This window comes from Gracilinanus agilis, chromosome 4 (genome assembly GCF_016433145.1).
Source record: "Gracilinanus agilis isolate LMUSP501 chromosome 4, AgileGrace, whole genome shotgun sequence".
NCBI classification, from domain to species: Eukaryota; Metazoa; Chordata; class Mammalia; order Didelphimorphia; family Didelphidae; genus Gracilinanus; species Gracilinanus agilis.
Genome location: NC_058133.1, coordinates 165,390,118 through 165,462,206, shown reverse-complemented (window position 1 = coordinate 165,462,206; position 72,089 = coordinate 165,390,118). Strand labels below are relative to the sequence as shown.

At 41.6% G+C, this 72,089-nt stretch overlaps 1 protein-coding gene across 2 annotated transcripts; it reads right to left on the bottom strand.

Moving 5' to 3' along the window:
- Positions 1-22,624: 22,624 nt before the first annotated feature.
- On the bottom strand, positions 22,625-34,006 carry LOC123244514 (ETS translocation variant 3-like). Of its 2 annotated transcripts, XM_044673029.1 has the most exons (5): positions 33,782-34,006; positions 31,711-31,773; positions 30,873-31,110; positions 29,534-29,649; positions 22,625-23,790 (listed from the first exon to the last, which is right to left on the bottom strand). In XM_044673029.1, the coding sequence occupies exons 2-5, from the start codon at positions 31,754-31,756 to the stop codon at positions 22,625-22,627; spliced, it is 1,566 nt and encodes a 521-aa protein (XP_044528964.1). In that variant the 5' UTR covers positions 31,757-31,773; positions 33,782-34,006. The 2 variants fall into 2 exon arrangements, with proteins under 2 accessions (XP_044528964.1, XP_044528965.1); XM_044673030.1 differs by lacking the exon at positions 33,782-34,006 and having other exon boundaries at positions 31,711-32,036.
- Positions 34,007-72,089: the final 38,083 nt, after the last annotated feature.

Below are 72,089 nucleotides of genomic sequence, written 5' to 3'. Positions count from 1 at the left end.
TTCCTCTGAAAATAGCTTATTCATATATTTGACCATTTAATTAAGATGACCTTTTGAAAGAACTGGGAATGTTTAGGCTAAAGAAGACTTGGAAGAAGGAAATATTTGGCATGATAATTTTCTTCCAGTAAATTGTAGAGCTATATCTGGAAAAGAGATTTAGACTTGTTCAGCTTGCCTTCATCAGGCAGAATGAAGAAAGATGGAAAGAAGTTGCAGAGAAATTCTTTTAGGTTTGATAAAGGGAAACATTTCCTAACAATTAGGGTTACCCAAAAGTTAAATAGTTGGTCTCAGGTGGCCCTATATTCTCCAGCATTAAAATCTTCAAGTTGGAGCTAAGGGACCATTTCTTCACATGTGGTAGAAGGCATTCTTTATTTAGATATAAATTGTCCTAAATGACCTTGGAGGTCCCTTTCATTTCTGAAATTCTAAAATAATGGAATTTTACCTCTTTGGGTCTCAGTTTTCTTGCTGATAAAACATGGGTATCAGATTAGATGACCTTTAAGCTTATTTCCCATTCTAGAGGCTTTGGAAAAGTATGAGATCCTCCATTCAGCAAAAGGGCAGGGGACTTCTCATCATGGTTATAATATTAAACTCCTTTACCTTCTGTTTTTATCTCTTTTTTCTTTATTACAAGGGAGAGTTCAATTTCATGGGTGGGGGGGGGTGGAGGAAGAATTTCCAGAAGTAACTGTCATGTAAAACCAAATGGCACCAATCAATAAGACTTGGGTTTTGTTTTAGTTTGTTTTTTAATGCTAGGAGAAGGAATGGACTAGCTTGAAGTAGTAGGGAGGAAAGACCAAGTAGAGAGATATGGATACAGGAATCTCCCCCCCCACACACACACATTTCCTCCCCTTTTCTACTCATTCTTTTTCACAGTTTCTCATCCCCCTCTTCCCTCCTCTCCTGTTTTTTGATCTTCCCCTTCCCACTCCACACCTGATTGCCCTGGGGACCCAGCATGGGAGAGCCAGATTCATATATACCTTCCTTCTTCCCTCCTTCCCCTCCTCATCCCTTTCTCCTTTCCCTGAAGAGACAAACACACTTGCAGGCACATCTGTATGGGATACACAGAAAGTGGAGAGGAACATAATCTGGCTGGTTATTCTCTCCCATTCCAATAGGTGTTCACTGGTATGAGGGAACCCAGGCTGGAAATAGCTAGTTCAGCTCTGCTGAGATTCCCTTCCAAATGCCCTCTCTTGCTCCTTTACCCATCATACACTTGGCTGAGTTTTCCCCTCTCAGATAGGTTGAGCAGAGTAGAGGAGACACAGAGAAGAGAGCTATAGGAAAAGGCTGACAGACACCTACGGATGCATGGGGTTATCCTCACTTGATTAGTCTCCCACTTTAGGGCCAATCTACCTTATTGTTTGCCCACTTTTTTTTTAAACCTTTAATATCTGTCTTAGGATCAATATTGTGCATTGGTTCTAAGGCAGAAGAGAGATAAGGGCTAGGCAATGGGGGTCAAGTGACTTGCCCAGGATCACCCAGCCAGGAAGTGTCTGAGGTCAGATTTGAACCCAGGATCTCTAGGCCTGGCTCTTAATCCACTGAGCCACCCAGGTGCTCCCTGTTTGCCCACTTCTAATGACAGTTTAATTGCTTTCTTCACTAGTTGCCCCAATCCCAGACAACTTTGAGACTATCCTTCCTCTTCCTTTTGGAGCATGGGGGACTGGAAGGGCACTGACTCTCTACCCCCTAGGATCCCTAGGCTAAAAGGAGACAGCCTGCCCTCACCCCTCAGTCTCAGGCAGGTGGAGTTCTTATCTGGGGGCTCCTCTGCAATGTGGGAAAGTGCCCATGGCTTCTATCTCTCAACTCAATTGCGTCTCTCCTTTCTTCTCTAATTTATAGACCTTTTGACAAGCACGATTATTTCTGCCAGAACTGGCTGAGCTAAAACTGTGTTTTCTGCCCCTCCCTTTGGCCCAATTTTGCACCAAGCCCTAAACTTGGATCAATTGTTTTGTCCTTTCTTGATTCCAATCACTCCCCTCTTTTAATTATTTCTTATTTATCCTGTAGATAACTTGCTTGTCTATATTTGTTTGCTTGGTGTCTCCCCCATTAGACTGTGAGCTCCTTGAGGATAGGGACTGTCTTTTGCACTGTGCCTGGCACATAGGAGAAGGGAAGAGAATAAGCATTTATACAGTATTCACCACTTATCAGGGACTGTGCTCCGTGTTTTACAAATATTATCTCCTTTAATCATCACTACAATCCTAGGAGATAATATATATAATCTCCATTTTGCAGCTGGAGCAACTGGCACAGGTTCATAGCCTGAGGCAAATAGAAATGAAGTGACTTCTCCAGGGTCACACAGCCAGTAAGTGTCTGAGCCTGGATTTGAATGGAGGCTTTCCATCCATCCAGTTCTCTAAGTAATATGCCACCTAACTGCCTCAAGGTGCTTAAGAATTTTCTTGACCCTCTTTTCCCCTCCCACTCCCACCAGGCCTATATATGGTACCCACTTCCCATATATTGTTTCTCGAGGAGCTATGGGAAAGGAGATCTAGGCTAAGAAGATAGAAGAGCTAGAGAGAAAAGGAAAGAAGAGTCTTATCCCACATTCCGGGGCCCCAAGGGAAAGGTGTGGCCACTCAACTACAGAGTAAATTCTATCCATATCCCAACCCCAAGGACCTTAATATTATAGGGAGGAGTTAGGGAAAGCTGGGGGTTGCAGGGTAATATTCTTATTGACCTGGGGACCCTTTAAATAACAGCTAGAAGGGAATTTAGAGGTTACTTATTCCAACCCTCTCATTTTACATATAAAGAACTTGAAGCCAAGTTAGAGTAAGTGCCAAACCCCAATGAGTGAGCCACTGAAGCAGGATCTGAACCCATTCCTCTCCAGTTCCAGCTCCAGGCAGCATGATGTACTAGAAAGTGTCAGACTTAGGATCAGGAGGACCTGAGTTCAAATCTTGCATCAGCCATTAATTACTAGTGCTGCTATTATAAATGAATCTCAACCTCTCAGTCTGAGTGTCCCCTAAAAAATGTGAATACTAATACTTTTATTAACTATGCCATAGGCCTATGACAATGCATATAAAGTGCTTAGAAACATCTAACTGCTCTAAGTAGTATTATTGTACTTCCTATTATCTATTATACATCTATTATATCTATTGTTCCTATTATGTTATAAATACTTCCTCTAACCATCTCTCTCCTCTCCATCACCTATCCCACCCCTATCCCAAACCTGTAGGACTCTAGGAACTCTCATTTCTCCCCTAACTTCCTCATATTGTCTCTAAGGTAAAAAAGAAATAATCTTATATAATAATCTCCCACTGGATGATGGGGGTGAGAGTCAGGTCAGAGAGGGCTGGAACTTTTTTTTTTAATTGAAAAAAGTTTTAGGAAATATTTTTATTTCCGCAGTCTGGAAACATTTTTTTCAGTCGTCTCACTCTTTATGACCTCATTTTTTTTAAACCCTTACTTTCTGTACTTAGTTCTAAAGCAGAAGAGCAGTAAGGGCTAGGCAAAGGGGGTTAAGTGACTTGCCCAGGGCCACACAGTGAGGTTAGGAAGTGTCTGAGGTCAAATTTGAACCTTGGACCTCCCATTTCTTAGCTTGACTCTCAATCCACTGAGCCACCTAGCTGCCCCTCATTTGGAGTTTCTTTTTCTTTTTCTTTTTTTTTAAACCCTTAACTTCCATCTTGGAGCCAATACTGTGTAGTGGCTCCAAGGCAGAAGGGTGGTAAGGGCTAGGCAATGGGGGTTAAGTGACTTGCCCAGGGTCACACAGCTGGGAAGTGGCTGAGGCCGGATTTGAACCTAGGACCCTGTTTCTAAGCCTGGCTCTCAATCCACTGAGCTACCCAGCTGCCCCTCATTTGGGGTTTTCTTTGACAAAGATATTGGAGTGGTTTGCCATTTCCCTCTCCAGCTCATTTTACAGATGAGGGAACTCTAGAGTCACACAGCTAGTGAGAATGAAACTTTTTGAAGGAGAGGACAGGTAAACAGAGGGTCAGGGGAGGGAAAAAATCCAAAGGAAGAGTTGCATTTGATTGGAAGTCCAGATAGGTGTTACACAGAGCAGCTGTAGAGCAAACTGACTTTCTCCCAGGAGAGAAAGAATGTGTGTTTCTGCTTTATTGGTACCACACCCATCTATCCTTTGGTCAGACCATATCTGGAATGTTTCATTGGGTTTCAGAAGGATATTGATAAGAAGATAGAGCAACCAGGATGGTGAAGAGCCTTTAGGTGATTATTACATGAGGATGGGGGAAGGAACTAGGCTGGTTAGCCAGAAGATTTAGAGAGCGTGATAGACATGATAAGCTATCTTCCAGTATTTGTAAAGCTGTCATGTGGAAGAGACATATTGCTTGGCCCCAGAGGGCAGAGATAGAAGCATTGGTTGCAAGGTACGGGGAGGCAAATTTAAGGTTACTTCAAGGAAAGACTCCCTGAAAATTAGGGCTGTTCAAAAGTAAAAAGGGCTCTTCTGGGAGGTCACGGTCCTTCCTTTCTTAGAGGTCTTCAACAAAAGGCTAGACAATTATTTATTCGTTCAACAAGCATTCAAAACAAAACAAAACAACCCTTACCTTCTGTCTTAGAATTAATACTAAGGGGGGCAGCTGGGTGGCTCAGAGGATTGAGAGTCTGGCCCAGAGATGGAAGGTACTGAGTTCAAATCTGATCTCAGACACTTCCTAGCTGTGTGACCCTGAGCAAGTCATTAACTCCCATTGCCTAGTCTATCCCACTCTTCTGCCTTTGGACCATTGTACTGATTCTAAGATGTAAGGTAAGGGTTTAAAAAAAAATCTATACTAAGTATCAATTGCAAGGCAGAAGAGGGGTAAAGACTAGGCAATTGGGAGTTAAGTGACTTGCCCAGGGTTACAAAGCTAGGAAGTGTCTGAGGCCATATTTGAACCTAAGACCTCTCATCTCCAGGCCTGACTCTATCCACTGAGCCACCTAGCTGCTCCCTCAATAAACATTTTATTAAGCACTTACCAAATGCACTGATGGGTATTTGAGATAGAGACAGCATGAAAAACAGTCTCTGTCCTCAAGGAATTTGAAGAGAGGGATTCTTATTCAAAAGTCCTTTCTGAGTCTGAGTCTGTGAACACAGCTGTAGTCCTTCCTACAAGAAGGAGGTGTACATGGAGGCGGAATTTGGTGGGCTCTTAGATCTGCCTCTGCCTCTCTTGTCTGTTCACTCTCTCCCACCTTTCTGTTCCCCTGACATTGGTGGCAGGCAAGAACTCTTTCTCTGGAGGAAGCTAGGTGGCACAGTGGAGGGAGAGCCAGATCTGGAGATGGGAGAGCTTGGATTCAAATCCTAGCTGTGTGACCCTGGGCAAGTCACTTAACCGTAACTGCTTAGCCCTTACAGATCTTCTGCCTTGGAACAAATACTTACTCTTGATTCTAAGACAGAAGGTAAAGATTTAAAAAAAAACAAGACTGTCTCTGTCTCCACAGATAAAACAGCACTGCTATTACGGAGCAGCCATGGTAGGTAACAGGACCAAGATATTGAATGACTCTACCTAAGAATGTATCACATCCTGTCTGTCCTCACTATCCCCCTATTCTTTGCTCTTATTCCTCTTTAGTCACCCTTGGCTGCCACCTCAATCCCTCTTTCCTCCTATATATATAAATATAAATTAAAGTTTTTTATAAAAGCCTTACCTTCCATCTTAGAATCAATACTGTGTATTGGTTTCAAGGCAGAAGAGTGGGAAGGGCTAGGCAATGGGGGTCAAGTGACTTGCCCAGGGTCACACAACTGGGAAGTGTCTGATGCCAGATTTGAACCTAGGACTTCCCGTCTTTAGACCTGACTCTCAATCTACTGAGCCACTCAGCTGTCCTCTCCCCCTACTATACCCCTCACTTCTTTGCAGTGTCCTCTGTCCTTTCCCCTCCCAGAGTTCCACCTACTTCCTCCTCATTACACACAGTCCAAGGATCTGGGGACACAGGGTGGGCAGAGCCAGATGGCTGAGAAGGCTCTGATATCAGAACTGGAATTGGATCCAAATTCGTGTCTTAAAAAGTCTCTTTATTTTTTGGCAGCCCAGGGTTGAGGAGAAAAGGCAGCCCAACCATACTGGGTGGGGATGGGACCTGCCTCGCTACCTCCCCCCACCCCATCTCCTATCCCAGATGGTGTTCAAGAAATCATCCCACAGCTGCCTGTCCTGTTGCTACATGTCCCTATCACCCTACTCCACCCCACCCCAAACCACCAGCACAAGGGAAGCTGGCAGGTCTGGCCCAAGGGTCTGCTCAGATCCCAGACACTAATTTGACTGGACTGGTTACAATTTCACATAATCCTATTGTTTTAGAATCTCAAAGTACTTTAAGCAGCTTGGCCCAGGGGAGAACTCTAGAAAAGTGTTGATGTTATCTCTTAATTCAACTCTTTTCAACAGCTTTTACAGTGGAAAAAACCTCAGGTTTTTTTTTTTGTCAGAGGGCAAGTAACTTGGGCTAAAGAGGCTTTGTCCCAGGGTGCCAACATGGAGAAGGGGTGTATGGGGACTATGGTCCTCCTCTGACTCTGATAATCATTTTTTTTTTTTTGTTGAGGCCAACAGGATAAGTGACTTTTCCAGGGTCATGCAGCTAGTAAGTGGCAGAGGTTGAATTTGAACTCAGTTCTTTGTGACTCCAAGTCCAGCACTCTGCCCACTGTGCCACCTAGCTGCCCTTGACCCTGATACTCTCAATGACTATTCCTCTTCTTCATCCAGGTTCAGGGTGCCATCCCCAAGAGGCTCCTCGCTGTCTTCAGTAACTTCAAGGCCAAAGCAATTGTACCTGATCAGGACGGAATGCCTACATCCTGCTCCAAGCTTGTGCACCCAAGTCATGAAGGGCGATGCCCAGAATCAGTGTTACTTAGGGTGTCCTGGGGTTTCAGTTTCCCTAGAAGATTGATGTAGTAGAGAGAACCCTAGATTTGCCGTCAAGAAGATCTGAATTTGGGACAGCTAGGTAGCACAGTAAATTGTGCCAGACCTGGAATTGGGGAGACTTGGGTTCAAGTCTGACCTTGGACACTTCCTAGATGTATGATCCTGAGCTAGTCTGTTAACCCTGATTTGCCAACCCTTGTCACTCTTCTGTCTTGGAGTTGTTACTAAGACAGAAAATGAGGTTAAAAAAAAAAAAAAGACCTCAGTTTGAATCCTGCTTTTGATGCTTACAAGCTGTGTGGCTCTGAGCAAGTCACTTAGCTTTTCTAAACCTCAGTTTTCTTATCTATAAAATGGGGATAATAATAGCATTATTTTATAGGTTTGTTTCATGGATCAAGATAGATAACATGCAAATAGTACTAGTTATAAGAATGTCAGTTATAACATAGCAGCAAGTCTTCATCCAGTCTTCATTTGAATGGAATAAGGAGAGAATGGAATAAGAATTTATATAATACCTACAATCTGCTATGCAGTATGTTAAGTGCTTTATAAATATTATATGATTTTATGTAACTGGAAGATCTTTAATGAAGAGGAACCCACCAGTTCCAAGGCAACCTACTTCACTTTTAGATATCTTTTATTTTAAATCCTTTAATGTTTTATGCCTTAGAGACAACTCTATGACAGAAAGGCAAGGGCTGGGCAAATGGGGTTAAGTGACTTGCCCAAGATCACACAGCTAGGAAGTACCTAAGGTCAGATTTGAACCCAGGTCCTCCATTTCTAGGCCTGGCACTTGATCCACTAGGCTCCCTAACTGTTCCACTTTTAGATAACTTTAACTAGTGTCTAGTTTTTCCTTATACTAATCCTGAATCTGTCTCTTTGCAACTTCAACGACTGTTCTTAGTTCTTCCCTCTGGGGCCCAACAGAGCAAGTTTAATGATTCTTCCACTTGTCAACCCTTCAAATATTTGAAGACAGCTGCTGGGCCCTTCTTAAGTTTTCTCTTCCACAGACACCTCAGGGACACTTTTTAAATGAAAGAACAAAGACAATGGGGACCGATGCACAGAGAGGGACAAGCAGCAGGGAGGCCCAAAAGGCTGAGGATAAGGCTTTTTATGGAGGACCAAGGGAGGCTTATAGGCAATAGTAATAAGCTACACATATCAGCAACCAGCTTTAGGAACCTGGGTCACAGGGTAGGGTATGTCTCCCCTGGCATGTGATGACCTTCTCCCTTGGAAGGGGTGGATGAGAACAATTTGTTCCAATGGTCATGAAATTGGCTAAGGCTGATACTGTGGAGCACTTAGAGCTCGGGCAGACATCAAAGATGCCAAGGCCATCCACTGCATCCTGGGCCATCGGCCAGTCATGCTGACTTTTGTATTGCCACTGAGCTTCAGTGACTGGAAGAGAGAGCTTGGCCAATGACTTTGCACTGCTCTGTCTCCCTTAAATCCAATTTATGCTCAAGTCACAAGACATCACCAGTGATGTCATTTTGGACCTCTTTGAGTATGAAGGACAACAACCAACCCACCAACTAACCAATAGCCAAACAACCAGAGACTCAGAGATAAGGTCTTTTCCTTTCGGAATCTACAGGCAGAGGGTATCTAGGTAACTTAGTGGATTGAGAGCCAGACCTGGAGACAGGAGGTCCTGGGTTCAAATCTGCCCTTAGATACTTCCTAGCCGTATGACCCTGGGCAAGTCACTTAACTCCCATTGTTGAGCCCTTACCACAATCCTGCCTTGGAACCAATACACAATATTGAAGGTAAGGGTTTAAAAACAACAACAAAGGGGGCAGCTGGGTGGCTCAGTGGATTGAAAGCCAGGCCCAGAGACGAGAGGTCCTGGATTCAAATCTGGCCTCAGACAGTTCCTAGCTGTGTGACCCCGGGCAAGTCACTTGACCTCCATTGCCTACCCTTACCCCTCTTCTACCTTGGAAACAATACACAGTATTGATTCTAAACTGGAAGGTAAGGGTTTCAAAACAACCACAAACCTACAGTCAAATCAGAAGGCCAGGACAGAAATAGAAATAGATCACACAATGGCCAAAGAATATTAAGTGAAAATACAAAATGAGGGACATGATGGTGTGTGGCAGCCCTGTTTTGAAAATCAGGGTACCAGATTCCAAAATGATTTCTGTCATTCACTGTGTTTATTTGAATATTGCTCGTGCTTCTTCCGAGGGCTAAGCTAGATGATCTCTAAATACTCTTCTAGCTCTAAGTTTTATGATTTCTAGGACCCAGATGGACCACACAAAAATGGGAATTCTTCCTGGGTAGTTGGGAAGGAGGAACAGAAGGGAGCAGAATTCTGAGCCATGACTTTGGGGAAAGTTTAGTGGCCCTTCGTCAATCATGATGCCCCAGAGAGTACTTTAAAAGGCTAATTGAATTGAATGTTTCCATTTGACTGCCCAAAGATAAACCTAACTGAAAGATTGCTAAGTGCAGTCACATTGTGCTGTGTGGACATTCAGTTCAATGAGTAACACTCATTGAGTATTATTACATATTAATGTAAAACAGTCCCTGACCCCAAGAAGCTTGCATTCTACCAAGAGTACATTACTATCAGGAAAGCCGAGAGAGGAGGGAATCCTGGAGGAGGATGTGGTCAACACCATTGTCAGACTGCAGAGTTCAAAAGGACAAGGACCGAGAAGAGGAAAGGCTATATAGCTCATGTTTATTGACCGACTAACTGAAATCTGTACCCCTCCCCCCCCAACCCCCCACTCTCCCACCCCAATCCATGCTTGGATATAATAACAAAACAAAATGATGAGTTTTGGGACCAGTCAATGAAAGCAAGTTCCTTCCCTCCATCCCACCCCTGAATACACAAGAATAGACACATAGATATACACCTTCTGGGCAGAGTGGAATTTGAAGGCAAGTGTGGCCAGTTCCCATGAAGACCTAGAAAAGACCTTGAACCCAGACCCTTTATTCTGTGACTCCTTCTGCCAAGTGGGCCTCCTTTCGAATGAAGCTTCCTAGGACAGGTAACTTGAAGAGTTGTCATTCAATTGTTTCAGTCATGTCTGACTCTTCATGAGCCTATTTGGGATTTTCTTGGCAAAGATACTGGAATTATTTGCCATTTCCTTCTCCAGCTCATCTTACAGATGAGGAAACTGAGGCAAACAGGGCTATGTGACTTGCCCAGGGTCACACAGTTAGAAAGTACCTGAGGCCAGATTTGAACTCAGGTCTTCCTGACTGCTGGCCCAATGCTCAATCTACTGTTCCACCTAGCTGCCTTCACTTGAAGAGGGAATGTCATAAAAATTGAACCCCTCACAACCCAGGTGATTTTTTTAAAATTTGAAAATCTTTAATTAATTAATTTAGAATATTTTTTCATGGTTACATGATTTGTGTTCTTTCCCTCCCCTTTTCCTAACCCCCTCCCGTAGCCAATGAGCAATTCCACAGCTCAGGTGATGTCTAAGGGTCTGTTCGGCTTTGACATTCTGTGATACATATTCTGTGATCCACACATTCTAAATAAACCACTTTGCCTTCTGAAAACCATGCTTGTTGTCATATAGCAAGGAGAAGGCAGGAGGGCAGATGGGTAAGGGAAGCAGAGGCAAGAAAGGATGGTGAATCCAAAGATAAGTTCTTAGTCATCACCCAAGAGGATGGACTTTGTTCTGATGTAGGGACAGGATGCCAAGTGCATAGTATCAGAATGTCCAGTGTCATCTAGAGGAAATAGTAAGGATTAGGCTGTAGAGCCCCTAATTAGGCACCAGAAGATCTTGATTGTAGCACCTACCCTGCCTGGTAATCTTCAGCTTCATAACCTTGGGCAATTCATGTCAACAAATACTTATTAAACAATTATGATGATAAAGGGCAATAGGTTTGCAAAATCCTTGTTCTCGAGGAGTTTAGGTTCTTCTGGAGAAGTACAACAGGCACACAGATAAAGCAGTAGAAGGTAATGTGAGGGGGAAGAAAACATTAGGAACATCGGGGGATCAGGGAAGGTAACCATTGAGTTTGACCTTGATGGATGATAAAGATTCTGAGGAGGAGTGTATTATAGGAAAAGGGAAAAGCTTGTAGTGAATGGAAATAGACTGGGGGGGACAGTTAATAATCCAGGTTGATTAGAATGTAGAGAACGTGAAGGGGAGAAAGTGAAATAAGTCTAGAAAGGTATTTGGGAGCCAGATTGTGGAAGGGCTTAAAAGTCAGGCTGGGGAGCTTGTGTTTCATCTTAGAGGCAATAGGGAGCTGCTGAGGCTTTTGAGAACAGTGACACGGTCAGATCTGTGTCTTGGGAGGGTTACTTTTGGAGGTTGTGGAAGATTAGAGGATTAGAGAAGGAAGAAACCAAAGGGAGTTAGACCACTTAGCAGATAGAAGAGTTCAATTATTTATCTTTACTGAGCTTCTGTTTCTTCATCTGTAAAGTTCAAATAATTGTCCAGCCTAACTCATAAGGTTTCTGGGAGCATCTAAACTTGTATTATAAGGGGGGCAGTTAGATGGCGCAGTGGATAGAGAGTCAGGTTTGGAGACAGTAAGTCCTGGTTCAAATGTGGCCTCAGATAGTTCTTAGGTGTGTGACCCTGGGCAAGTCACTTAACTCCAACTGTCTCTAGCCCTTACCACTCTTCTGCCTCGGAACTGATAATTAGTGTTAATTCTAAGACAGATTATGTGAAAGTATTTGGAAAACCATAAAGATAACAATCCTGGATCATTGCCTTGTCATGGCAGAGGGGCTTGTATAGCTCAATGCAACAAGGAGGTTATAGTGCTGAATTCAGACAAGGGGGATCCACTGAAGAAGGAAATGGCAAACCACTCCAGTATCTTTGCCATGAAAATCCCATGGACAGTATTAAAATGACAAAGGTATGTGTGACATTGGAAGATTAGCCCCTCAGGTTGGAAGCTGTCCAACATATTACTGGGGAAGAGTGAAGGACAACTACAAGTAGATCCAGAAATAATGATGTGGCTGGGCCAAAGCTGAAAGAAAGCTCAGCTGTGGATGTATTTGGTGACATGAGGAAAATTTGATGCTACAAAGATCAATATTGAATAGGAAACCTAGAACGTAAAATCTATGAGCCAAGGTAAGCTGGATGTGGTCAAACAGGAGATGGAAAGATTAAACATCAACATCTTGGGTATCAGTGAACTGAAATGGACAAAAATGGGTGAATTTCATTCCAGTGGTCATTGCATATACTACTATAATAGGCAAGAATCCCTTAGAAGAAATGGAGTAGGGGTAGCAAGTTGGCACAGTGGATAGAGTGCCAGGCCTAGAGTCAGAATGACCTGGGTTCAACCCTGATCTTAAACCTCCCTAGTTGTATGACCCTAGCAAGTCACTTAATTGTCTAGCCCAGTGATGGTGAACCTTTTAGAGACTGAGTGCTGAGCCCTGCCCTCACCTTCCCTCCCAGATTGTGTGCTGTGCCCTCCCCCCATTTACCCCACAGAGGGGAGGGAGGAAGCACTTCCATTGGGCTGCTGGGCAGAGCAGTGGGTGAAATGAGGAATATCCTCAGCAAGTATAGAAAGAGGGAGGGGAGTGGTCTGAGTGCTCTGCTCCCCTCCAGCTCTGCCACCTGTGAGTTGCCCACCTTACCCCATTGTGGCTGCTGGGTGGAGGGACGGGCGAAGTGAGGAATGTCCTCAGTGAGTGTAGAGAGGGGGAGGGGAGTGGTTCTGCCCAAGTCCCTCTGCCTTTCTAGTAACCAACTGTGGATGGTGGTGGGGAGAGTGGCTGTATTCCCAAAGAGAGCGCTCTGTGTGCCATCTTTGGCACCTGTGCCATAGGTTAGCCATCACTGGTCTAGCCCTTACTATTCTTCTACCTTGGGATCAATACTTAGTATCTATTCTAAGACAGAAGGTAAGATTTTTTTTTTTAAATTCTTGTTGATGAACTAAATGACTTTCTATACAAAGCCTTTGCTGATTCCCTCAATAGCCAGGGCTCTCCCTTTTTCCTTCCCTAAATACCTTGTATCTATTTTGATTTAATCTGTATGTACTTATTTAATGTTGTCTGCCTGGATACAATGTAAATTCCTTGGTAGCAAGGATCAGTTCATTTTTTTTCTTTGTATCTCCCACACCTAGGATGATGCCTGACAAATACTCAATAAATGCTTGTTACTTCTGTCTTGGTCACTAACATCCTTCCAGTTACTTGTGTTCACGACTCCTACATCCTCCTCCACTTCTTACTCTCCTACTCCCTGCATCCGATCAGGAGCTGAGCTTTCTTGTTTCTACTTCCACAGGTTTCCTTCTCTCCACCCAAATAAGCCACCACCCTAGTTCAGGTCCTCATTCCTTTTGTCCAGATAATTGGAGTTACCTCTTCATTGCTTCAAGTCGTTTGCAATTCCAATCTATCTTCTACACAGCCACCAAAGCGATTTTCCTAAAACATAGCTCAGTCTTACTCAAGAAACTCCAGAGACTTCTGTTACCTCCGGGATCCATTTGCTACTCCTCTATTTGGCACTGAAAGCCTTTCACAACCTGGGCTTAGTCTACGTTTCCCACCTTATTATACGTGACTTCCATTCATGCATATTCTGGTCCTGTCTAACTAGTCTTACTGTTCTTCATACACAGCATTCCATTCCCGGCTCTGTTCTCTTCAGCTGCCCCCAAGACTGAAATGCACCCATTCCTTACCTTTACCTCCTTCCTAGAATCCCTCAAGTGCCACCTTCTATGTTAAGCCTTTCCTGATCTCCTCATTGCTTTGCATATATTTTGCATATATTTATTTAATTTTTAGGCATTCATTCATCCAACCTATATTGGTCATCACTAAACTTGTCTGACCAGGATTTTGCAGAATGTTTCATTTTAGAAATCTTTTTTTTTTTTGTTTGTTTTGTTTAACTTAGATATGTTGCTCCTAGAACAGTGTTTTGTCCTAAGTTTAGAATGGGAGTTAGTCAGTACGAAAATTCAGATGAGCTTTTCTGTATGTGATTTTTCTACAAGTTTAAGCAGTAATTCATATTAATACCTAAATATGAAGCAAGGTACTATCTCTGTTGAATGTGTCCTTATTTAAAAGTTTTAATAAATGTCCATATCCATCTATGTATATTTTCCTCAAGAGCATGCAAATTTTTTGAAAGCATGGGATGACTTCTCTTATCTTTGTGTCCTCAGCACCTAGTATGGTGCGTGGCAGATAGTAGTTACTTAATAAATGTTTATTTATTATTATTATTTTTTTAAACCCTTACCTTCCGTCTTGGAGTCAATGCTGTGTATTGGCTCCAAGGCAGAAGAGTGGTAAGGATAGGCAATGGGGGTCAAGTGACTTGCCCAGGGTCACACAGCTGGGAAGTGTCTGAGGCCAGATTTGAACCTCCTGTCTCTAGGCCTGGCTCTCAATCCACTGAGCCACCCAACTGCCCCCAATAAACGTTTATTTTTTTAAAAAAAGTTTTGTATCACATATGTATGTGTACATGTATGTACACACATATAACCCTTACTTAAAAGTGTTTTAAAAGTGATATGAAGCATGGATTCCAAGGCAGGAGCAGTAAGGGCTAGGCAATGGGGGTTAAGTGGTTTATCCAGGGTCACACATATATGAAGTGAGGCCACATTTGAACCCAGGACCTTCTGTCTTCAGGCCTGGCTCTTTATCCACTGAGCTGCCTAGATGCTTCATGTCCAATTCCTCTTGATCCCATTTGGGATTTTCTTGGCAAAGATACTGGAGTGGTTGGCCATTTCTTTCTCCAGCTCATCTGACAGATGTGAAAACTGAGGTAAACAAGGCTAAGTGACTTGCCCAGGGTCACATAGCTAGTTAAGTGTCTGAGGCTGGATTTGAACTTGGGAAGATGAGTCTCTCTGACTCCAGACCCAGCACTGTGTCCATTGTGCCATCTAGCTGCCCATGCATTTGGTTATGCCACCTCCCAAATATAGTAGGCTAGACAGGGAATACTTTTCCCTCATTGTCATTTTCATATTCTCTTCTATCGCTTTCACTAAGCAACTTCTCCTTTGAAGTTCCCACTATACAAATTTATCACCCAATCCTGATCCTGATGACTATTATCTCTAGATTTCTCATACATTTTCCTCCCTTCCTCCCTCAAAGAGTTCAGATTGTGGCTGAGTCTTTTTATCCATCCCAGCTCCTGCTCTTTCTTTCAGAGGACTTTAACAGACATGTTGATTTTTTTTTTTTGGATACAATTTCTCTGCACCTCTATTTCCCCAGTTCCTATATCATAGTCCTCTACTCTGTGTCAGTGACACACAAAGATGGTCATACTCTTGATCTTTCCACCACCCATAAATAGTCAGTAAACATTTAAGTGCGAGGTATATAGTTTGAAGTGCTAAAGATAATGACCAAAGACATCCCAAGGACCACAGAATCTAGTGGAGGAGACAACATGTAAACATCTAAGAATGAAGAGGATATATAAAGGACACGCTGGTGATAATGATCAGAAGTAAGGTATTATCATTAAGGATGGATAGCAAAAGGTTTTGTGTGTGTGTGTGTGTGTGTGTGTGTGTGTGTGTGTGTGTGTGTGTGTGTGTGGTGGTGGGATTTTATGTGGGAGGGAAGGAAGAAAACCAGGGAAGCCAAGAGATAGAGACAAGGAGGGAGAGAATTCTAGCCATGGGGAGAGCCAGGGAAAATGTCCAAAGTTGGAAGATGGAGTGTCTTGTGTGAGGAACAGCAAGGAGATGAGCGTCACTAGACTGCAGAGTATGTAGGAAGAAGAATGGACAAGTGTGTGGGGTTGGGTAGTAGTGGGCAAGTTATAAAAAGCTTCGAATGCCAGATATAGGATTTTATATTTGACCCTGAAGGTGATAGGGAGTAATTGGAATTCATGGAATGATGGAGTGGGGTGATGGGTAGAGTAATATGGCTAGATCTATGTTTTAGAAAGATAACTGGCTGCTGAATGAGGACGGACTGTAGTGAAGAGACTTGTGGCAGGGGAAACTAGCCAGCAGCCAACTTTAATAGTTCAGGCATGAAGCCATGTTGAATGACAGTGTCAAAGGAAAGAAGGGATACCCATGAGAGATTTTACAAAAGTAAAAATTGATAGGACGTGGCAACGGATATGGGGATGAAAGTGAGATGATGCCCTAGCCAGTGATGGACAAACTACGGCCTATGGGCCAGCTGAGGGCCCCCTGAAATGTTCTATCCTATCCGGTAGTGCAATATTATTAATCCTAATCTGACGAATGCAATGAGTAGGATACAATACAATGAAAGTTGCCTTAGAAACAGACTGACAGATGATCATTTCCTTTCCTTTGGCCCCCTCTTTAAAAAGTTTGCCCATCACTGCCCTAGACTGAGAGCCTGGGAGACTGTGAGGATAATGACATGTCTTCAACAGTAAAAGGGAAGTTAGTAGGAGGGGGAAGACTTTTTTTGGAAAAGACATTGAGTTCAGTTTTGGACATGTTGAGTTTATGAGGCATTCAGTTCAAGATGTCCAGTAGGTAGTTGAAGATGTGAGGCTGTAGGTGAACCAAGAGGCTAGAGCTGGTTAAGAAGATTTCAGAATGAGCACAGAAATGATAATTTAATTCATGGGAACTGAGATCACCAAGTGAAATAGTTTAGAGGACCTAGGACAGAGCTCTGTGGACTGCCCAAAGTTAGAAGCATTCATTTTCTGAAATTCTATTATTGGGTCATAATCTTTTATCATTCCTTCTTTTGCTGTACCTGCTAAACCCCATTCTTTATGGTTCTTTATTCCCTCCTAAATTCTTTTGAAAACAATCATCTACCATCCTCATTGGCTATATTATCTTCTTTTCCCTTTCTTGACCCCTTATTGAATCAACTTTACATTATACTCTCTTCCCTCTTTTCCTTTTCTCTGATCATGCTTTGCCAAGCCTCAACCTCAGATTACTTCCATCATCTCCCTTGTACTCTCCTATTAACGTGCTGCTAAGCAAGCTGGAGGAAATCAAGAAACTGCTAATTGGTCTAATACAAATGAGTTATCTAATCTCAACTGGGCCTTCAACCCAGCAAAGCAAACATGTTTCCCCTCAAGCCTCACACATGGAGGGAGTGCCCTTCTTCAACTCTCAAAGCTGAGGATGACTCATAATTAAAAAAAAAATATTGAGAACAATTGTTCTTTTTCCCCTCACAACCCCCCCCACCCCCCTTCTTCTCATCTTACAACATTCAGACATTGAAGTGGCCCTTCTGACCAAGGCAAACTCCTTTTCAAGCATCCTTGAGTCCGGGCCCTTTCAATTTCTCTAGTCAATCACCACTTTCATCTCCACTCTCTTTAATCTTCAATCTCTTCTACTGGTTCCTTCCCTGCTATCCTATAAACATCCCCATGTCTCCATGATCCTTAAAAAAATTTCAAGATCTTCCCCATTTGATAGTTACCCCTCTTCTCCTGTATTTTTCTCAGCTACTTGAAAAAGCCATCTATACTAAGTGCTTCTACTTCCTTTTGTCTCTTACTCTTTGAAACTGTAGATTGGCTTTCAAACTCACACAATCAAAACTTGCCTCTCTAGTTACCAAATTACCCCCTAATTACCCAATCTAATGGCCTTTTCTCAATTCCGATTATCCTTGACCTCTTGCATCATTTTATGTTGTCACTTTCTAGGTTTTCATGGCACCGTTCTCTTCCAGGTCTCCTTCACATGATTAAATGGGTGTTGTCCACAAGGTTCTATCCTGTGACCTTGTCTTTTTTTGCTCTATACTCACTTGGAAATCTGGAAGCTAGGTGGTCCAGTGGATGCAAGTGCTGGGCCCAGAATCCAGTAGACTTAAGTTCAATTCAAACCTCTGACACTAGTCATGTAATCTTGGGCAAGTCACCTGTTTGTCTCAATTTCCTCAACTATAAAATGGGAATTATAACAGCACCTACCTCCCTGGGATATTTTGAGGAGCAAAAACCTAGCATAGTACCTGGCACATAGTTGGCACTATGTAAGTGTGGACTATTCTATCATCAGCTGCCATGGGTTTAATAATCATCCCTATGTAGATGGTTTCCAGATCTATGTATTTAGCACTGGATTTCTTTGCTGAGCTAGTCACGTATCTCCAACAGTCTCATAAATTTTGAAGTGGATTTCCTAAAGTCCTCTTAAACTCAACATGTATTCTTTTCTTCTCTTCCCTTCTTAATTCCTCCATCAAGGGCATTCTCATCCCTGGCAAGCAGGATCACAACCTAGGTCTCTCATCCTCAACTCCTTAGTTCACATACCCACTGCCAAAATCTCATCATTTCTATCTTCACAACATCTATTGTCTCCAAAGCACTCCAGGCTCTACATAACCTGATTCCTTCCTAGCTTTCCAGTCTTACACTTTCCTTTCCTCCCTTTCTACTACAGCCTAGCTACACTGGCCTTCTAGGGGTGTTGAAAATATAAACAATTCCCATGCCTTTGCACTGGCTGTCCCCTTGCCAGTATGGCTCTGTCCCATTGCCTTTTGGATTCCTCCAAGACTCAGCTCAAATACTACCTTCTACTGGCCTTTCCCAGGCCCCCTCTCAGCTTACTCCTATCTACTCAGAATCTTGTTGCTAGTTATATGTGTGTGGTCTCCATTCATACGCTATATTCTTTTGAAGGCAAGGAGTTGTCTTTGAATCCCCAGCTCTTAGCTGACACTGTGCTTATGTGGAAAAGTCTATGTGAATGAAAAAGGACAATAGTTAATGTACTAAAGCTCCCCAGGCTTTATAGCCCTGGCTATGCTATATGTCACTGGACACTAGAATATGTGAAATCCCAATATGGAAACTCAGCAGACATTATTTAAAAGTATTTTATTTAACTTTTTAATTTCTGAGGTAAAATACTTTTTTTCTTTCAACTTCCATAACAAAATACAGAGCTATCAGATACCCCTGGAAAAAATATGTATATTATACATATATTTCTATAACATTACATCATATATATATAATATATATATGCAAAATTTTGAAGACTTTATAGAAAGTGGAACATCTAAAAGGCACTGCACAATGGAGTTAAGATTACTTACATTTTTATGTACATATACACAATTTATTCTGCTTAAGTGGATACACCTAACCAAGTCACCTTCTGTAAGTGAACATCTCATTCACAAATCCCTGCATCACAATTCTAATCAACTTAAAAGAATAAGCCTAAAGGTCTCAAAACAATTTTCAATTGGTAGTTTTCTTTTTTTCAAAAAAGAAACTAAAACCAGAACAGTTTAAAAAAAACAATCAGATCAAAATGTTTTCTTTTTAAACCAAAAAGATAAAAATCGAAACAAACACCAAGAAGGATCTGTAAGACAAAAGTTAAAGTTATTTTTGCTTATAAAAAGAACAGAACAAAACAAGAAAAGTCATTATGGAATAAATAAAAAATAAGGGATAACCAGCCATTGGACTCCACCTGCCGGGTGAGAAGTGAAACCTTGGCTATGGTTTTTGTTAATGCTTCTTAGGTTTTTCTTGGCCCACTGAAGACTAAACTAAGGTATGGTAACTCCCTGTGTTAATAGGATGGAGATGAGGGTGGAGTGGGCCTTGGTGAAGTATTTATATTTCACCCCTAACCCTCTTAAAAACAACCAAAAAACAGTGAGCTATTTGATGAGGATGGATGCCATTAAGTCTCTTCTCTACAGGTTTTTTCCTAAGGCTATAAAAGCCAACTGCTCACAAGAACATACTCTTGATTTGTTAATACAGGTGGATGTTGAAATGTCAACAGATTTAAACTTGTCAAAGTTTAAACATTTGGCACAATGGAATTTGGAAAAAATTATAAAGTAACAAACAAACAAAAAACACCCTTGTTTTCATTTCTCCCTCCTCCACCTGCTGCTGCTAGACATTGATGTCACGTCCCTGGCTGGGAGGAGTCCGGCTTATAACAGGTAGGGCTGAAGTGCTGCAAAGAGGTTAGGAAAAGGAGGTTCAAAGTCCCCTCCAGCCCTAGCACCACAAACACTACCTTCCTGAGGACCACTTCTAACATCAGTGACTTCAGCATTGCCTGACAACCTGAGTAAGCCCAAGTTTGGCTCTGAAAAAAAGGGACCTTCCTAATCCCAGCATGCAGTGCAATCAATAAACTAACCGGCGGAATGGTGATTATAGAAAACAGATTAAACACCAAACATGTTCATAAAGCCAAACAACAATTTTCATGGAGCTGAACATTTTTTTTTTTTAGTGTGTTTTTCAAGTGTGAAATCAGTGAATTTTTTGTTGAAACAGAAGCAGCATCTAGGAATTCTGGCACTTGGGTTCTAGGGGGTTAAAGATATGCATTATGGATTTTTTTTTTTTAAAAAGGCCTCGTGTTATCTATTCCTGAGTTCATACCAACACCTGGTGGCCCTCTCTCGGGGATGTGGATATGGGAAAGGGGGATGGCCAGACAGCCTCCAATATACCAAGTAGCATTTTGCCCCCTTACCCCAGTCCCAAGCATACCTTCCAATTCAGAGGTAAGTCAAGGTGCTAAGAGAAGAAAAAACCCACAATAGGTACCGAAGGCAACCTATGGGATGTCATTGCCAAGAACAAGGGTCCCCTTGCAGCCTGGCCAGGGCCTCTTTGATCAAGGCTCCTTCCTGAGGAGTGGGAAAGTTCAAGTCACTTACTGATCTTGATTCAGTTAACTGGGTGCATATAAAATCAAGATGGCTCACTGGGAGATGAATCAAGATGCTGACATTAATCTAAGCCATTTCTGGAAATCTTAAAATCCACACACCCACTTGCTCCAACCCTTTTCTTGGCCTCTCATATTTGCTACTCTCCAATAAAAAGGCTTTTTCTGAAAAGGGAAAAAAACCTTAAACACATCATCATACTATATACAGCTAAGTTAAGAGTGGGGTGGAACTGGGCTTCTCAGACCCGTATTGCCATCTTCTTTAACCATTCCTGTAACTCTGTCCCAAGTTTTTCTGATCTCACAGTAGAAGGATTTCAGTTCATCGACACGGCTACTCAATTTCCCCTTCCAGTCATCTGCTTTGCTTCCTGCTCCAGGCCTTATTTTTCTGGCTTAGCAGGATATGGACTTATTCCTTTGAAGGAGCCACTGAAAACATTTTCCAGTGTGTGGGGGGAAAAAACAAAAACAAAATAAAACCCAACATACCACACTTCTCACTGGAATTTGGAATATAGGATAGACTAATCAATGAATCACAATGAGAACCAGAACTATCCTGGGTAATGGGCATATGGCAAACATTTTATAGTTATACTGGGACAGAAACTCTCTTATCACTACCAGGCCTTTTATTCTCCTTGTCTGTCTTCTATGTTTCTTACTGTCTCCCCACCTCCTCTAGTCTCACCACATATCTACTCACACCCACGTCAACTTTCTGCATTTTAGAAGATAATTTTAGCTCTGTCCTTGCTTCCCACCATTCTGCTCAACACCCTGCTACTCCCAAGCCCAATAAAATATCAAAGATTGGGATGGAAGGATAGAGGAGGAACTAAATCCTCACACGCCAACTGGAAAACCTAACCGCGTCCCAACATTCCTGGGTTATCTGAAAAGTTGTCTGTGCCCTTCTACAGGTTGTGCTGACAGACCCGTATCTTATAAAGTGTATTAATAGTTAAGGCTTGACTTAAGAAAATGTTAAGAGAACCAGACATGATGGAAAGACATTTTCAATAATGCTATCATGCTTCTAGTTGAACTCACAATCATACTTTGATTTAACTCCCTCAAACCACAACTAGAAAGGAAAATGAGGGTAATTCTTGTCTTTTGTTTTTTTGTTTCTTAAAGGCATCAGGCTACTTCCTCCTGCCCTCTTCTTTCTTCCCTGAAAGAGAGTTTACAACTCCTCATGGCTTCTTTAATAGGTAGAGTAGGTGAAAAGTCCTAAAGAAACTAGCAGCCCTTCCAGAGGGCAGAGCTTCCTGACAATCACATAGCTGCTGCTGTTGCCCCTCTGCCCTGCTCTAATCTGGCTTTACTTTTCAGGGTTTCCTGAAAACTTTGTTTAAAAAAAGAGAAAAATTCACACCTGACTCCCAAATAAGACTGAGATTTCTTGTACCTCCCTTGAAATAATTGAAAATGGAAAAAAAGTTTTTCCAGGTTAAATCGTAAGAATTAATGGTCTCATTGTTCCCACCCACAATCCCCTTCTGTATGTTTCCCTCTATACAAAAAGAGGAAAATTCATTAATGACTTCTCTATATAAATACAATAGAAAACAAAGTTGTTTGGGATCCGCAACAGTCACTATCAACATGACCAAGGTGTCTTGGTCTCTTGGGAGTTTCCTTGTCAAAAGTCCAAGTCTTACCAGGGGACAGAGGCTCCCTCTCCCTCCCCCATTTAACCCTCCCCAACCCAACCCCCAACTTAGCTTTTCACATCCTGCTAATTTACAACGAAAAGATACCCCTCCCCTACCCCAAAACATAAAAATACAAGAAGTCTATTCCCTAGAATGATCAAACCAGCTTAATTCCCTCCCTCCCTCCCCACCCCCCACTCTGCAACCTTGCTACATAAATACATGTTTTCAATTATAGTATAAACAGCTCCCAATTAATTTTCAATACTAAGCATCAGCAGCGGCTGCTGTGGTCACCCCCCTGGGTCCAGCAATGAGGGGTGGAGACCCAGAAAGATTCCAATGAATCTTGCCACTCTCGCTCAGCTCTCTGGCTTCCCTATCACCATTCCATCTTCGCTTCAGCCGAAGCTTTGGGGGCATCAAGGCATCCTCTTTCTTTTCGGGGGCATTGGGCTCAACTACTGCCAGGGCATCCTTACCAGGCTTGTCCTCACTACCTTCACTCAACTCTGGGGTCTCTTCGCCTGGACTGCTGAGGGGGACCAAGGGCCAGGCTGGGGGTGCAGCAGGGCGTGCAAAGAAGGCACCCTCCTCATCTATGGTCCCACTGGGCACAGAGCGCTCCTCTTCCTTTTCTCTTAGTGGATGCTCTTGGTTGTCAGGCTCTCTGTCTGCAGTTTGTTGTTCCACCTTGATCCTTGGCGGGGTAGGGGCCATGGTTGGAGTGACAGTAACTGCTGACTCTTCACTGCTCTCTACTCTTTCTCGGTTCTTCCGCCCAGCTGGTGGTGGCTGGAGCTTAATGGGAAATTGGGCTGGCTCCTCTGGATGCATTTGGCACTGCAGGGGTGGGACCATGAGCCCAGGATAACGAGGAAAAGTCCGGGGACTTAGATGGTAGTTTAAAACTGAGCAGGCTTGTGAATGAAGGTAGTGTTTCATTTCATCTGGGTTAAAGGAGAAGCAGCTGCTACCAGTGAAGGGGCTTAGACCTGGGGAGGGGCTGTAGGAAAAGAGGGTTGGGGTAAGGGACAGAGCTGGTGAGATGGGGACATTGAGGACACTTCCACGGCCAGGCAGTGGAGAAACAGCAAAAGGACTGTGAGGGTCAGGATAAATCCCAGGCCTAGTGAAAAGAGGGAGCATGATGTCTGGCTTGCGCTTCTGGTGGCTAATTCCTCCACTAGTGACTGAATTCCGAGAAGTCATGAGATCCATACCCCTACGCCAGTCAGTAGAACTGTCCTCCAACTCTGAAATATCTGCTTTTCGTTCACTGCCATCATTCAAAGATTCCTGCCCAGGAGCTAGGGAGCTTGTAGAGAATCGGCCTGGCTGCACATCACTGGTGGGAGAATGGCTGTCCAGAGGGGGAAAGTGGAAACGTGAGGAGGCTGTCGGCACTGGAGGGGCACTCTGGGGAACTACTCCTGGGAAGGTGAAAAATAAAGAAAAAGGAGTCTTGTCAATTAACTGTGTCTTTATTTACTTATGCTTTATTATATCTAAAATGTCAATAATAAGAATCACAGTTGGGATTAAATGTCATAGGTCCCGCATTTTCTTACTATTTGCTGAGCTCTTTTCCCACCTCATCCATAACTCAAATAAGGAATCTGGCCTATAATTAAGGTTAAATTAGGGTTGTATTACCGGCCCTTCCTCACCAAATCCAGTGAGGGTGCAAGGACTTTGCCTGCAACCATAAACAGATGCTAAAGGTGTCCTCACTCTTCTAAGCTGTGTCCCTGAAGAGGAGGGCTTCAAAGAACCACATGCTCTTCTATTCACATATGGGTGGGGTATTTAAACAAGACCACATTTTTCAAGAGAATGAACAAAGTGACCTGGAGGAAGCATGTCAAGTCTCACTAATGTAAGATCTACTATAAGCATTTTTGCTTATGAGCTCAGAGCTATCACCTGAATTCAATAGTAATTCCATTGTGGATATTTTCAATCTCTACAATTCTGATAATGTGCCAAATACTCCTCTAGCAAGTTCTATATGGCAATCTCCATTTCTGGGCATGCTTTACAGAAGATGGAAGAAGATCCAGCACCTGCTCACTTTTCCAAATTTGCCTGCAGCAATTTTGAACTGTGAGTGGAAAAGTCAGCACAATGCTATTCACTTCCACTTAAGTCTCTTCCCATAACTGTACATCAATTTCTCAGTACACTAAGTTTCCAGCATAAAAATCAAAGAAGGAAAAAGTTCTTCAAGGATGGGCCAGTAGTCCTAAAGCTACTGAGGGGGTGTGGTGCTACCGAAGACCCTGGGTGTCACTGAAACCTCAACCAGCCTGGAAGCAGTGAGGAAAAAAGTGAGATGATGTATAAAAACACGGAGAAAGATAAAAGGGATAATTAACATGTGAGAATGAGAATCCAGTTATGCCTGGCAATAACTCATATTTACACAGGACTTTAATGTTTAAAGAAGACTGGCTTCGCACAAGTATGCTAAGTAGCTTTAGGACTACTGACCCATCCTTGAAGGACTTTTTCCTTCTCCTTTGATTTTTATGAGGAAATCTGAGTTTCAGAGTTTTAAGTAGTTTGCTAATAGCCACAGAATGAACAAGTATCAAACCCAATAAAGGTATTGGAAAGGCATCATCTTTAAGCAACCATTCTGTGGCTGTGGTACTGGTAGCAGGGATAATAATGGCAGACCAAATAGAATCATATAGATACCCTTCATTAACCAAGGGGCACCTGTATGATGGCCACCACTTAACTCCCTCTTCAAAGGATAATAGCCTCCTAATTGGTCTCTTGGCCTCCAAATTTCTCCATTCTTCAATCTATTCTCCACATAGCAGACAAATAATCCTTCTAATCATGTTGTGCCCTTGCTAGAAAGCTCTCAGTAGCACCCTGTAGAATAAAAAACAGATTCCTCAACCTGGCACTTGAAGACCATAACAATCTGGCTTCTGGCTTTTCTAGTGTACTCCACATTCCAGCCAAACTGATTATAAGCTGTAGAATATTTAACATTCTATCTCCAACTTCAGTGCTTAGAGTGCTCTTTTTTCCTTTTCTCCTCTGCCTAGAATTTAGCTTTCTTTCTCTCAATCAGTGCCCTCTTCCAGCCCAAATGACCTTTTATTTACTCATCTGTATATGGGATCCACAGAGCTCCAGTATAATATAAACTTCTTGAGGGAGGTTACTGTCACATTGTCACTATGCTGAGAGTGAAATCTTTTTTCCTCCTGATCCAAACTCATGTTTGGAATTTGGACTTAGTAGGAAACTCATGGTAAGGAAATAATGCAGATCAATGAATGGAAGTTAAATGACTGTCAAGGTCAGTCATGTCAATAAGCACGGTCATACAATAAGAGTCAAAGTAGATCCTGAATACAGGTCTTTCTGACTTAAGACAGGTCCTCTACTATATCAAATTGTCTCCTGCCTCACCCCGAGTAGGCATTAAGTCTAAGATGGAAATTAGATCTCAGGGAATTTATACGTGAAAAAGGGGAAAGTAAGCAAACACTATAAGTTTTAGAGGAAATCTTTTTCCATGAAAGTTTTCCCCTTCCACTGTTGGAAGTGATCTCTTCCTATGAATTCATAGCATATTTTGTGGTCTTATAAGTTTTACATTGTATTGTAGTTACTTATATACATGTAAACAATTCCACTAATTAATAACTTTTTTCTTCTTAAAAACAAAACAAAAACAATCATCATCTTTCTGTCTTAGTGTCAATTCTAAGACAAGCTAGGGCTAGGCAATCAGGGTTAAGAGACTTGCCCAAGCTTACATAGTTAGGAAGTGTCTGAGGGCAGATTTGAATCCACATCCTTCCAACCCTAGGCCTGGCACTGTACCCACTGTGCTATCTAGCTGTCCCAATTAATAACTTCTCAAGGGAAGACCATGTTTTTATACAGTTCCATTATCTCTTAAGAGTGCCTAGTTTGGTGCCCTGAATAGACAAGATACCTTCATTTAGCAGGTATTTAAATATTTCTTCAGTGAATGAAGCCCTACTTATTATTATCAGGGCTTTTGTACCTTCTAGGAAGGTGTATGATCACTGCATATTCAATTTTAATAATTTTTCTACTTGGCATCCTGCTTAGCAGCTAGCGCGATAAAAGTCCCATCCTATTTTAATAACCTTTAAAGTACTGCCAACTTGGGGGGGGGGGCACACATCTACTAAATCAGAAGCTTTTGGAGGGCTAAGAACTTTTTACTTATTGTTGTACTCCTTCCCTCTTCCCCACATGCCCTAATGATCTGCATATCTGTTGAACTGACCTGTAATAAACCTTACCTATACTTATGTTTCTAAGCAGTTTTTGTTTATCTAACTTGTTTCACTGTAAAATGCCCAAAGGCACAATTTTTCCTTTGTGTCACCTCTGAGGTTAATAACCAGATTTGATTTAGGGGCTGGAGAACAAGAAGCCAGGCTAGACGACAGTACATCCATATGGCTGAAAGGATAATGAGTTGGGGATATATGTTCATTACCCATGTTTGGTATAGAGAAGACACTGAGAAGGTAGGGAGAACCTTCTTGATTAGCATCATGAGAACCTTGAGCTCAGCACACCAGGATTTCTCTTCCCTTAGGGAGGAGACCACATAGAAAGTTTGAGAATTCTAAGACTATCAAGCTAAAAGGTTATCTTACAGAACACAAACCTAAGCCTCAAATTTGCAGAAATAAATTATGGCCTAGCAATTGTTTAGCACAGTGCTTGGCACACAGTAAGAACTTAATATTTATTGATTGATTTGCCTACAGTCAACAATTCAATAAACATTCATTATTGTGCAGAGCACTGTGCTAGGCAGAAGTTTGTGGCAGAGAGCAGGCTACAACCCACATTTTTTTGGATTCCCAGTTAGGTCACATAAAGGTGGCTCATTGCCTGTTACATGATATAAGGTCCAGGTATGGTGTATGAGCAATTTCTATTCAAAACTGACTTGTGTACAGAATAGCTGTTCAAACCCAGCTTTCAGAAGCAATCAGGCATCATGCCTAAATAAAAGCCTTGTTTTGTTTCTGGTTTGCCTGTGACTTTTTGGTTAAGATACGAAAGGGTTTTTATTGGTGGGAAACCTTCATACAACTAGAATCAGACAGTTAGATAGCTCCCTTCCTGCTTTTTTTTTGCCAGTCTACTGGCTAGGGAAGACTATTATTACTCCCTTCCCAGCACTGAAAATATGCAGGTGGCCCCTAAGCCACTGGGTGAATTCCCTGTTGCCCTATGGGGAGAGTCCAATTCTTTGATACAGGTTGTTGCCTGTACACTTAGCTTCAAAATAGAAAGTGGTCTAATCTTGAACAGGTTTGTCAGTGAAGATTTGAGGGAAATGGAGATTTGGGAAGAGATTGACTTTGAGGTTGTTGGTGTGATTCTTTGTCCAGTGAGATCCAATCCCCTTCCCCACCCAAACCAGGTGCACAAGGGAGGGACTAGAGTGAGAAATAGAGGAAACAAGATTCCAGTGGCCAAAACAGGTTTGATTTCCTAACGCCTCTCCCCCAGGCATAAGGAAAGAAAACAGGTTGTAATTAGAGAGATGCATTCCAATACCAACTTTTTTTTTTTTTAAATGCATGCCCCAGGGACAGGAGGGAGTGGCTAGCAAAGGGGAGATGGAACAGTAATGATAGCAGCGTCAGGCTAAAACTGCCCTAACTTGTTGTGTGTAGTAATTACAGATCTGCAATGGATCTTGGCATTCTATTCTCTCTCAGCCACTCCCCAGTTCCAATTTTTCAGCTCTAGAACAAACTTTACTCTGGAAGTTGTATTACTTTCATAATCAAGATCAGCTTTCCTTAGCAATGGCACCCAGGGCAACAAAGTTGGAAGTTGGTAGAAATGTCCAAAAACTGTTTAATTGCAATTTAATTTGTGGGATAGTGGTGCTATTTTCATCTTTGGGGAGTAGTGAAAAGCCTTTCAGTTTTCAACTCGTGGTTCTGCCAGATCTACAGAGGAACAAGGCCTCTGAGCTGTGCCAACCAAGGTCCCCATGGACAGTGGTTACCTGGGCTGCTCTGAAGGGAAACTCTACCAAAGGCTATGTGTATCCTGGGGGCCCTGGGGGAAAAAAAGCCATAGAACCCAACAGCCCAGGCCACCAGGCTTTCAGATTCTTCACCCATCCCCTCCCCCCTCCATCAAAGACTGCTTTTCTCTGCAAACATGATTGAGGCCACTGTGGTTTTGATTGCATTCACTTGATAAGGTAACTTGGTAGTTTCATAGAAAATCGGAAGTGTTTAAAAAGACTCCAGTTGCTATTAGGGACATACAACAAGTTAGGGCAGTTAAAAAAGTTCTAGAGTCTATACTTTAAAAAACATAGATCCAGACCATTAGGAGACTTAGCAGTTTATAAAATAAGATTTAAAAATTGTAAGGGAATCTTCTTAAAAAAATGCAGTCTGGTCAATCATATCAATGTTAGTATTATGTACTATCAAAATTAAAAGGATACATTTGATTTTTTTTTTTTATTAACAATAACAGTTGTGGAGAGAATGTACTTTTTTTTTTTTAAACCCTTGTACTTCGGTGTATTGTCTCATAGGTGGAAGATTGGTAAGGGTGGGCAATGGGGGTCAAGTGACTTGCCCAGGGTCACACAGCTGGGAAGTGGCTGAAGCCAGGTTTGAACCTAGGACCTCCTATCTCTAGGCCTGACTCTCACTCCACTGAGCTACCCAGCTGCCCCGAGAATGTACTTTTAAAGGTGTGCTGGGATGTGTCTGCTAGGTCAAAATAAAAAGTTATCAATAACTTAAAAAAAAATTCCCAAAGCTGACATATAGAAACGTTATGAAGAATATATTGGGAGTTCTAAGTGTCCACTGCTTTTAAATTTCCCTTAGAAGAACTAGAATTAGGGGACAGCTAGGTAGCTCAGTGGATTGAGAGCCAGGCCCGGAGAAGGGGGGTGCCGGGTTCAAATCTCAGACACTTCCTGGCTGCATGACCCTGGGCAAGTCATTTAACCTCCATTGTCTAGCCCTTACTGATTCTTCTGTCTTAGAACCAATACAAATTATTGATTCTAAGAAAGAAGGTTAGGGGTTAAAAAAAAAAAAAAAGCACTAGTATTAAACTTAGATTTTGTTCTAGCTTATTTTTTTCTCCACCCAAAGAGTTGGTGCTCACCATTGGGCCGAATATTGATGAATGGATAGTTGGGCATCACCAGCTTGTTGAAGTTAAACTTATAGGTAAACCTTTTGCCTTTTGTTTTATGAAGGATCCTCTTGTTGTAATAGTATCTGTCAAAACACAAATATGCATATTAATGTATCTCCTAGCTCCCCCAAACTTATGTCAAAAAATTCCAGGTAATCAAATGAAAGGCTCAAATCATTTCAGATCCTTCCCAGTGGGGGGGATGGGAAGGCAGGGCAGCAGGGCAAGAGTCTTTGTCCCTTGACCATACCCCCCCACCCACCCCAACCACTTTTCCCCATCTCCCCAGCCACAGCTCTATACCCAGTTTCCTTCCTGTTCTCTCTTTGGTCAGGAGGCCATATTATACACATACACTATCTCTTTTTGTCTGCCTTGCCCAGGTGGGGGAAGACAACCTGCGCCACAGAGATCCACAGTGTGGTTAGTTGGGAGGCCTTATGCCTATAACTTGAGGTGAGGAATGCAGGATTGTTTTGTAGTGACAGGTCAAACAATGGTACACCCTCATCTGGAAAATAGCAGCCAGCTTGGGTTGCCTCAACCTCAAAGATTCAAAGGGATCTATAGAGTTCAGACAAAGCTGCCGGATAAACTTGTGGGTTCAGGGTCAACAAAGGTGAAGGAGGAGGACTAGAGAACTTTTAAGAGTGACTGGTACCTTCAAGCTACTTAGACAGTACTAGACAAGCCATAAAATTGCCCTTTAGACCCTGAGGGATAAAAGGTCTCTGAAACTGAGAGTGACAAGAGCAAAGTGCATAAGGAAGTTCACACAGATCAACCTCTGGACTTCTTGGAAGGTCACAATCAAACAACCTATGGACTGACAAGGCCCAAAAAATGTTGTTTTTGGATAGCTATCAATCCCAGCATAAGATAACCAAATCAGCCCTCCTTGCCCTTCTTAGCCTCTTCCTGAGAGGTCAGGAAGAAGAGAAGAATAGATAGGCACACTACCAAAACACTTTATAATAAACAGGGCTAAGAAAGTCCTAGGATTATAAATGAACTCCACTTCTTATAACAATACAACCTCTCTACCACTGAGGAGAACTGGTTGCCTGTCAGGACTCAGAGCCAGCCATTTTGGAATTTCCTCCTACAGATACCCACCAAAGATATGCTTTCTCTTCCAGCACCTTCACTACTTACATTCAGGTGTTCTTAGGTATCCTCTCTGAGGTCATGAAGGAATTTATCTAGCCAGCTGTTTGTTACTTACTATTCCACAAGTCTCCCAAATTGTTTGATCTCCAGCTAACCCAAAGCATCACAGATACAGGTCATTTCCCCTCTTCCTCACCTGAGGGCTCGGCTCAGCTTGTCATAGTTCATCTGGGGTTTGCACTTTCTTCTGCCCCAGAGGCGGGCCACTTCATCTGGGTCCTTGATGACAAACTCCCCATACTCTCCCTGCTGCCAGGCAATGACATGGCGGAACTCCTCTTTCTGAAGTAGCTCCAAGATGAAATGCCACAGTTGGATCTGCCGGGAGCCTGGGGATGACTCCGTTTTGTAGGCCCAGTCAGGGAACTGGTAGCCTTAAGACCAGAGGAAAAGAAAAGGATAAGACTGAAGTTGAGAGCTATTTAAATATCAGTGTCCCTACCCACTTTACATTCCACAGATCAGGATGCTAAAGTGCTGAGCAAACATACCTTAAACACCTTTTCTGACAACTGGGACTAGCCCATTAGGGAATAAGAAGGGACAGAGAAGTTACATGTCCTTATTGCAATCACTAATTCCTGGAAAAACTGGCAGCCAAACACTGGTGTCCTAATTATCCATCCTTTCTATGTTACAAAGCCTATGTCTACGTTATGTGAAGGCATTAAAATTCAAAAGAATTAAAGGGACATGGAATGAACACCCTAGAAATAATGTAATATTTTCTAAAAAAGATACTAACATCGGAATTGTGGCTCTAAGAGGAAAAAGTTCTACAGTCTAGGACAAGGGTGTGGTGAACAGACATGTTAAACACACATCCATAGGAAACAAGCCTACAACTGTCCTAGCAGCAACCACCCAGCCAAGAGGCTGTCAGTCACGGTTTGGCACTTGGTGTGGACAGAGCCCAAGTGGAGAAAAACGGGAAACCACCAAGTGACATTCCCAATATACTAGAAAAGGCTCACCTCCACCTCCTTCTGGCTTTTCCACAATGCTGCAGCCCGCTTTCATTTTCTCCCTCCTGCTGACTGTTAAAAGAGACACAAGCCACAATTACTTTAAGAAGCTATTATCTTGCCTAGGATTATTTGCATATTTTCTTCCAACTCTACTTTTCCCCATCTTTTCTGCTCCCAGCATAAAGAAGACTCCTTTCTCCAAACTTGTCACCTCCAAACTGTTAATCCCCATGTCTCCAAATGATGGTCCCTAGGTCATCAGCTTCAAGAGCCATAATTATCTCTCACCTGACTTTAAACCACAAAGTGTAAACACTGTCTTTAATATTTGCTTTCTTCCTCCTGACCGGCCCTTCAAAAGTAGAAAGGGAAGGCTAGAGTGAGACGGGTCCAAAAAGGCAGCCAAAACAAGTCAAACAGTTTGTCTTCTATTACTAGACAGATCCAGATGCCAAGATACACAAGCCTGAGCTCACCAGATGTACCAGTTTAAGGGAAAAAAAAAAACCCAAACCCTTTTTATTCCTACTCAAGAATGCACATCTGATTTTGATTTCTTCAGCTGGATTATGTGAGCATGGGGAAGGAGAACTTCTAGCCAGAAAGAGCCCCCTCCCCCTCGGAAAAAATACCCTGGGATACAGGAAGTAAACACACCACACCGTACAGTCACTCTACACCAGGAAAAAAAAAAGAGACACACACACACACTCACACACACACACACACACACACACACACACACACACACTCACTCTAAGATTTGGAGATAGAGTCTAAATAGTTCTACAGTTTCTCCCTTTAGCATGAAGATGGGAAAAAGGTTCATCTCCTATCTTCTACTCTTCAACAGATGTGATGCTGAATTCATTTGGCTCCTCAAGGGCATTTCCTATTGCTTTAGTTTAAGTATCATTCTTTTCTTACCTCTCTCGGAAAGGAGGAGAGAAAGTGGGGAGGTAGAGGCAGGAGAAGGTGTTTTCTCTTTAGGAAATCCATTCCTTACTGTCCCTTAAGTATGAGTTAAGCCAGCACCAATCCCAGCACATTCATCAGTCAATAATACACAGCCCAGGCTGAAGCCTAGTGGAAGTGTAGGTGTCTCGGTGCTGGCCGGGTGGTGGGAGGGGGAATGATTGGGTGTAGAAATCCTAATCAGAGACATTTTAAGACGACTTCCCAAACCAAAGTTCTTAAGAACAGGTGGCTATCAATAGTCTCTTCCACACATTTTAAAACTTCCAGAATTACTACGCGATAGAGTAGAGCAGTCTGGAGAATATAGGACATTAAAAGGACTGCCTTTTACTCACATATACACAAAACACACAACCGTCCTCCGGCAGCACCCCTCCCCCTTCATCTCGATGTCATCGGTTGAAGAAAAAAGTAATTTTCCCAGCCTTCCGGCAAGCTTCCCAGAACAACTCAACTCTCTCAAACCTCTCCCTAGCTCGTCAAGACCCTTTAAGTGGCCTAGGAATATTTTTCGACTATCGCCACAATCGAGACCATGATTCACCAATGATCTGCCCAGAAAGTCCCCTTACCTGCCAACCCAATCCCTCCCCCTCATTCCAACGCATACCTTCAACAACTGCTCGGACCTCCGTCCCTAACTTCCAAACTCCCTTAACAGCCCTCTGAAACTTGGGCTACCCTCTTTCCCAGCTGGCTGTCCTCAGCCTGCGAGGACTCCCGGGGTGGGGGCTGACAGGACCGCGCCACTCCCCTCCCCCACCCCCCAGACCCTGGGCTCCCTGCTCCCGAGCCGCCTCCTCTGCAGGACAGGGCACAGTCTCCGACCCCCGCTTCAGCCCGTGGGGGCCCCACTGTGTCCTCGGTTCGCCGCCCGGGCCCCACACCACTCTCGGGGTTCCTGAGCCCGCGCGGGGTGAGGCCCTGCTGCTCCGGGGGGGCGGCCTCGGCTCTGGACCGAGGACGGCAGGCGCAGAGGGAGGCGGCGGTCCGGTAGGTAGCGGAGAGGGCGTCTCGGTCCAGGAGGTAGCAGGTGTTGCGGAGCCCGGGAGGTGGCTACTGCTGGGAGGCAGGGCCCCCAATCGCGGCTGGGACTCACCTCACTCCTCCGCGGTCCGTCTCGGTCCCGTCTCCTCGGCGGCGTCTCCGGCTCCTCCTCATCCACCCCAGCAGGAAGTGACCTTCTCGGAGGATTCGTCACTTCCGTTCCCTAGCCAGGAAAGAAGGGAGGCAAGCCGGAGAGCGGAGGCAAGCCCCTCCCACCTTCCTTCACAGCCTCTCGTTACAGTCCCTTTCCCTGCCCTCCCTACCCCCAACCCCCTCCTTAACCTCCGCCCCGTCTCCCTTTCCTTTCTCTTCTCCGCAGACAGCGACTTCCGCCCACACTCCGCCTCTTCCTCGCCGCCCAAACTCGCGCTTCCGCCCCAGCCCGAGTGCTGTGCGTCATGGTGCGGGGGCACGTTACGCACGCCTTAGGGGGCTGGAGAGACTAGAAGCAGACATCGGGCGGGGCTAGAGGCCGGAGAGGCTCAGCGGGGCTCCCTGGGGGAGTGACGTAGCCTGTGGGGAGGGGTCTTTACGCCATGCCCACGCGCGCCGGGCCTGCGCTTGTGCGAGCGATTATGTGGGGGCGGGGGTGGGGCTTGAAGGAGAAAGGGAAGGGGGCGGTGTCTCCGAAGTCTTGGAAGAGGAAAGGGGTCCCGAAGAAAGCAGGGAAGGAGAACCTGTACTCTAACCCAATCCTCCTGGAAAGTGACTTCCAGCCTTTACAGGACTCTAGACCTCCGGAAGGAGATTCCCTAGACCTTACGGGGTTCCAAACCCTTGGAAAAAGACCCTCAGACCTCACAGGGCTTCAGATCCCTTCCTGTGTTCCGAAACAGGGGCTCACCTAAATCCTCTCAGACAAGAAGGAAGCATGCCCCCCCTTTTCTCCTTCTCACTTCTGCCGTCCGCATAATCAGAAAACAATTTGTACTGACCAGGTGTAATTGATAAATCTTGTTTCCTAAACCTATCAAGAGCTCCCTCTCCTTTCTCTTTCCATTTCCCTTTTCTAAACTATGAAGGGAAAGCCTTAGATTTGTCTCTTAAAGAACTCTTGGCTTGGTTCTTAGAATTAGGAAACAAACCTGCCTTTTGTTAGTCCCTACTAAAAAAAAACAACAAAACACTTGGAGTGTCATTGCTGCACAGAGGTGCGGGACTCATTTGAATAGGGTTGAGAATGCCCACTCCTCCCTAAATCTTAACAGAGAGATGTGTTTCTTGTCTACTTTTTATGTGTACCTGGAGTTCTTTCCTATTAAACTAATTAAGTTAACAGCATTTATTAAGCCTCTTAAAGGGATAAAAGAAAGTAAAAAAAAAACTGACCTCAAGGAGCTTACATGCAAATGGAGGAGACAACCTGCAAAAAAGCTATATACAAACAAGATACCTACAGGATAAATTGGAGATAATCACAGGAGGAAAGCACTAGTAACAGGAAGGACTAGCAAATGTTAAGATTTAAGCTGAGACTTCAAGAGAGCCAAGGGGCAGAGATAAGGAGGAAGAGAATTCCAGGCATGGAGGACAGTCAGTGAAAATGCTGGAGGTGGAATGTCTTGTTTGAGGGAACCCCCAAGGAGGCCAGGGTCACTAGGTTGCAAAGTACATAGAGTAAAGTGTAAGAAAAGAGGAGAGGTAGGAATGGATCAGGTTGTGAAGGGCTTTTAAAAGCCAAACAAAGGATTTTATATTTGATCCTGGAGGCAATAGGACAATACTAGAGTTTATTGAGTAGGGAAGAAGAGGTGACATGGTCAGACCTGCATTTTAGAAAGATCACTTTGATGACTAAATGGAGGATGAATTGGAGTGGGGAGAGATTTGAGTCAGGAAGACAAATGAGAAGGCTGTTTCAGTAATCCTAGTGTAAGGTGCTTATATCAGGTGATATTAGTGTCAGAGGAGAGAAGAGATGTCACAAAGGTAGAAATGATCGAACTTGGCAACTAATATGAGAAAGAGTAAAGAATTGAAGATGCTACTAGCTGTCTGACTCAGGGCAAGTTACTTAATCCTGTTTACCTTAGTTTCCTCATCTGCTAAATGAGGGGGAGAAGGAAACAGCAAATCACTCCAGTATCTTTGCCAAAAAACCTCAAATGGGGTCACAAAGAGTCTGACCACAGAAATGACTGGACAACAACAGTAAGGAGTTGAAGATAACATGTAGGTTATGTGCCTGGGTGACTGGAAGGATGGTGATCCCCTCAAAAATAATAAAGTAATCCAGAATAAGGAGAGTTTTAAAGGGAAAAAAAATTAGTTCAGTTTTGGACATGCCAAGTTTGAACTGTCTATGTGACATCCAGTTTGAGATGTTCCATAAAGTAGAGATTCAAGACTAGAAATCAGTAGAGAGATTAGGGCTAGACAAGTAGATCAAGGCAAGGTTCTTAGCAGAGTAGGGGAAGAGGGAGTCATGGGAGATTTAAACAGGGATAAAAAAGTTTGGTAATTTTTCTTTGGTAAATAGTATAATGGATTGACTAGGGAGGGTTAAAAGGATGATCTTGCAATAATGAGGAACCAGTTGAGATTATGTAGCATAAATCTGAAGTGGATCCAGTCAACATGGTTTTGTGATTTTTTTTTTTTTCTGGCTTTGTTCAGCAGCATGTGAATAGGAGAAGGGAGGCATGAGATACTGGGAGTAGTCTAAGACTGGGGCTTGCCAAGGTAAGATTCAAGAAAGGATAAGGGGGCAAGGGACTCAAGAGAAGAGGACAGAGTTGAACTGGTTTATCAAAATGGGGAAGGGGGAAAATTGTTTTGGTTTGAGCCTGACTCAGACCAGCTTCTTGATCGTTTAGGTTTGATATTGGAACAAGAAGAAACACTCAAAGGTCATTCAGTAGTTAATAAAAGATAACATGACAAGGACATTCAACCAGGATATGCATTAAGAACTCCTTGAATTGATTCAGCTGAGTGAAGCTTCTAACAAATTCACCAGTCAAGCATCAGAGTGTCCCTGGAGTTTCTAAGGAGTGTTGTACTCAGGTGATGAGACGACATCTGTAGTCTGAACCTTTGGTCCTCTGAGTCTTGAGGAATGTCTCAATATCTTTTTAGGAAGCACTATCTAAACCTGCAAGGGGGAAAGGGATTAGGATATTGCTCTTTCTATGCTCCACTCTTGGTGGTAGATCTTTTAGGTTTTCCAAAGCAGTGGCATCAAATTAAAAAAGAAAGGAATCCTCACTTTTATTTATTTTATTAAACATTTCCTAATTAAGCTAATGGAACACTGGAAAGTGTTAATGGCTTCATTAGACAGTAAGTTTGTCACCTATGTTCTAGAGGACTTTTCACCACTTAAATGATTTGGCTTTTACTGGTCAAACCTGACTTCCAGTATTCAAGAAGCCTGATGTAATATCGTTAAAGGAGGAAGAGAAAAACCAAAAAAGAAACATAATAAAAACAAAACAAACAATGTAACAGTTCCCTGAATCTAGGATAGTCCCACAAAAGCCTGTGTCCAGGGATTTAACAATCAGGTACACATGGTGAATGATGCTGATGCTCAATCTTTTCAGTTTACAGTGGGGGTCAGTGTAAAAATGTGATCCTAAGCAGAAGTAATACCAGGAACATCAGGGCTATGGCAAAGATGATAATACTTCTTGCCATAGTCACCAATCCTTATCACAGGTCTGGGAGAATTGTCCTGAATTACCCTCCATTTAATGTTCCTTGGGTCTCTTTGGGAACCCAAGGGTTTGGGGTTGGGGGAAGAAGGGATACAAAATCTTTGCCTCTAAAGAACTGCTCACCTTCTTCTGCGGGAGTTGGTTTGACACTTTCACCTCCCCCTAGTAGCCATAAAGCAAGCTCCTTTACAACAATGCTACCCACTCTACCAAAGCCAATCACTGCTCCCATGCCAGGAAAGAATAATTACCACTGTTGGGCCCTGAGTTTTTTGGCCCTCTGTGGGACATAGTGTTGCTATAGGCCTGAACACTATTGTTTCACTGCTGCTAGAGCCCCTATGGTAGTTCTAATGCTGCCTTTGCCTTTCCCTTTCCCACAAGGTTACTGGGGGCCTGTGATGCCATTGTTCTCTAGTGGTCAACATGGGAGTATGGTAGCTGCTGACTTTTTTTTTTTTTAAACCCTCACCTTCCTCTTGGGGTCAATACTGTGTATTGGCTCCAAGGCAGAAGAGTGGTAAGGGTAGGCAATGGGGGTCAAGTGACTTGCCCAGGGTCACACAGCTGGGAAGTGTCTGAGGCGGGATTTGAACCTAGGACCTCCCATCTCTAGGTCTGGCTCTCAATCCACTGAGCTACCCAGCTGCCCCAGGTGCTGACTTTTGAAGATAATGGAAGATAAAAGGGTCTGGCATGCTATGGTCCATGGGGTCACAGAGTCAGACAGGGCTGAACGAATGAATAACTGTGAGTTGCTGCTACTGCTGGAGAAAAGACACAAAGCAATATACAAAGCAACAAAGCCAGAAATTTGTCTAGGCTAGTACATGAAGTTTCAGAGAAGAAGATTTATAGTTCAAGGTTCACAGATTGAGGGTAAGAGTAGAAACTAATAAAACTGATGCAGCATCCTTGCCTGTTCTCTGCTAATTAAATGTGGTACAATTGGTACATTTGTCCATATCTCCAATTCCAGAAATGTTTCTGCACTTCTGGTGAGAATCTAGCATTGTTCTTTCAAGTGCTTCCCCTTATGGCCTGCACCAAAGAATCACAACAATATCCAAGTTGACAAAATCATAGCCTCTTAAATTCTAAATTAAAAACAAGTGCAGACAATTCTAAAATGCTAGAGATCTACCTTCATTTACATTTCTTCACTCAGGGTACTTTATGCAACCTCTCTATGGCTGGCTATGTCCAGAGGAATGAAGACTGATTCAATTCTACTCTCTTTTCTTTAAAAGTCTTTTAACACCAAGCAAGCATTTTACACAAGAATGACTCCCTTAAAGTTGGGGGGGATGTTTTTTTTTTCCAGAAGGCATCCCCATAGGCAGTTGGATCAACAGATGCTGACTATTAGCAATACAGAGGCATTTAGTCCAAGCAAGAGGAGAGTTCTAATTGTGCTTTTCTCGTGAAGAGGAAATCTTTTTCTCTATTCCCCCCAATTCAGTACCTTTTGGAAATCTTTTTCTCTATTTCCTCCAAATTCAGTACCTTTAGGTAAATTGATCAGCAATGTTAGGATCCAAGACAACTCTAAGAGACTCAGGATGAAAAAGGACATCCAGCTCCATAGAAGATGGATTTTAAATGCAGATTGAAGCATACAGTTTTTCACTTTATTTCCTTTGAGAGTGTTTTTCTTGTATAAGTGACATGTTTTCTTCATAACATGACAGACATAGAAATATGTACTGTATGATAGCACATGTATAAACTATATAATATTATTTCCTGCCTTGGGGAGGGGGGAAGGTAGGGATGGAGAGAGAACATGGATCACAAAATGTCAGAAAATGATTATTAAAAATTATAGATATAATATATTACATTACATAATTCCATGTAACCTAGAAATGAAAAATATAATTAAAATGTTTTAAAAGAAAGAAAGAAAATTGAGTTTTGGAGAGATCCATCACCTTGTAAAACTTGGAAGTCACTTAAATTAGTAGGCTAAAAGGTCCAACAAACCTTTAGGGCTTGAAACACAGTTTAGAACAATTATCTTCAAGATACAGGATTTTTTTTTTGGGGTTGTTTTTTTGAAACCAAGTCTCCCTATCTTACCTAGGCTGGAAGTGCAGTGGCCACACAGAGGTCTGATCCCATTACTGATAGACAAAAAGCTTTAACCTGTTCTCTTTCTTCTGTCTTGTCCTGGTTTGTCCTTTCTTAGGCAGTCTGTCAACATCCGTGCTCCTGGGGTCTTATCCTGTTGGTACCAGACTTAGTGCCAGACTTAAACCATATAGAGTACTTTAGTCCAATTGTAGCTCAAAACTCCTGAACTCAAGCAATTCACTAACCTCAGCCCCACCCAGCAGCAGGGACTATAGGCATGTGCCATTACATCTGGCCAAGGTGCAGTTTCAAAGGACACAGAAAATACTAAATATTGTTCTCTTATTGCTGAATGGCCACAGGCAGTTTACTCTCTAACTTCCCAGAAGAATGTGTGAGACCTCACTGTAAGGAACTACCATTTCTAGAGGCATCACCAGGAGAATAGGGTCACCTTCCTCTGCATTGCCCATCCCCTACTTCACTGATCTTATTATCTTTCAATCTGGCAAGACCACACTAATTGTTCTGGGCTGGGCCTGGCTCTGGCTAGTCCCCTAGTCATTTAGGTTTGATATTGGAACAAGATGAGACACTCAAAGGTCATTTAACAGATAACAAAAGATAACAAGAGAAGGATATTAAACAAGGATAGTCATTGGGAACCGCTTGAGTTGATTCAGCTGAGGGAAGCTTCCATCTAAATCCACCCTGGAGCTCCTCGTAGGTGCTTTGTACTCAGGTGGTGAAGTGACATCTATAGTCTGAGCTCTAAGTCCCCTGAGCCAACCAACTCTTGAGGAATGTCTCAATTCCTTTTAAGGAAAAAAACTTATCCTAACCTTCATGGGGGGGAGTGGGGAGAGGGATTAGGAGAGTGCTCTTACCATACCATTGTAGCAGTGGTGGCCTGAGAAAGAACTAAGCAGGATTGGAGGGTCATGAAGAGGAGGAAGAGGGCAAGATGCTTGAGGATGATTTTCATTTCATATCTGTATCCCCGGGACTTGGTACACTGCCTGGCATATAGTAGTCACTTAATAAATGCTTAAAAAAAGCCAAAAACACTTTTACCTTTTGTCTCAGAGTCTATGTGAAGTATTGGTTCCAAGCAGCAAGAGCTAGGCATTTGAGACTGTGACTTGCCCACAGTCACATAGCTAGGAAGTATCTGAGGCCAGATTTGAACCCAGGATCTCCTATCTCTAGATCTGGTTTTCTATCCACTGAGCCACCTAGCTACCCCAATAAATGCTTATTGACTGACACTGAAATGACCAAGAGATAAATTATTCTTAATGAAATGTGTCCAAAGGGTCTAACAGTAGAGAGAGAAGTCAATAGAAGTTTGTGGGGAGAGTAGATCAGAAACAAGAGAATGGAGGAGAACAAGAGGAGAGTAGGGATTGTATGAAAAATTGCTAAGCAGCATTTTGGAGTAGTAGAGAAAACTCCCTTTGTTGTTATGCATGTTCATTCTTCCTCATCTTCTCTTTACATCATTGGCCTCAAAGGACCCCAAGTAATGAGAAAGACAGATGACACACCACCATCCTTCTAGTTGCCCAGGTTCATAACCTCAGCATATACTTGCTCCCTCACATTCTCTTACCTCATGTATTCAATCATTTTCCAAATCAATCTCCACAACTCTTCTTTTATCCATCCACTTCTTTCTCCTTAAACAGGGATAGCCTTAGCTGAGGCTCTTGTTACCTCTTACAATAGCCTTCTAATTGGTCTCCTTGCTTTATATCTCTTACCACTCCAGTGCATCCCACACACCAGCTGCCAAAGTGATTTTCTTTAAGCACAGATATGACTCACCTATTCCATCAATTCCAGTGGCTCCCTATTGCCTCTAGTATCAAATACATACTCTTTTGTTTATCTTTTAAGTCTCTTCACAATTTGGTCCCAACTTATTTTTTTTAAACCCTAGCTTTCTATCTTAGAATTGGTAAATATCTATTCTAAGGCAGAAGACCAGTAAGGGCTAGGCAATTGGGGTTAAGTGACTTGCTCAGGATCACTTAGCTAGGAAGTATCTGAGGCCAGATTTGGACATAGGACCTCCCATCTCCAGGCCTGACTATCCATTGAACCACCTAATTGGCCACCTCCCTTCCTAGTCCCCCACTCCCATTTATCTTTACAGTCTCATTAGAAATTATTCCTTCTTTTTCCCCATCTATCACTCCCCCTTCCTCCTCATCAATTCTGCCATGGAATCAACTGGCCTTTTCTTAGTACTTCACATAAAACACTCAAATTCTCAGCTACATGTCTTTTCACTGATCATCCCCCCATACCTGGAATGCACATCCTATTTATTTCCATCTAATCGAATCACTGTCTTCCTCCAAGACATAGCTTGAGCACTGTCTTCGACGTGAAACCTTTCTTAATTTCTTCTGAACTACCAGTGTGCTTCCTCCCAAACGATCTCATTTAACTTTGTATTTATGTTTTTATTCTCTTTATATTTATTTTGTATATCTTTATATATGCACTTGTCTTCCTTATTAGATTATAAACTTTGGCATGTAAGAATTGTTTCATTATTTGTATTTGTAAACAAGGCCAAGCATAGTGCCTGGCACATGACAGATACCTAATTAATGCTTATTGACTGTTGATTGATTGATAGCAATAAGAGGAAGTAGTAGACTATATTTCCTATACACAATGCCTTGACCATAAGATAAGTTCTTTTTTTTTAAACTTTTTTTTAATGTCCTGTTCCCCTTTGCCAGCAGTCTGGTGAAATCTCTGGACCCTTCATCAGAATAATGTTTTTAAATGTATAAAATAAAACACACAGGATTACAAAGGAAGCCAATTATATTAAAATCATGTTATTAAAATACATTTTAAAAAGTTAACTGACCTGAGATTAAGAATGCCTGCCATAATAGATATTTAATAAGTATTTTAATTGAGTCAAGATATCCTTAAATTATTAGAATTTAGATAAAATGATCAGCCCCCTCATACTCATTTGTGAACCATAATACCATGTGCTTAGTAACTCTGAGAACTAGGGAGAATGGGAGATAGAAATGCTACAAGTGTTGAGTACTAAAACTATATCATTGAATTCCAATCCAATGGAGATAAATAGTCAAGGTATATCTGGAATTCTATGCCATCCAATCATCTTAGATTCTTAGCAGTAGGTAGTCTCTGATTAATTAGGGCCACAAAGGATGTGAACATACTTAACAGAGATAAACAACAGAGCTCCTTAATACCTGGCTAGAGATTGAACCAATGTTATCAAGAAATGTTTCTATCTCAGTAGAGCTCAACACTTCTTTCATTAGAAGTCTAATCACTAACCTCAAACTCAAATAGTGGATCTGGGTTTGTCACAGGCAAACTGGAAATTCCCCAACAATTAGTAGGTTTGGGTAAATGAGCTGGTGAGCTGGGAGTCCTATTCGGTAGTTTCTGGGGAGACTGTGATGTCGAGGGACTTATCACCCAGAATCCCAAAGGTCCCTGTCTACAAGTTCCTTACCACTGTTGCTGCTTCCTTGTTCTACTGCACTCTTATAGCAAAGTGGGCTAAGAAGTTTCCGAAAGCTTTTCATACCTATGTGGTTCTGGTTCTGTTTACAAGGACTACATGAAGTCTACATGAAGTTCAGTTGAGAAACTCAGACACCATTTAGGAGCAGGGACAGGATTGTAGTCTGAATTTTTAGTGGACTAAACTTCCTTTGCCCACCTGACTCACTCATACCTTTGAGACTTCTTTTTTTAAAGTCTTTCTTTCTGTCTTAGAATTGCTGTGTATTGCTTCCAAGGCAGAAGAGTAATAAGGGTGAGGCAATGGGGTTTAAGTGGCTTGCCTAAGGTCACACAGCTAGGGAGTATCTGAGTCCAGATTTGAATCCAGGACTTTCTTTTTCTATACCTGGCTCTCAGTCTACTGAGCCACCTCGCTACCCCCCAGCTCTGAGCTTTCTTGACAGGAGTTCCATATGGTATCATCTTTTTCCATTCTGGCACACATAAACATAAAATCTATAAACTCTCTCTTATCTCTTCAGAAAACTGAAAAAAAGCACAACCCTCTTCCCCTCTTCCAGGAAGCCTTTTTAGTTTTGTCGGAGAAGAGAGGGTGACTTCTTCAGGCTTATTCTTCTTGGGTCATTCTTTCCCTCTCTTCCATAATAACCTTCCCTGCTTCCTACTCTGATTATATGCTTATTCTGATTATATGCATTCTCTATACAATTACAGTTGGCTTGCATATGATGTGAAAACCTTATTGTACACTACTATAACTATTTAATGTTCCACTTTATAAATTCTAAAGTACTATAGAAACATAACTTCTTATTCCTTTGTTTGAATTGTTGGAATTTAACTCAATAAACATTTATTCATAGTCCCTTCTACTCATTAGATCTTGTGCTAGGAGCTAGGGATATGAAAATAAATATTAAATAATTGTCCCTGTACTCAAGAAGCTTACGTCGTGTAAAAGTAAATACCCTTTTAATAAAATATACCTTAAAAAGTAAATGTACTTTTAATAAAAATAAAGTAAAAAAGTAAATATAAGATAATTTCAAGGGGGAGGTACTAGCAGCTGGGGGCATCAAGAAAGGCCTCATGTAAAAGGTGGTCCTTTAGCTATGAAAGAAGTTAAGAGTTCCAAGAGACAGCTAGGTGGCACACTAGATAGAACACTGGGCCTGGAATCAGGAAGACTCACTTCCCTGGGGTCAAATCTGGCCTCAGCCATTTGCTAGCTATGCAAGTCACTTAACTCTCTTGGCCTCAATTTCCTCATCTGTCAAACAAACTAAAGAAGAAAATGGCCTGTACCTTTGCCAAGAAAATCCCAAATGGGGTCATGAAGAGTCAGATGTGACTGAAACAACTGAAAAACAACAAGGCTTCCAAGAGGTAGGGGTGAGGAGGTCCATGCATGAGGGACAGACAGTGAAAAAGCATGGAGGTGATGGGAGGGTGGGGATGGAATACCATGTACAGGGAGCAGCAAGTAGATTAGTTTGTCTGGAAAGTAGAGTGCAAGAGGAGGAGTAATTAGTAATCAGTCTAAAAAGCTAGGTTGTGGACAGTCTGTAAAGGTCTAAATGTCAAACAGGAGTTTCTGTTTTATCCTAGAGGTAATAGGGAGCTGCTTGAGCATTTGAGCAGGAGTGACACAGTCAGACCCGAGCTTGAGGAATATCAATTCTTCAGCCAATATGGTCATATGGATTCTAGCTGGGAGAGCCTGAGGCAGGGAGACCAAGTAGAAGACTATTATAATAGTAGAATTGAGAAGTGATGAGGGTTTGAATTAGGATGATGGTTTTGGGAGTTGTAAGAAGTGGATGAGTATAAAATGGTAATGGCAAACCTATGACACGTAGCCATTTTCGATGACATGTGGCTGCATACAGAGAAGTATGGGGCTATATGTCGAGGATGAAACATTTGCTGTAGTGTAGACACCGTGCACTATAGATGATGATTCTATATATATATTAATTTACCTATTTTGGTTTATTAAATATAGTTATATATTACAATTATACATTTTTGTTATTTAAACTATAAATATCATGAAATTCTGTTTTTTTTTTCTTGAAGTGACACACTATCTGAGTTATGCTCAGTTTTTTGGCAAATTTTGCTCAAAAGGTTGCCCATCACTGGTATAAGAGGTGCTCTGGTGACAGACTCAAGAACACTTGGCATCAGATTGCATATATGAAATGGAGAAAAGTATATTCGGATAGCTATGAGGTTTTCAAAACTTGATGACTAGAAAAGTAGTGGTATCCTGGACAGAAATAGGGGGGTTAAAAGGAAAGATGAAATTTAAGGGGGAAAGAATGAGATGCTTATGAGACATCTATGTGAAGATGTATAGCAGCTAGTTGGTGCCGTGGGGCTGGAGCTCAGGAGAGAGATGAAGGTTAAATATTTTTTTGGTTGCCATCTTTGTAGAAATGATAGTGGAGTCCAGAGAAGCTGATGAGAAGTGACATAAAAGATAGTTATGAAAGGGCAGCTAGGTAGCACAGTGGCTAGAGAGCCACACCTGGAATAGAGAGAACCTGTGTTCAAATTTGGCCTTGATCTCTTCATGGCAGTATAACCCTGTGCAAGTCATTTAACCCCAATTATCCAGTCCTTGCTCTTCTATCTTAGAGTTGTAACTAAAATAGAAAGTAAGAATTAAAAAAAGACAACTATAACCAGAAAAAGAGATTGGCCAGTCATGGAGCAAAAATAAGGAATAATAAATGGACAACATAGGTGCTACACTCGTATCCATGAAGATTTAAAAGAACTAGAGAAAGACCTTTAACACATGGGGTAGATCCATGATGGAGGATTTAGGAAACTATAGAGAGAATCATATAAGATGAGAAGGCATTGATAGATTGCAAATTGCATCAATGGAAGGAGTTCCCACATTGATGAAGTTATGGCTCCCTAGGATCACTATTCTGCCTGTTTGCCCCATAAACATTTGTTCTTTTGCCTATGCCTGCTTTAGATTGTAGGTATCCAGAATTAAGGCCTGTGCCTTAAGTTTTCTAAATAATTTAGGATGGTACCATGTGTAATTCAACTATATTAAATGCTTGGTCATGCTGATTTTCTTTCTGTCAACACATGAATCAAGACTATCATGTTTTGTAGACCTTATTTTTCCTTCATTAGTTTTTTCCTGAGTCTTGTAGTAATGGGTTCTTCAGACCTATTTCCCCAAGATTCATTCATTTCAAAATCCTCCCATAGTTATAATCATTGATACCATTCCAAATGTCCACATGATTCTCAGAATGAGAAACATAAACCTTGTGGTGACTGGAAGCTGGGAGTCACTATGAAGAGTTGAAATAATCCTAGATTTGGAATAAGAATAACTGAGTTTGAATCTCAGCTCTCTCATTTACTAGCTGTGTAGCCTCACTTAATTTCTTTGAATCCTCAGTTTTCTTAGCTGCCAAATGGGGATTGAAAATGGTTTTATGAAGCTCACATGAAATGATGCATGTAAAGTGTTTTGTAATTGTACTATGTTATATGAATCTAAGCAATCTGTTATTAAGGCCTTATATATAATTCCTTGAGTGGGATTGATGAGTTTTGGAACTAAATTTAATGTCTCAATCTGAGAGATAGATTGATATGAAAAAGGAAAGGACAAGGTCCAGGTCCTGTCATTGATTCATTGTGCCTTCAGAATAAGAAGTTTCATCATTCAGTTTATCAGCGTCTCCATCCATAAAATGGCTATGATAAATAGGTTTCAGGAAGAGAGATGCTATACAAATTAAAACATTTATTATTGGTTGTGATGAATACTGGAAATTATATAACTGTGAATAGAGCAGAGGAATCATCATGGTCAAAAGCTTGGTGATTATGACTTGGGGTATGTGTGAAATCTGCTTAATGTCCCTGTCTTTGACTCAGTTTCCCTTTACATAAAGAGAGATTAGTGAGAGAGAAAAAGAACAGATCTTAACTAAAAAAAAAAATACATTGCACTTTACCACATTAGATGTGAGAAACTCACATGATTTTGGTTTGGTTGTTTTTTTTTTTTTTTTTTGCCCTCCTTCACCCCAGGGATGTTGTGAGGATAGAGGAATTAATGCCAGTAATAAGCCTGGGGATCCCCACATTAAAGGTTATGTCAGTACAAAGCAGAAGTGACTTTGCTCAGGGTTACAGTACAACCAGATGAAGTCCAAGGAAGCTAGGTTTATTTACTTAGCAAAACCTGGGCTTCTCCCTAGTCCCATTTCTACCACAGTCTGCAAATGTCCCTTCCTCTCATTTCCTCTTTTTGGATCTTGGTTTCCCCCCTTCACAAAGAAGGACGGTGTCACCAACCTGTAGAAAGGGTAGTGAGAAATCACGAATAAACAGTATGAGACAATAGGATCAGCAAGAGGAAATGACTCTTCTGTCCTTGTTAGCATATCTTGGCTAGTCAGTTGGGTAAAGGAGAGAATTCTTCCCCTTGCCACCCTAAAGCTTGGTTGCCAGAACCAAATAATTTCAGAGTTTCTCTTTTCTGGAAAACCTGTCTAGATCAATCTAAGTAAGAGCAGTTAACTTGGTCCTCTTTTAAATCTTCACTCCACCCCCAATATCTTTCTTCCCTACTCATGTAACCCTTGATCTATATTAATATTAATAATTCTGCATCATTTCACATTTATTCGGCATTGGTATTCTGATGTCTCTGAGTCCTCCTTATGGCTGTCATTGACTTGTGGCTATTTCACTGTATGGTGGAAATTTCAGAGTAAATAAAAGTCTAGAGAATGCTAATAGTAGAATAGTAGTGATTCTCTCAAATGTAAATTAATAATGGATAAACACAATATTCTGCAAACCTTGTTTTAGAGAACCATAGAGAATTTTTTTTAAACCCTTATCTTCCGTCTTAGAATCGATAATGTGTATTGGTTCCAAGGCAGAAGAATGGTAAGGGTTAGGTAATGGGGGGTTAAGTGACTTGCCCAGGGTCACACAGCTGGGAAGTGTCTGAGGCCAGATTTGAACCTAGGACCTCCCATCCCTAGGCCTGGCTCTCAATCCTCTGAGCTACCGAGATGCCCCCAACCATAGAGAATTTTAAAGCTGAAAAGGACCTCAAAGGTCACACAATCTAGCTTCTTGATTTTCTAGATGAAGAAACCTGAAATCTATTAAAAGATACATTAAATACAACTTCAACAAGGACCATAGCTGAAAACCATCACGGAGTTGGAAGTTACTTTAGCAGTCATTTAATCCAACCCCCTTCGCCATATAGAAGTTCTCTCTTGCTTCCCAGACTGGTACAATCAATTTAATCAATCAATAAGTATTTATTTATTAAAGTTCTCCTTTGTTCCAGATACTCTGGTAGTTGTTGGTGATACAAAGAGAAAAATGGATGTTACATTCTGTCAGGGGAGACAATGGTTACATATATAAGTATATTAAAATAATATATAAAATAAATAAATTCAAGGTAATTTTTCTTCTTGTTGCTGGGGGAGAGGCAGTAGTAGCTGGAGGAGGGAATCATGAACAGCTTCAAGTAAAAGGTGGCTTTGAAGAAAACTAGAGATTCTAAGGAATGAAGAGGGAATTCATTCCAGGCAGTCCAGGTATACAAAAGCACAGAAATGAGAGATGAAATGTCTGTCGGCTCAGTGGATAGAGAACCAAGTCTATGGAGAGGAGGCTCTGAGTTCAAATCTAGCCTCAGGCATGACCCAGCTTTGTGACCCTGGGAAAGTCACTTAAACCCATTTGCCTAGTCTTTACTGCTCTTCTGCCTTGGAACCAATACTTAGTATCAATACTAAGGCAGAAAGTAAGTTAAAGAAAAAGAGCTAGCATAGTTTGAGTGTTTAGTACATGAAGGAGAGCATGATAATAAGCATGGCAAATCTGAAAAGGTAGGTTGGAGCTAGGTTGTAAGGGTCTTTAAATGCCAAAAATTGATCCCATAGGTAATAGGGAGACAATGGAATTTATTGAGTTGGAGAGCGAAAAGGTCAGATTTACACTTTAGGAAAATTACTTTGTCAGCTTTGGGGAGGACAGATTTGGAGAGGGGAGAAATGTGGGGTAGGAAGACCAATTAGAAGGCTATTACAGTAATCTAGGCTGGTGGTGATGAAGGTCCTGAACAAGAGTGGTGACTGTATGAGTAGGGAGAAGAAAATAGATGTAAAGGGGTGTTGTGGAGATAGAATCAATACATGTTGCTTACTTATCGGATACGTGGAGGGAAGGAATATGAGGTGTCAAGGATTTCTCCAAGGTTGCTAATGTGGGTGACTGGAAGGATGAATTCCCTCAACACAAACAGGGAAGTTTAAAGAGAGGTGGATGTTGGAGCTCAGTTTAGATATTTTGAGAATGAGATGCCAATGAGACATCCAGTTTGCAATGTCCATCAGGAAGCTGGACATAGAACTAGAGCTCAGAAAAATAATCACATATGTCTAGAGATCATATGTAGAGAGATGATAGTTAAATCCATGACAAAGAGCTGAAAGAGGGGGAAGAGTAGATGACAGGACAAAGGCCTGAGTTATACCTATAGTTAAGGAGAGAGATAGGGATGATGATCAAGCAAAGTAGATTGGGAAGGATTGTTCAGATTGGGAGAAGGAGAATCAAGAGATGTCATGTCATAACAACCCAGTGAAAAGAGAGGGCCCCAAAAGAGAAAGCGGTCACCAATGCCAAAATGCTCCAGAGAGACCAAGAAGGATGAAGATTGAGTAGCGTATTCATTACAATTCTACCTAATCCATTTTCAGATTTTTGTGATTGTTAGAAAGTTCTTTCTTATATACTAAAATTATCTCTGTTTCCCTACTGCTTCTGCCTGATAATAATAATGTTGTTATTATTATTGAATCCTTTTTCAGTTGCATCTAACTTCATGACTACATTTGGGGTTTTCTTGGCAAAGATTCTGGAGTAGTTTGCCATTTCTTTGTCCAGGTTATTTTGCAGATGAGAAACTGAGGCAAACAGGGTAAAGTGACTTGTCTCAGGTCACACAGCTAGTAAGTGTCTGAGGCTGGATTCAAACTCAGGTCTTCCTGACTCCAGTCTTGGAGTTCTATCCATTTCACCATTTGGCAGTGGCAGCCTATTCCTTCAATCTATTAGTTCTAATTCTGCCCTCTGGGACCACATAGAAAAAAAAAATCTACTCCCACTTCTATAAAAGAACCTTTGAAAAAGGTCATATCCCTCCAACTCTAGTCTTCCCTTTTTCAGTTTCCGCATCTGGTGGCACGGTCTTGGGATAACCCTATTTACCTTTCAAACCTGTTTCTCTTCTTGTCTTTCCTAAAATGTGACTCCCAATCGGAACATTACTTTAGATGGTACCAAGGATGGTCACTTTCCTTGTTCCAAACATGTTGATACTTCTTTCCATCAGTGTACCTGAAACTTGAACCACACTTTTAAAAACATTGTTGTTTGTCCTTAGTTTTTGAAGAGACCAATGTCCTCATGGGGCATCATAGTCTTGACTGAGGGCAGAGAGGCATAAAGTTGTCAGATTCACACTCTCTCTTCTGATCATTAAAGTCTAGTGACAAGATAAAAGGTAGGATGTCTGGTGATAGTCTGGGATGCAGTGAGTGGCCTTGGTGTCTTCCATATCTGAACAGGCTCAAAGCTCTCCATAGTGCTGGCTTCAACTGCCTTCTTGGTGGTTGGAACAAATTGCTCTCATTTAAGGATTGTATCGAGTTTGTGCCTGACTTAAACCCTCCAGATCTTTGTCACATCAGGTGTTGTAAAAGCAGATCTCTCTCATCTAGCAGTTGGACAGTTGGTTTTTAAAATCTAAATTCAGAACTTTGGATTTAGCTGAGTTACGTTTCACACTGTTGGTTTCATTTCTTCCTCTCACTTTGTCCAGTGGAACAATTCTCAAACTTTTTGGTCTCGGGAACCCTTTATATCTTTAAAAATTATTGAAGATCCCAAAGAGCTTTCACTTATGTGGGTTATATCTACTGAGATATACTGTATTAGAAATTCAAATGTCTATCATTATGAAAAAAGTTTTGACTTGGAGGACTCCTTGAAATGCTTTTGGGGACTTAGGGTCCCTGGATGTACCTTTAGAATTGTTATTTCTGATGTATCAAAAAAAAAAAAAGGGAGAATGTTGTATTGCTTACTGATATAGCTGTTCCACTTTGTGGCAGTTTCTCAAGCATAGTTTAAAAAAGTAAAGCAATCACCGTAAAGGATCATTCAACAAATATTTAAGTGACTTCTTTATGCAATTTATTGTGCTAAGGGCAGGAAAGAGATATAAAGATAAAAAAGAAAAGACATAGATCCTAGCCTGAAGGAGCTTACACTCCTGGTTGGGGGAGATAAGATATGTACACAGATAAGTATAACATAAAATAGCATATAAATACATAAAGAATACTGGGGCACACTATTACCTTAACAGGATACCATACTGAAAAATGTATAAGAAGAGCATAAAGTGCTGTGAGATCATCTCAGGGTCAAGCTGTTTCCAATTGAGGGCACCAGGGAGAGAGCTTGGCCTTGAAGAATATAATAATAATAGTTAGGATTTACATAGCACCTACTATGTGCCAGGCACTAAGCTAAGTGCTTTACAAATATTTTTGTATTTGATCTGTACAACAAATCTGGGAGGTAGGTACTTTATTATTCCCATTTTACATGTGAGGAAACAGAGACAGAGGTTAAGTGACTTGTCCAAGGTCTCCCCAACTCCAGGCACTGCACTACCTAACTGTCCTCATAACATAGAGAATGCCATCTATCTTGGTCAGGAGATAATAGTAATAATCACTGACGTTTACATAGTGGTTTAAGATTCACCAAGCTCTTCACCAACATGATCCTCTTTTTTCCTTCTGTTCCGGGTAGGCAAATCTTCTGGTTAAAGAGAGCCACCTCATATGATACAGGCACACACTAGCCATCTTCAAAGAATCCGAATCCACTGGCAGACACTGGGAGCTAAACTTCTACTAATAAACTTTCTTTGATGATTCAGAAGATACTTTGGGATCTTAAAGTGAATCACCAAGGATTGTGCCGCAGAGATGTGGGGATGCCAGTTAATAGAGAGTTCTAGTAAATAGGGTGTTGGATAACAGAGAGCTTGCTGAAAGAGATTGGCAGAGAGTGAAGGGAGTAGGAGTTCATGCGGTTGGACATCACAGGAAAGCTATCCTAGATTTTGGCATCCATTCAGAAGACGGGCGGTACTTCTAGAGGCACGTCCTTCTGCCGGGAGAATAACCTGCGCACACAATAGATTATTGTCACGGACTTGGCCAGCACGGCTGGTAATGCCACTACAATGTGTCAAAAGCAGATAGTTCTCAACAGTAAAAAAGAAAACAATGAAACGGAAACTCCCACCGACATCTTACAGGGCCATATCTCAGGCTTGGGTTCTGCGGGAAGAACTTGGTCTGCTAAAACTCATTTTTTGGGGAAAGGGAATCTCAGAACCTGAAAGTCTCGCTGGAGCCTGCATCCAGCCCCCTGGCAGCCAGGTTAGGAAAGCACCTGGGGTGGGGTGGGCAGGACCTGTTCTCTGGAAGTACAAACAAGCCCCGCAAGTGCCGTCTTGTTTGCCTTCCCTATTAAGCAGATGCTGATTGCAGACCGAGCCCTCTCCTGCCTCTGCTTGCCAGACCCATTCAGGACAATGCGAAGTTTCTCCCAAGTTCCCCGTAGAAAATATTTTGCCCGGAGACTGCCCCTGAAGCTCTGAAGCACTAATTGTACTTGAACGTTAATTGAACCTCATTAGTGGAAGCTTGTGAGGGAGGGGAGTGTCCCCTGGGACTGAAGCGAGGAGAAAGGAGATTTACTTGAGGTTTTAGTTTAGCTCAGGGTGCCAAACTGCCGCTGTTTGGGCTGCCCGAGCTACTCTGGCTTACTCCGCAGTTACTTAGGAGAAGCTGTCTCTTGTCCCCCAGCTCCCATATTCTTCTTCTTCCTTTTTTTAATATTATCACGCCCTTGAGGTACTCCAAGATCATGTTAAATTCATTTATGTCTTTTTTTTATTCCGGTTAGGAAAATGGCTCATGGAATGTTGAAGAAGCCCCCTAATTCCTGAACTAATCGCCAGCTCCAAGTAATTGGGGGCTTTTTGTTGTTGTGGAGTCACTTCAGTTGGTTCCAACTCTTCAAGATCCCATTTGGGGTTTTCATGGCAAAGATACAGGCCAGTTCCTTCTCTAGCTCATTTTATAGATGACGAAACCGAGGCAGACATGGTTAAATGGATCATGCAGCTAGTAAGCATCTGAGACTGGATTTGAACTCCTGAAGAGGAATCTTCCTGATTCCAAGTCCAGTGATCTATCTATCCCTTGTGTCTTTAGCATTAAATTGTTATTGAACTTAATTCTTCACTATTCATTCTTAGGAGCCTGGAAGGTTAGGTGTGGGGCCAAGAGAGAATTCCACAGTGATATGTGGGCCGGATATAGATCCCACTATCCAAATGAGAGCATCTCTACAAATAGGAAGTAGGAGGGATCTTTCATTTCATTGGTATAGGGAACTCCCAGATGAGGAAATTCCTTGCACCAATTTAAGATGGCAATTCTTCGACTTGGAGTTTTAGTTTTTGTCTAGAGAAGTGGTGTCAAACTCAAATTGAAATGGGGGCCCTTAAATAAGGATCCCTTCAGGCTGTATATTGACTTAGCTTCAAAATGTGATGCTATCTATGCTTTATTGAATTTGTATTTGTTTTGTCAAATATTTGCCAATTATATATTTTTTTTATTTTTATTTTTTATTTTTTAAACCCTTAACTTCTGTGTATTGACTTATAGGTGGAAGAGTGGTAAGGGTAGGCAATGGGGGTCAAGTGACTTTGCCCAGGGTCACACAGCTGGGAAGTGTCTGAGGCCGGATCTGAACCTAGAACCTCCCGTCTCTAGGCCCTGCTCTCAATCCACTGAGCTACCCAGCTGCCCCCTGCCAATTATATTTTAATCTAGTTTTGGAGAACATTGAAACTGTTTGACATCTCTGGCCTAGAGAACTGTGAAGTGTAGTCATAGGGTCACCCTGCCAATGTATCAGAAGCTGTCCTGGAATTCTGATCTTCCTGGCCTGCTCTTTGTCCATTATGCCATGAGGCCTCCCATTACATCTTTTTTTTTTGTTAAACTCTTGCCTTCTGCCTTAAAATCATATGTATTGATTCTAAGGCAGAAGAGTAGTAAGGGGCTAGGCAATGGGGATTAAGTGACTTGCCCAGGGTCACAAAGCTAGGAAGTGTTTGAAGTCACATTTGAACCCAGGACCTCCCATCTCTGGGCCTGGCTCTCAATCCACTGAGCCACCTAGTTGCACCCTCCCTGCCCCACCCCCCCATTACATCTATGTATTTTTAAATTTATTTTTTTAAAAAAGATTTTATTTTCCCAATTACATGTAATAATAATTTTCCATATATATTTTCTGAATTATAGGATCCAAATTATTTTCCTCCCTCCCTTCCTTCCCCCTTCTCAGAGATAGTAAGCAATTTGATCTGGGTCATAAATGTATTATCATGAAAAACACATTTCCATATTGTTCACTGTTGTAAGAGAATACCATGTCTTTTATTAAAAAAAAACAACACACATATAAACCTATATTTTGTGTCTACTACATACTGAACAGAAATGAAATTGGAAGCACATTAAATGCAACACCTAAATTTGTGCTATAGACATCAGGTTTTTTGTCTAACATATAAGGAATGAGGGAAAGCTGGGTGACTCAGTGAATAGTGTCCCCTTTCTAGAGTCAGGAGGACTTAAATGAAAATCTTGCCTCAGGTACATATTAGTTGGGAAAACCTAGGCAAGTCACTTAATCCTGTTTACCTCAATTTCCTTATCTGTAGAATGAACTGGAGAAGGAAATGGCAAACTACTCCAATATCTATGCCAGGGAAACCCCAAAAGGCAGCTAGATAGCTCAGGGGATTGAGAGCCAGGCTCAGAGATGGGAGGTCCTAGGTTCAAATCTGGCCTCAGACACTTCTTAGCTGTGTGTCCCTGGAAAAGTCACTTAACTCCCATTGCCTAGCCCTTACTGCTCTTCTGCCTTAGAACTAATACAGTATTGATTCTAAGATAGAAGGTAAGGGTTTAAAAAAAGAAAAAGAAAACCCTAAAAGGAGGCAGGAAGAGTCAGACATGAGGATGCAGTTGAAAAATGACTGAACCACAACAAATCCCTGATTAGTCTTCCCCTGGGGAAAGGCTATGTTTGGGAGACCCACTGCTGGGGAGTAGAACAGCCAAAGATTTGAAATTTCAGCACCCATCTCTGCTCATGAGCTCCTTTTGTAGAATAATTCTCCTTTTCTACTCCTTCCCTCCTGCTTGTTCCCCAAGATTTGTCTACTCTGTCTTCCTACTATAACTCAGGTAAATGAAAGCATTAAATCATGTTTACTCTTAAAGTCAGAGGCCTGAGTAGTCCCAAGGATAAAGTGGGAGATGTAAGACATCTTGTAAGAGGCATACTGATAACCCCTCCCTGAATCTCAGTACTGGATGGCGAAGACAGGAAATCTTTTTTTTTTTTTTTTTTTTTTAACATTTATTAATATTCATTTTTAACAGGAAATCTTTTTAATGGGGGCAATAGTTTTACCTTTGACAATGAGGGACAAAAGGCTTAAAATGCAGAAATAGGGCAAGGTTAGCTAGAACCCTTTCACACCGAAGCCTCCCCAGAATTGGGCCACTACTGTAACTATTTTAAAGTTCATTTACAAAATTCTTACTTCCTACAACCTGATGAGTTAAGGGAGTACAAGTATTAAAGCAATTTTATAGATGAGGATAATATCTTGAGGTTTTGAGAAGCTTACAAATCTAGGGACGGGAGTATAGGCCCCGGGTCTTGAAACCCCTGACAACACTATTAGTGAATCAATAGAAAAGAATAAATGGAGACCTTCAGCCATTTCCTCTGGGAGTTAGACACTGAAGAGAGGCTTGTGGGGTGGTGGAATCTCACAGAGAAAGTTAGGGTCAGTTACCCCCATAATAACGATAATAACTGAAATTTACTCTTAATTCTTCAGTAGATCTGGGTTATTTATTTGAGAATTCCTTTCAAGAATGTAAATCAATCAATCAGTGACAATGAATACCTTTGTTATTTAGTCATTTTTAGTTGCGCCTATCTCTTCTCAAATTCCATTTGGGGTTTTCTTGGCAAAGAACCTAGAGTGGTTTGCCATTTCCTCTCCTTGTCATTTTACAGATGAATAAAGTGAGGCAAACAGGTTGAAATGACTTGCCCAGGATCACATAACTAGTAAGTGTCCAAGGCCAGATCTGAACTTAGGAAGAGTCTTCCTGACTCCAGACTTGGAGCTCTAGCCACTGTGCCATCTAGCTGACCCTACTAAATACCTATTAGGTGCCAGGCATTATACTAGGCCCCGAGTTTTACAAATAAAAAGAATGAAACAATCCCTGTTTTCAGGGCACTTATATTCTCATAGAGCAGTCTGCAAGTATATATAGTCACTCACGCACATATGTGCATGTATATGCATACATGTATATATGTACTTGCTATATAACAGTGTACACATATACTTGCTGTACAAAAAGTACATATGCTTATTGACATATGTACACACACATGCACATGTACACAAATGTTTGCAAACATACACGTGTATACATGCATATTCATACAAGATAAATATAAGAATTGTTGGCATTTATTTAGCATTTTAAAGTTTGCAAAGTACTTTACAAATATTATTTTATTCTCACCACAACCCTTCAAGCTAGGTGCTATCATATTTCCCTCATTTTATATATGAGGAAACTGAGGCAAACAGAATTAAATGACTTACCCAGGGTCACGTAGCTGGTAAGTGCCTTGGGTTGAATTTGAAGTAGGATTTTCCTGATCCCAAGTCTATTGCTCTATCTATTGTGTCACCTAGGTACTTTCATATAAAAGGAATAAATAAAAATAAGCATAAAGGAATTAAATACAAGAAGAGTTTCAGGGGGAGGGTACCAACAGTTGGAGTTCAAAAAAGTTTTTGTGTAGAAGGTGATGCTTAAGAGGGATATCAAGGGGCAGCTGGGTAGCTCAGTGGATTGAGAGCCAGGCCTAGAGATGGGAGGTCCTAGGTTCAAATATGACCTCAGACATTTCCTAGCTGTGTGACCCTTGGCAAGTCACTTAACCCCCATTGTCTAACCCTTACTGCTCTTCTGCCTAAGGACCCATACACAGTAGTGATTCTAAGTCAGAAGGTAAGTGTATAAAAATAAAAAAATAAATGAAAGCGGGATCTCGAAGGAAGAGATTGGATTTTATGAAGAGGAGGTAAGGTGGTAGTTTATTCCAGACATAGAGAAAGGCCATTGCAAAGGCAGGAGTCTGGAGACAAGAAGATGGAGAGTCCTATGTAACAAAGACATTAATTTGCTGAATTGCCAAATTACCAGTACAGGAACAATATACAATAAGGCTGGCAAAATAGGTTGGGACAAAATTGTGAAGAACTTTACAAGCTAAAGGGAAAAGTTTATATTTTACCCTAAAGGCCATAGGGAGTTGCTGGAATTTATGGAGTAGTTGAATGACAAGGCTACATTTGTGTTCCAGAAAAATCACTTTGGTAGCAGTGTGTGGGATGGACTGAAATGGGGAGAGATCTGAGTTGGGGAGACCAATTAGGAGGCCATTGTGCTAATCTAGGCAAGAAGTAATGAAGGACTGAATTAAAGATAAGGTTTTTTTAAATTGAGAGAAGGGGTTGGATGTGAGAAGTGTTGTAGAGATTTTAAAAGAAGCAAGATTTGGCAGATGATTGGATATGTGGTGGAGGGGGAATTAAAATGGCTAGAATAATGTTGACATTATAAACCTGGGAGAATCTAAAAATGGTAATGTATTTAACAGCAATGAGAAGTTTGGAAGACATGAAGGTTTTGGGAAAAGATAAGCATTCTGTTTTGGACATGTTGAGTTTCAGATGTCTTTGGGATTTGTAATGTCTAACAGTCAACTGGTGATATGGGACTGTAGCGCAGGAGAATACAGAGGCTGAATATGTCAATCTGTCAATCATCTGCATAGGTATCATAATTAAATCATTGAGAGCTGATGAAGTTAGCAAAAGAGAGAATATAGTTAAAGAAGAGAAAGGGAATCAGGAAAGAGCCTTGGGAAACACTCACAATTAGGGGCATGAGATGGAGGATGAGCAAGCAAAAAAGACTGAGGAGTGGTCATACAGGAAAGAAGAGAACCAAGAGTGAGTAGTGTAAAAAAAATCCATAGAAGAGAAAGTATACTGAGGAAGAAGATATTCAACAGCATTAAAGGCAGCAGAGGGGTTGTAAAGGATAAGGATTGAGAAAGGCCATCAGATTAGGCAACTAAAAGAGTATTGATAATTTCTGAGAGAGTAGCTTCAGTTAAATGGTAAGATCAGGAGTTAGATCACAAAGATCAGAGGAATAAGAAGAAATGAAATGGAGGCAGCAGCTGTAGATAGCTTTTTCAAAGAGTTTGAAAAAGGGTGGAAAAATATAGGACAATGGCTAGGGGAGATGGCAGATGGAGGGAAGGTTTTTTAAAGATGAGGAGACTTGGGCATGTAAGAAGGCAGATGATAAAGAATCATTAGATAAGGAGAGGGTGAAGATTCCAGTAAGAGAAGATGACTGAGATTGCAGTGTTCTGGAGGAGATGGAAGGGAATGGGGTCTAGGGGAAATGATTTACTTGGCAAGGAGCCTGGGGGAAATGAAGAGGGGATGAGGAAGGGTTTTTGAGATAAAGAGAAAAGAGAAGAAGGAACCTCAGCTTTTTCAGCAAAGAAGTGAGTGTCTTAGCCGAGAACATGGAGGAAGTGAGAGCTGTGGCAGGACTGAAGAGAAAGGAAGGTTTAGAATAGTTTCTATGGGGCATAAGAGAAGAAGCCAAAGGGAATAAAAGGACTCCCTGGCTTCAGTAAAAGCTTAGCTGAAGTTGAGCGACATGGATTTGTAATGTAGTTGGCCAGAAGTTGTGTGATTTCTAGCTATATTCAGCAACATGTAAATAGGAAAGAAGGCAGTTGTTGGGAATAAGCATTGTTGGGAGTAAGCCTGCCTAGTCTATGTGACTCTTGTTCATTTCTTCCCATAAGTACACCACAGTGGGTTCACTCAACATGCTGATGGCTTTCTTTGATTTCTTATGATATTTGGAGGAAGATGGAGTAGGGTTACCATAAGGAAGCTGTTGTAATCTGTCTCTCTTTCCTTGCCAGTGGACAGGCTATCTGCCTCTCATCTATCACCTTCACCTTATGACCAGTTCATCTTATTTTTCTATCATCCATTTTCTTTTTTTTCTTTTTCCTTTTTAAAAAGTTTTTATTTTGAATATTTCCCCATAGTTACATGTTTCATGTTCTTTCCCTCTCCCCCAACCCCTCCCAGCCCCGCCTCTTAGCTGATGCACGATTCCCCTGGGTTTTACAAGACCTAATTCCATATTATTGATAGTTGGACTAGAGTTATCGTTAAGTGTCTACATCCCCAATAATATCCCCATCAGCCCATGTGTTCAAGTAGTTGTTTTTCTTCTGTATTTCTCTTCCCACAGTTCTTCCTCTGTATGTGGCTAGTTTTCTTTCTCATAAGTCCCTCAGCCTTGCTCTGGATCCTTGCGTTGTGCTAGTAGAGAAGTCTGTTATGTTCGATTGTACCACAGTTATCATCCATTTTCTTGATGGCATCTTTTACTCCTGTTCTTTGGAGCTCTTCTTTGGTTTTATTGATGTAGCCAGATCAAATCTACCAATTCTCTTTTTCTGATACAATATGAATTAGGTATGGGACATTATTTCTCCACATCAAAGAAATGGTTAACACAAAAGGCTCTCATAAGCTTGCATAGACAGAAAACACTTAAAAGAAGTAATAATAATAACCTTCAAATACTCCTAGGCCCTCCTAGGAGGTTGACATTTAAAATGATCAAAACATAAGTTATTATGTAGGGCTGATAAATTGGCATTTCCCATTTTCATTTCAGACCTAGACTGTCCAAACAATTCTCTTTAGGCCCATGTCTTCTGGCAAGTCTGGTCAAGGACTGAGTTCCTTCCTACATTGGTATTATCCTTGCCATTGCCGAAAATCTTCTTGCCACCCATCAGTTCTGTTGGGGGGCTCCAGAACTTCCAAACATCTCAAACTCACAAAGTGGCCTCTAAGGCTGGAAATGCACATCTTGGTATTGCTGTTCAGTCACAATCAGACATGGAAATTAAAAAGTGTACAAGGCAGCTGGGGCTCACCCAAGTAGGGCATGTGTTTTGGTTGCCATGTACTCACGATCAACATGTGGGTGGAGTTGGAGTGGGGTGGAGAAGGAAGGCCCCTCAGAGGAGAAGCTTGAAAGGCCCTGACATGATATATGGCTGAGAAGAGGAGAGAGAGGCTGAGGGCAATTCACTCCTTTTTAAAGATTCAAAGTCAGCAACTCTTCCTGCCAGTAAGGTTGCTTCATCATTCCAAAGTATCTGAGTTCTTTGGTATGGAGCTGTTTCCTTGGAAGTGACCAGGATGCAGCCTTAGCATTCCATTGGGCATATTCCAATTAAACCCCTGTTACACAGGTATGGAGGAATCCTAGTTTGAAGGCTTGTATACTGGAGATGAAATATATTGTGTGGAGAACAGAAATGAGGACATTTGGAAGACAAATGAGTGGGTTTCAGGAAAAAGGAATTGAGTTCTATTCTGGACATGTTGAGTTTGAGATGTCTATAAGACATCCAAAAAGGAAATGGACTATCTCTGGAGTTAGTGAGTTTCCTGCCCTTAGAGGTATTGCAGAGATTATTTTGCAGGTGTAGGTTGGACTGGCTGGCTCTTGAAGTCCTGTTTATTCATAGGATTATGGATTTAGAGCCAGAAAGGATCTGAGGGGTCATTCATTTCAATTCATAGAGATTTTATTAAGCACTTACTATGTATAAGGGAAGAGGTTTCTGTGGCTCAGTGATTAAAAGCATTGGGCATAGAGTCAGGAAGACCTGAGTTGAAATTCAGCCTCGGACACGTCTTAGCTGTGTGATCCTGGGCAAGTCACTTAATCTTCAATTGTTTGACAAAAGGATCCTCTAGATTCACTGGAGAAGGAAACGTCAAACTATTCCACTATCCCTGCCAAGAAAACTCTGGATACCTACGGTTTATGGAGTCAGGAAGAATTAGACAGTATTGAACTACTAACCAGCAACAAAAATATATGAGGTAAGAGATATAGTGAGTAGAGAGTACTAGCTTTGGAGTTAGGGAGCTATGAGTTCAAGTCCTGTCTCTGACATATACTGGTTATACGACTATGGACAAGTCACTAAATCTTTCAGTGCCCAGGAAAGATGGCAAGTTACAGAAGAGTAGCTAATGTGAATTGGTGAAAGGCTTTTCACACCAGAGGTTCCTCATACTAAGATGAAGTTTGCTCCAGAGCGTACACTGAACCCCTATTCCCCAAGTACAAAGCCATTAGACACTGGGAATAAAAGATAAAATTAAAAACTTCTCATCCTCAAGGAGTTTATTTACACTAAAGGAATACTACATGCAGGTCTCCTTCAACTCTGAAATTCAGTATGATTCTGTGGTTGGTGAAGTTGCCAACATCTGCACTAAGCATTCTTATTGTAGTAGATGCAAAAGCGGGCAGTAATAATGGTGAAGGCTGACATTTACGTAATGCTTTATGGTTTTCAAAATGCCTTGTCCTCAGGGACCTGGAAAAGTGAGATCAGCTCATATGAAACAATTAGGGAATAATATTAGATAGTATATAATGAGGGGCCGAATTAGACATCATTAACTACCAAAATGTATCATGTAGATAATAAGCTCAAGGGTTACATAGGGAAGGGACTCTAAGAGTTAGGAGGGGACCTTAGTTCTTGTCTAGTTAAATCTATTTTATCTGGGTTGAGTTAAGGTTAGTGCTGGTTGGAATTAACAAAGTAAGGCTTAATGTGGGAGTTAAGACTTGAAATGGAAACGTTTAGATTGAAAGATGTAGGAAAAGCCTTTGGGTGGTGACAAAGATTGGATGTGTTAAATATGTAGGGTGGAGTGTGTTAGGGTAGTGTGGAGGGGGGGAGGGAATATGGTAGGGGAGATGGGATCATGAGGAAATGGATCTAGTTGGAACACCTGGAAGATATTGAGGAGTAGTGAGAGAAAAGGTTGGATTTGTTTAGTGGGACCAAATGTTGGAATGCTTTGAATGTGAATGTAAAGGATTTGGATTATTCTGATGGGCTTCTTAGAGAGATTCTTGAGCAGGGGAGGGGTGTGGAAGGGCTGCTACTGGGAATATTAATTTTGGAGAGGGCCTGGCTTAGATGAATACATAACTGGAAGAAGGGAGACCAGATTAATAGATAAAATGTTGAAAAGAAGACTAGCTAACTACACCATTCTGTTCCCCTGTTTCACATTGGGGAAGGACAGTATTACTTTTTCAGGGATGAAAAGTATTAACTCAAATAGAACTTCTTTCTCTAGTTTTAATATGACCCTGGGGCCAGTTTCTGCCTTCCCACTGAGCAAGTCAGGGAGACTTAAAGTCCCAGAACTCCAAGCTTATATATGTCAGAACTTTCTCTCTGCTGTCCTGATGTTCTTGTATATTCCTTTCTGGATGATGCAATCCAATCCAATTCAATCCCATCTCATCCAATTTAATCCACTAATGACATAATTAATAGCAACTATATGGAAAGTATTGTGCTATTTGCTGAGGACACAAAGACAAAAACATAAAGAATGCTAATAACAAAGGGCATCTGGAAAAGCTTCCCCATAAAACATGAACATGAGCTGAACTTTTGAAAGAATAAAGGATTATTTTTTAATCTAATTTTTTCGATGAACAAAAATATATTTTTTCTCCTTCATCTCCCCAATGAAAAAGAAAAGAAAAACAACCCCTTTATAACACCTACAAATGGTCCAGCAAAACAAATTCCAGCATTTGTCATGTCCAAAAAAATTAAAAGACTCCTTCTTAACATCAAGTACCTCATCTCCCTGTTGGCAGGTGGGTAGCATATCTCCTTATCAGTTCTCTGGAATTGTGATTATTGTTCATCTTTATATCTTTCTTTTTTTTTTAAATTTTTTAAATCCTTAACTTCTGTGAATTGACTTATAGGTGGAAGATTGGTAAGGGTAGGCAATGGGGGTCAAGTGACTTGCCCAGGGCCACACAGCTGGGAAGTGTCTGAGGCTGGATTTGAACCTAGGACCTCCTGCCTCTAGGCCTGGCTCTCAATCCACTAAGCTACCCAGCTGCCCCATTTATATCTTTCTTATTATTTGAATTCTTTTTCTGTTTTTGTGTACTTCTTTCTGCATCAGTTCATCCAAGTCTTTCCAGGTTTCTCTGAAACTGACCCTCTCATCATTAAACAAAACAAAACAAAAACAACCCTTACATTCTGCCTTAAAATCAAAACAAATATCAATTTCAAGGCAGCAGAGCAGGAAGGAGGAAACAATGGGGGTTATACAGCTAGCAAGTGTCTGAGGTCATATTTGAACCCAGGACCTCCCATCTCTAGGCCTGGTTCTCTAGGTACTGATCCACTTAGCTGTCCCTCTTTCATCATTTCTTATAGCATAATAGTATTCCATCACATTTATATACCATAATTTGTTAAGTAATCTTACTTAGCAGTTCTAAAACTTTTTGGTTTTAGGACTTCTTTGTACTCTTAAAAATTGTTTCGACCCTTCTACCCCAAACCTTTTGTTTATGAGAGCTATATATCAGTATTTACTGTATTAAAATTTAAATGTTTGAGTATTATTATGAAAATAGTTTTGAGCTTATGAACCCTCTGAAAGAGTCTGAGGAAGTCCCAGACCATATCCTTAATAAAAATAATGTCTAGCATTTATATAGCACCTACTATGTGTTAAGGACTTTATAAATATTATCTTATTTGATGTAGGTGCTCTTATCCCCATGTTGTAGATGAGGAAACTGAGGCAAACTGAGGTTAAGTGACTTGCCCGTGATGACTCATGTATAATCTATATCATATTGCCTGCTATTTTAGGGAGGGAATGGGCAGGAAGGGAAACAAAATGTCAGAAAGTAATAAAAATGTTATTCACATATAATCTGGAAAAAATATAATTTTTTAAAAAGTGACTTTCCCAGGATCACACAACTAGTGAGTATCAGAGATTGAATTTGAACTTTAAGCACCCACCTTGTGCTAGGTAATTTGACTATACAGGGAAATAAAGATGAATCATGTCTCTGCTCTTGAGCAGCTCACAGACTCCAGTTGGAGAGAGAACATGTAAACAATTATTACTATGCAGAAAATAAATACATAAGCCAAATGACTATACTATAAGAGCTCCAGGAATTCAGAGGGAGAAGAGTAATCCTTTCCTCCAAGAGTAACCAGTGATAGTTTCTCTGATGGAAGTGGTAAGATCTGTGTTGTATATCGATAGGTATTGTGGGATGAGGGCATTTCAGATAACATAAAACAAAGGTGCCAGGATAGGAAATCATAAGGTACACTGGAAGAGATGTAAATTAGCCATGCTGGGTAGAGTGGAGACTTTTTGGTAAGATAAGGATGGAAAGGTATGGGGAAGTCAGATTTTGGAAGGCTTCCAGTGCCAGGCAATGGATTTTGAACTTTATCCTGTTGTTTTTGTCATTATTTGTCTTTGTTTTTTATAGAGGACCAATGATATCATGGGGGTGAGGTCTTGACTTGCATGTGAGTGGAAGAGAGGCAGAGTTGCACAAAATCATCAGTCTCATTCTTTCTTCCAGTCATCGAAGTCCAGTGGCATGACAAATGCACTTCTCAGATATATAGATAACTGAGTCAGATTTACATATAATATTCCCCAATTGACAAGTGGTCAAGGGATATGAACAGGCAATTCTTAGATAATGAAATTAAAACTATCTTTAGTCAAATGAAAAAATACTCCAAATCACTATTAATTAGAGAAATGCAAATTAAAACAACTTTGAGCTACCACTTCACACCTATCAGACTACCTAATATGACAACAAAGAAAAGTTATAAATGTTGGAGGATATATGGGAAAATTGGGACACTAATACACTGTTGGTGGAGTTGTGAACTGATACATCTAATCTGGAGAAGGCTCCAAAACTGTACATACCCTTTGACCCAACAATACCACTACTAGGTCTGTATACCAAAGAGAGCAAAGATAGAGGAAAATGACATATCTGTACAAAAGTATTTATAGCAACTCTTTTTGTGATAGCAAAGACCTAGAAGTTGAAGAGGTAGCCATCAATTGGAGAATGACTGAACAAGTTGTGGTTTATGATTGAAATAGAATGCCATTTTGCCATAAGAAATGACAAACAAGATGATCACCAAAAAATCTAGACTTACATAAGTGATACAAAGTGATGTGAGCAGAATCAAGAGAACATTGTATGTAGTTACAGCAATAAAGTACAATGATCAACTGTTAATAACAACTATTTATTATCAGTATTGCAAGGCTCTAAGACAGCTCTAAGGGACTCATGATGAAAAAGGCTATCCACTGCCATAGAAGGAACTGATGGAGTTTGAATGCAGATTGAAGCAAACCATTCTTTATTTCTTTCATGAACTTATTTCTAGTATGTGTGTCTTCTTTCACAATATAACAAATATAGAAATATATATTGCATGATAACATATATACAACCTTTATTGTATTATCTGCTGCCATCTTGGGAAAGGGGAAGGGGTGGGAGGAAGGGAGAAATTGTGGACTGGAAAATGTCAGAAAATGATTATTGAAAATTGTATTGACATGTAATCTAGGGAAAAAGAAAACCTTAAACAATCTAAAACCAAAGCCAGGACAATTGTTCATGACCTTGGGGTCTTTGATATCTGACCAAACTCTTATCGCTCCACAGCAACTTCTTCAGCCACCTTCATAGCCATTGGAACAAATTGTTCTCATCTACCCATTCAGTTGTGGGAAGTCTTCACCTGCTTGGGGTAGACAAGATAAGTTTGAGGTCTATTGGTTACCCTCAAAGAACTCATGATCTCATGAGTATTTCTTCCATCTGAACAAACTGCATACCAAGGCTAAGAATTGCACAAAGTCTGGTAGATCATATGTCCTGTAGTTATATTACTTTGGGTAGGTCACCTCCCCTCCCCTCAATGGTCTTGGTATCTACTTTATACTTATCTTTTTTTTTTTAATCTGTTGTCTCACCCCTTAGAATGTAAACTCTTTGAAGGCAGGAGTTCTTTTCACTTTTTCTTTGTAAATGGAGGTTTATTATCATAGCCCTGGGTCACTCATCTACCCTTGATAAAAGCTTATTGATTGATTAATGTAAGCTTTTTGGGCCTCAGTTTCCTCATCTTTGAAATGAAAGGTTTGGACTAGTTGGTCTCTGAAGTCTCTTCCAGCTCTATGCCTATGATTAGAGGCAATTTGATCCATATTTAATTCAGTGGAAAATCCAAGCTAATGGAACGAGGAAGTTGCCCCCTAGCCCTAGGAAGGATATTGTAATGAGATATGATTTGTGGAAGGCTAGGCTCACAGACTTAATCAGAGCCCAGGTTTCCTTTTCTTAAAAAAAAAAACAGGTGCAAACTCAGGAAACTACTTAAAAACACTGACCACACAACCTATCAATACCCAGAAATTATTCAGTTATTTTTCAGCCATTTCTGTCTCTTCTTGACCCCATTTGGGGTTTTCTTGGCAAAGATACTGCAGTGGTTTGCCATTTTTCTTTCTCTAGCTCATTTTACAGATGAGGAAACTGAGGCAAACAGTGTTAAATGACTTGGCCCGGGCCACACAGCTAGTAAGTGACTGTGCTACCTAGCTGCAGAAATAGAGAATTCAAAATGAGGACACCCAATAAAGATGAGGAAATTCAACGTAAAGGTGAGATCAGTATTGGATGGGGTCAGTTTGTGAAGGTTTCTTGGAGGAGGGAGAGTGTGGGACAGTTTGGGACAGAGAAGGAAATTTCTAGGAACTGGAATAGGAGAAGGAAGGAGGAAGGGAGTCAAGGGCTGCCAGGGATCACCTAGGGAGGGAATTTTTATTTGGTTCTAGGAAGGTTGAGATTCCTACCCCTAGGCTGTGACTCCTGGTGAGTGCTCCTCCAGGCATCAACAGGAAAGCAAAGAACAGATCACAGCTGCTGTGAGGGGGCTTGGGAAGAGATCTCTACGGAAACAGGGATAAGAATAACCATCCTAATACCCAGGACCATTCCACAGCCAAGCAGCTTCCTCCTCCCCCTGCTGCCTGGATGGTGGATTTCCTTTGCTACCACATGGTCTTCTGAGCCCCCTCACCTCTATTCTACCCATAATTGTCTCCTCTTCCCACCCCTCCCCAATCTGTGTCCCTGAGAGTCTTGCCATATTCTCCCTAACACGTTCCATTTTGTTATTCATCCCCTTTTCCCTTCCTCATACTGAAGCAGAGAGAAAAGCGGCTGTACACAAAACCTTTTAAGGGAAAGCAGGGATTACTGTCTCCCACCTTCTGTTTTTTCCCAGTTTCCAACCCCATTTGTGCCCCACAAAAAGCGTGCCATATTCCATCTTCCCTCCTCCCATCCTCTCCCATGGGCCAAGGAAAGAAAAGTGGTGTCCTGACTAAGGTGGTGCTATTAATTTCAAGCTCTTTATTCTTGACTGCCCACCTTCCCAGCACTGCTCCTTCTCTCTAGTATTTCCTTAAGCCATCTAACCCTCTTCAATTCAATGGCACAAGTATTTATCAAGCAATTGGGTGCCAGGCATTATTTGAGGTGCAGTTTATACCAAAACAAAAAAAAGAAATGTCCCCTGTCCTCAAGGCACTTACATTTTGCTGGGGGGAATATCAGGTGTACAAATAAATATACTGTAATAGAAATTGATGAGGTAAGGCTCAGTAAACACTGAAGGGATTTGGGAAGATTTCATTTCATGTAGGAAGTAGTACCTAAGGTGAGATTTGGAGGATTTGTCCTTTGTGTCTTCCTAGTCCCTCCCTTTTCCTCTTTGAAAAGGGTGCTCCATGCCATCTCTCCAGATGTTTTTCTAGCCACCCTACCCCTTCTTCCCCATTCCACTCACATCTGTAGACTTTCAAGCCCAAACTCCCAGTTGAGCCTAGAAACCTGAGGCGTAGGGACAGTGGGAATCCCGAACCAGCCCAGAGAGACAGGATCCTCCCCCTGAACTTTGGTCTCACAGTGGAGCTGGACAGAGGCCAAGAACAAGGCTTCCCCTCCCCATGTCGGACTTCCTGCTGCCAGTCAGCCAGGGAAATCCCTGGAGCCTGGCTGCCCCTCCCCCAGCTCATCCTGCTTATCCTGGCATGGCATCGGGAGCTACTGCCCTAGATCAAAGCCAGTTTTGGGCAGAAGAGCAGGGGCTGGGGGAACATTGAGAAGACACGAGAGAAAGAGTCATTCTGTAAACTCGCTTGAACTCTGCCTTCCTGACACAGTTGTGGTTATTCTCTTCCCTTCTCTTTCCTCCCCCAAGCTCAATGGTAGGGCTGGCTGACCTCCTCTTTCCCCACGCCCTATGCCAGCCTTGTGTGGTGTGTGTGCCAATTGGGTGTGGCCTAGGTAGGCTAAGTGTCTTCATCCTCTGGGTTGATAAAGGGACTGGGACAACACCAACCTGACCAGCTTGGCATCGTAGCTAGGTCTCTCTTGAGAGAGGTCTGTTGCCATTTCCCACAGCCTGTGTGAACATGTGTAAGAGTATATAATAATAATAATAACAATGACAACACATTTATACAGTGCTTTAAGGTTTTCTGAGTGCTTTCTTCACAACAGCTTTGGGAGGTAGGCGGGATGAAAGGTGAGGAAGGGGGTCAGTAAATTAAACGGCCGGCATTTATGAGGAAGGAAACAAGTACTTGTAGATCTCCTACTATGTGCTAGGCTCTGGGCTAAGCGCTTTACAATCTTAGCTCATTTGATCTGAACCACAACTTTGGGAAGTAGGTGCTATTATTATCTTCACTTTTCAATTGAAGACTGAGGCAAACAGAAATTAATCGATACATTTATTAAATGCCTACCATAGCCAGCCAACTATGCTAAGCACTGGGGATATAAAAAGAGGCAAGAGACAATCCCTGCTCTCAAGGAGCTTCCAGTCTAGGGGGGGTGAAATGATTCTCTCAGTGTCAAATTGCTAGTAGGTGTCTGAGACTGGGCTCCCTGACTCCAGGTCTAGTATTCTATCCACTATGCCACCTAGGTGCCTCATCTATAAGTGCCTACTATGTGACAGGCATCGTGCTAGGTTTGTGAATTCAAAGACAAAGAATAAAGTGATTCCTGCTCTTGAGGAGTTTACATTCTAGTTGAGGGGGGGATAATGTATCCATAAACTATAAGTATATATGTACATATATAATACATACAAAGTAATTAGGGGTAAAGGCACTGGCATTTGTGAAGTGGGCATGGGGAGGATTACAAAAAGCTTCATATAGAAGGTAGTACTTGAACTAAGATGAAAAGGAAGCCAAGAATTCTGAGAGATGAAAGATGGAGGGTAAAAAATTAAGATCATGGCGACTGGTTCTATCACTTCTTGACAAATAGAGGAAGAAGAAATGGAAGCAGTGTCAGATTTTATATACTTAGGCTCAAAGATCACTGCAGACAGTTACTGCAGCCTTGAAATTTGAAGATGCTTTCTCCTTGGAAGGAAAGCTATGGCAAATCTGGATAGCATACTGATCACCTGGCTGACAAAGGTTCATATAGTCAATGTTATGGTTTTTCCAGTAGTAGTAATACATGGTTATAAGAGTTGGACTATAGGGAAAGCTGAATACCACAGAATCAATGTTTTCAGATTATGGTGCTGAAGAAGACTTTTGAGAATCCCTTGGATAGGAAGGAAATAAAACCAGTCATCAGACCATTCATTAGAAGAACAAATACTGAAGCTGAAGCTTAAATACTTTGGCCATCTAATGAGAAGATGAGACTCATTGGAAAAGACCCTAATGTTGGGAAAGATTGAAGGCGAGAGGGAAGGGTGTGACAGAGGGTAAGAGGAAGCATCCGACATGAGCTTGGACAGACTTTGGGATTTAGTGGCAGATAGTTGGGCCTGGAGTGGGGCCATGAAGAATCAAACATGACTTAAGGACAGATCAACAACATTAACAATGTGTAAGAAGTCAGGAAAAGTATGTTGGGGTCAGGTCTTCAAAGGCTTTAATGACAAGTAGAGAAGGTTGCATTTGATTCTAGAGATAATAGAGAACTAGTGGAGCTTGTTGAGTAGGGGAGTGACATGGTCAGACCTGCATGGTAGGAAAAATTACTTTGACAGCCTTGTGGAGTATGGATTAGAAAAGATCATTTAGGGGGCTACTGCAATAATCTAAGCCAGAGTCTTATGAGGGTATGACGTAGGATAGTGGCTATGTGAATAGAGAGAGAAAAGAATGATTTTTGAGAGATATTATGGGAGCCAGAAGGACAAGATTTGGCAATAGAATGGATATGTGGGATGAAGCAGAGCAAGGAATCAAGGATGGCCCCGAGGTTGTAAACTTGGGAGATTAGAGGGAAGGTAGTGACCTCCAAGAGAGACAGAAATTCAAGAGAGGAGGGGGTTTTGGGGGAAAGATAATGAATTCAACTTTGGGCATGTTAAGTTTTTAATGCCTTTGGGACATTCAGTTTGAAATGACAAATAGGCAATTAGTGATTCAGGAATGGAGCTCAGGAGAGAGATTAGCACTGGTTATAGAAATCTGGGAGTCATCTATACGGAAGTGATAATTAAAACTAGGTATTACCCTTATGGATAGAGGATGTGATATGGATGATTTAACAAAGGTGACTGAAGAGAGGTTAGACAGGTCGGAGGAGAACTAAAATAACAGTGTCACGAAAACACAGAGAGGAAAGTATTCAGGAGAGAATGATTAACAGTGCCAAATGCTACAGAAGGATGAAGGAGACAGAGAAGGAGAAATGAGAAGTGAGCATCAGATTTGGCAATTAAAGGAGCATTCAATTCATGACTTTGGAGAGAGTAATTTCAGTTGAGGGATAATAAGGTTGGAACCCAGCTTAAAAAGAATTGCTGGAATAGTAAGGAGAGAGAAAGTAGAGAAAATGAGTAGCTTTTTCTTTAAGTTTGGATGAAAATAGGAAGAAAGACATAGGACAATAGCTTAAGGGGATGAGAGGATAGTTTTTTGTTTTGTTTTTAGGAGTCTGAGGAGACTTGAGCTGTTTATATACACAAGAGATGGGATGAACAGAAAGGGAAAGATCAAAGATTTGATAGAAAGAGAGGATTTTTCCCTACTAGGTTGGGGTCTCCCCTAAATTGTTGGGGCTTCTTGTATTCCTAAGTTGGCATAATCATTGGGGAGAAATATTAAGATCTTTTTTTCAGCCTGTGCCTCACTTTTTCTTTCCTGCTTGATAGCCATAAGACCTGGACCATTGGGAGTCTTAGACTGTAGTATAGAAATGAAGGAGGCTCCATTAAAGATGATGGGAGTATCTAGCTGTGTGACCCTGGGCAAGTTACTTAACGCCAATTTTGTAGGCCTTGCCTCTCTCCTGCCTTGACACTGATGCTTGGTATCGATTTTAAGACATAGGGTAAGAGTTAAAAAAAAAAAAAAAAGATGATGGGAGTAGTCTGACATGGTGGGGCATGTCTGTAATCCTGGCTCCTACCAAAGAGGTTAAGATTGTTGGATCTCTTGAGCTTGGGAGTTCTGAGCTACATGCCAAGCAGGTTAATATGGTGAGTCCCTGGAAGCCTGGGGCCTCCATGTTCTTAAGGAGGGGCGAGCTAGCTGGGGTTTTAAATGGAGCAGGTCAAAGCTCTGAAGCCAATCAATAATGGGATTGGGCCAGGGAGTAGCACTGCACTTCCAGCCAGAGGAAGATGAAGAGACAGAGGATTGAAAAAAAGAGGTGGGGGTGAGGGGCCTGAGGTCAGAAAAGG

Bases quoted from the DNA above. Each gene is read 5' to 3' on its own strand.
- LOC123244514 (XM_044673029.1), bottom strand. From the start codon at position 31,756: ATGAAAGCGGGCTGCAGCATTGTGGAAAAGCCAGAAGGAGGTGGAG. The intron at 31,111-31,710 runs GTGAGCCTTTTC...TCTGGTCTTAAG, and splicing joins AAAGCCAGAAGGAGGTGGAG to GCTACCAGTTCCCTGACTGG. The intron at 23,791-29,533 runs GTGAGCACCAAC...TCACCTTCCCAG, and splicing joins CATCAATATTCGGCCCAATG to GAGTAGTTCCCCAGAGTGCC.